General features: G+C 46.6%; 1 protein-coding gene and 1 pseudogene across 1 annotated transcript; one reads left to right on the forward strand and one right to left on the reverse strand.

The window, feature by feature from the left end:
• Positions 1–4,413: 4,413 nt before the first annotated feature.
• OVOL2 (ovo like zinc finger 2) lies at positions 4,414–41,212 on the reverse strand. The gene is made up of 6 exons (XM_007960911.3): positions 40,064–41,212; positions 39,687–39,802; positions 38,522–39,331; positions 37,643–37,863; positions 22,120–22,309; positions 4,414–5,209 (listed from the first exon to the last, which is right to left on the reverse strand). Exons 3-6 carry the CDS (start codon positions 38,619–38,621, stop codon positions 4,893–4,895), a joined length of 828 nt encoding a protein of 275 aa, XP_007959102.1. The 5' UTR covers positions 38,622–39,331; positions 39,687–39,802; positions 40,064–41,212; the 3' UTR covers positions 4,414–4,892.
• Positions 41,213–48,087: 6,875 nt separating this feature from the next.
• Positions 48,088–49,208, forward strand: LOC103214813 (thioredoxin-like protein 1 pseudogene; annotated as a pseudogene).
• Positions 49,209–71,568: the final 22,360 nt, after the last annotated feature.

Genomic DNA, 71,568 nt, shown 5'->3' on the forward strand with positions numbered 1-71,568 from the left:
ACCCACAGAAACCCAGCTTCTACCACGCATATGATGGCATTATCTTAGGGCATGGCAGATAATCACAAGGAAAAACTCTGGGCCCTCAAGTGATGGCATGGAGAACTCTCCAACAACATGAGAAACAACACTCTCTCTTCTTTAAGCCGTAGGTGTGTTGGGAATCTTTGTTACAGCAGCCGTGCCTGATCTGGTTTTTTGTTTTGTTTTGTTTTAGAGATGGAGTCTTGCTCTGTCGCCAGGCTGGAGTGCAGTGGCACCATCTCAGCTCACTGCAACCTCTGCCTTCCGGGTTCAAGCGATTCTCATGCCTCAGCCTCCTGAGTAGCTGGGACTACAGGCACATGCCACCACCACGCCCAGCCGATTTTTGTAGTTTTAGTAGAGATGGGGTTTCACCACGTTGGTCAGCCTGGTTTCAAACTCCTGACCTCAACTGATCCTCCCGCCTTGGCCTCCCAAAGTGCTGGGATTACAGGCGCGAGCCACCGCACCCGGCCTAGCCATGCCTTATCTTAACTAGCATAGCCACCCAACATCCACTTCCTTTTGTGGCCATGGCGTCCTGATTTTCTGCTGGAGAATCCCTTTCCCACTGCTCCCAGACCAGGGGTGTAGCTGACCTGGGCTCTCTCCACTCAGTTCAGGGGAGGGAGGGGCTTAGGCCTGGGATAAGAGAGCCGCACATTTCCCAGGGCACAGTAATTAGTTGAGGGTGGGTCCCAGAGCCAAATCTGCCCAAGATCTTAGCCTGAAAGAGAAACCCTCCTACTGAGTGACTGCACTGTGAGGCAGAAGTGCAGAGCTGTGGGTGGCCATCCAGCCTCCATTTGCGCATGCCTGAGAAAGAAGTCACTATGGGGGAAATTGAGCTAAAAGATGGAGAGGGAGGTAGGAGAAGATGACATCACATAAGCACCAGATCTGGCCACCCCTGAAACTGGAAAAACCCTAGGCTTTTCAGCTACTACATTCCCTTTTCTGCTAAATTTGTTTTACACTGGGTTTCTGTCCCTTGCAACCAAGAGCTCTGTTTAATAAAAACCTGACCCTAAAGAGAATGTTAGCTGGTTCACAATTCCCTGTGCAAAACAGGCACAGGCCAGCTGCCCCAGCCTGTCATTTGGATATTCCTTTCTAAGAATGCTCACTTTAGTGTCTACATGACCCAGATAACCAAGGAGAAAGCAAATCAACCGCCTTCCAGTGGTGCCTTCCTGGGCAGCAGGTACTAAGAGAGAACACAATGTTAGTACTCTGCCCTCTGGAGTCAGGGTTGAGCCTCAGCACTGGCTGTCCTGGGCGGCTGCACCTGTGACACTTGAGTGCCAGCTTCAACCCCTGCTGCTGCTGCTGATGCCTGAATGGGGCCATTTAGACTGTTTTGTGCCACAGCCTCAGCCCAGGAACCCGGAACTTCAGATGAGGCAGGGCAGGGCCCCATGGTTCCTGAAACTTGCCAGTTCAAACACTGGAGGGGTGAGGACCCCCTAGTCAGCCCTGGTCTCATACCTGCCTCTGCATGGTCCCAGTCCAGCCTGAGGCCTTTGCTTTCTTTTTTGAAGGGAGGGTGAGGAGAGAGAGGGAAAATAGAGGTGTTACGACTAGACTTAGGATTCCTGGCCTCTGCCTCTGACCGCCAGAGGACAGCCTCTGCAGTTGCCTCATCTACTCATGGAAACAGGGATGTGACCCCAGGGGCGCTCTGAGGATTCTTCCAGAAAACATCTGCCCAGTGAGGGCTACCTAGCTCACTGCCCAAAAAGCGTTTGTTTCCTTTCCTTCTGAAACAAAAGCACTGAATTGAAAGAGAAATGTTGACTCAAGCTATAGGATATGTCACTTAAAATGTCCAGATCTTGGCATAACGCCTGGCGCACAGTGTGGGAGAAAAGGAGAGAAGAAAGTGGAAGGAAAGGAGGGAGGGGAAAGGGAAGAGAGGAGGAAGCAGGGAGAGAGAAAATAAGACAAGTGCCTCCTCATCTGGGTGTTTCCCTAGACCAAGAAGTGGCCCAGGTGGTGCCCAGGGGACAGGGAGTGGGCAAAAAAAGACAATGGGGTGTAGGTGATGGGGTGCAGTGATTGGGGTATAGGTGATCAGGATGTAGGTGATGGGGTGTAGAAGATTGGGGTATAGGTAATAGGGTATGGATGATCAAGGTGTAGGTGATGGGATGTTGGTGATCGGGGTGTAGGTGATCAGGGTGTAAGTGATGGGGTATAGGTGGTGGGGTGTAGGTGACCAGGGTGTAGATGATCAGGGTGTAGGTGATGGGGTGTAGGTGATGAGGGTATAGGTGATGGGATATACGTGATGGGGGTCAAGGTGATCGAGGTGTAGGTGATGGGTTGTTGGTGATCAGGGTGTAGGTGATCAGGGTGTGATGGGGTATAGGTGATAGGGTGTAGGTGATGGGGTGTAGGTGATCAGGGTGTAGGTGATGGGGTGTAGGTGATTTGGGTGTAGGTCATGAGGGTGTAGGTCATCAGGGTGTAGGTGATGGGATGTAGGTGATTGGGGTCAAGGTGATAGAGGTGTAGGTGATGGGGTGTTGGCGATCAGGGTGTAGGTGATGGAGTGTACATGATCAAGGTGTAGGTGATTGGAGTCAAGGTGATTGAGGTGCAGGTGATGGGATGTTGGCGACCAGGGTGTAGGTGATCAGGTTGTAGGTGATGGGGTGTTGGTGACCATGGTGTAGGTGATGGGGTGTCAGTGATTGGAGTATCTGTGATCGGGGTGTAGATGATCACAGTGTAGGTGATGGGGTGTAGGTGATGAGGGTATAGGTGATGGGGTGTAGATGATTGAGGTGTAGGTGATGGGGTATAGGTGATGGGGTCAAGGTGATCAAGGTGTAGGTGATGGGGTGTTGGTGATCAGCATGTAGGTGATCAGGGTGTGATGGGATATAGGTGATGGGGTGTAGGTGATGGGGTGTAGGTGATGAACTGTAGGTGATGGGAGTGTAGGTGATGGGATGTAGGTGATTGGGGTCAAGGTGATAGATATGTAGGTGATGGGGTATAGGTGATCAGGGTGTGATAGGGTATAGGTGATGGGGTGTAGGTCATCAGGGTGTAGGTGACCAGGGTATAAGTGATTGGGGTATAGGTGATCAGGGTGTAGGTGATGGAGTGTAGATGATTGTGGTGTAGGAGATGGGTTATAGGTGATCACGGTGTAGGTGATGGGATGTAGGTGATTGGGGTCAAGGTGATAGAGGTGTAGGTGATGGGGTGTTGGTGATCAGGGTGTAGGTGATCAGGATGTAGGTGATGGGGTGTAAGTGATTGGGGTGTAGGTCATCGGGGTGTAGGTGACCAGGGTATAGGTGATGGGGTGTAGGTGATCGGGTTCAAGGTGATTGAAGTGTAGGTGATGGGATGTTGCTGACCAGGGTGTAGGTGATCAGGATGTAGGTGATGGGGTGTTGGCGACCATGGTGTAGGTGATCAGGGTGTAGATGATGGGTGTAGGTGATTGGAGTATCTGTGATAGGGATATAGATGATCAGGGTGTTGGTGACTGGGGTGTAGGTGATTGGGGTGTAGGTGATCTCAACTTCCTACTCAATTCAGGCAGCAGCTCCCAGCCTGAGGCAAATACCCCCACAGGCAGACAGGATGAGGAAACCTCCTCCCCCGCCCTGCATGGCCAGCTGCGCACGTTTTACCCTATCAGGGTCTTGCCTCCCATGGCTCTGACGCAGGCCTTCAAGGTGAGGAGATGGAGGTAGCAGAGGTCACTGCACTGGGCTGTCACACACCCTGAGGGAACTCCTGGCATTGTTATCCCGCCTGTAAATGAGGAGCCAGCATTCCTCATTCTCCAGGGTTGGCCCCAGAGCCCATTCAAGGGAGGGAGAAGAGCCTTCAGCCAGCGCATCCTAACCGCAGAAAGTCAAGACCTCTGCAGAAAAAGAGACCAGGCCCATAAAAAGAGACCCAAGAGTTGAGTTCCCTGCCATGCCACCCCCAGGCATCTCTGCCCACCAGCCTGTGTGAGCCAGCCCCTCAGTGCAGGTTTTTCCAACTGGCCATTTGTTCTTCCACCCAACACTCAAGATTTGCTTCTCAGCCTGGACTACATAGCAAAACTCCATCTCTACAAAAAATACAAAAATTAGCTGGGCATAGTGGCACACACCTGTAGTCCCAGCTACTCGGGAGGCTGAAGTGGGAGGATTACCTGAGCCTGGGAGGTCAAGGCTGCAGTGAGCCATGATCGTGCCACTGCACTCCAGCCTGGGCGACAGAGTGAGAACTTGTCTCAAGAACAAAAACAAAAAGAGAGGAAGTTCTGCTTCTTCAAACCCACACAACTAATACAAAGTAATCAACCTCCCCACCTCAATAACCTGAAATTAAACATCACACAATAAGCCCTGAACAAAGAGCTGTAGGTCAATGTTCCATTTTGCTTTTAAAAGCTTTACAAGAACATTTCATTTATTAAAATAGTTTCTGTAAACTCTTTCAGAATAACAAAATTCATTTTCCTTGCTTAAACAGCATTTCAAGTAGAAGTATTTTTATTTCAAGGCACCATAAAATGATGATCTCTCTAAGAAATACCTCTCCTTCCATGTGTGAAAATCCTTGGGGGGAAAAAAAAATCCCACACGGTGTTCTTGGCCATCAGGATCACGGAAAACAAACTTTGGTGAATGCGAGCAACTGCACCAGACAGGACACAGGTTACAGGGCCTGATGTCACTGCGGTAACTGACAACCTTGGAACGGACCCTACTGCTGATGTTTCAAAAGGACACAGAGGTGAACTGGTCACTTCTAATTAAGAAGAGCCAGCGGGGTGGGGGACGCTGAAAACCAAAAATCCACGTAGACATACGTGGCAGTGTGAACGTCTGTCCTCCCCTTCCTTCTCCTCACTTCCTCTCCTCCTCCTCACTCAGGCTGATATTCTCCTGGTGTGCGGAGGTCAGCTTGCCCTGCAAAAGGGCTGCCAGTTTTTTCGATGTCTTTTTGAGAAACGAGCTGCCCGGGTGAGCACTGTTCACGTGAAGGTACAGGTCCTCCTGGGTGGGGCCCGTGTAGCCGCAATCCTCACAGACGTAGAGCTTGTCCCGCCGCTGCTTATAGGCGTACTGCTGCTGCACCCCGTGGATCTTCTTCAGGTGGGACTCCAGAGAGCAGCGCTGGGTGAAGGCTTTATTGCAGACGTTGCATTTGTAGGGACGAATGCCTGCAAGGACGAGAGACAGAAACAGCATCGATTGGTCATGGCCAAGCCAGAACCACCCAACTATGAAGCCAGTAAAAATCATCCTGACCAAGGATTCATGGCAGCATGAGGACAATGGTTACAGCAGGAGACAAAACTGTCTACAAAAAATCATAGCATCCACCTGAGCAAACCTAACACAAACAGATGCCAACATAGGGGAAAAAGCCAAAAACAAACAAACAAAAACCACTGGCTTATGGGAGGAAGATTTTTATTATTCCAACTCGCATACCTTAATGCTTTCATATTATTGTGAGCAAAGTAAACTTAAAAAAAAAATTAATTTAGGTCAGGTGCAGTGGCTTACACCTGTAATCCCAGCACTTTGGGAAGCCAAGGCGGGCAGATCACTTGAGGTCAGGAGTTCGAGGCCAGCCTGGCCAACATGGTGAAACCCTGTCCCTACTGAAAATACAAAAAACTAGCCAGGCGTGGTGGTGAGCACCTGTAGTCCCAGCAGCTCAGGAGGCTGAGGCAGGAGAATCACTGGAACCCAGGAGGCGGAGGTTGCAGTGAGCCGAGACTAAGCCACTGCGCTCCAGCCTGGGCAACAGTGAGACTCCATTAAAAAAAAAAAAAAAAATTAGCCGGGCGCGGTGGCTCACGCCTGTAATCCCAGCACTCTGGGAGGCCGAGACAGGTGGATCACGAGGTCAGGAGATCGAGACCATCCTGGCTAACACGGTGAAACCCCGTCTCTACTAAAAATACAAAAAATTAGCCGGGCGTGGTGGTGCGTGCCTGTAGTCCCAGCTACTCGGAGGCTGAGGCAGGAGAATGGCGTGAACCCAGGAGGCAGAGCTTGCAGTGAGCCGAGATGGTGCCACTGCACTCCAGCCCGGGTGACAAAGCAAGACTCCGTCTCAAAAAATAATAATAATAATAATAAAAATAAAAAAATAAAAAAATAAATTAATTTGGGTTTTCCCAGAAACAGAGCCTGGGACAAAGATTCCAGTACAAGTAGTTTATTTGAGAGGTGATCCTGGGAAAAACCTATAGGGCAACAAAGATGTGAGGCAGGGAGGGGTAGGATCCAGTACAGGGGGAGCTACCCAGCCAGTTACCAGGGTCCAGTTCTGTTGTGCAATGCAGGGAGACAGTGTGGCACACACCTTGGCATCATCTTGCCCCTCCAGGAGCTGAGGTCAGTCACTGGCTGCCGGCTGCTCCTGGGTGGCTTTGGTTCTCCATCCCCAGCACTTTTGCCTGCCTTGTGCAGACACACTGGGCTCCAGCAGGAAACCTCTCCGGCAGAGGTGCAAGCGTGGGCAGTTGCCACTTGGACTGGTGTGCCCAGAAATGGCAGATGCCCAGGCCATTGGCAGGATACTGAGGCATTTGTTGCAGTTATGAAAATAATTTCCAAACAAGATATCATGCTGGCATTAGAACTGGGCTAACATTAGACCTGCCTTCTAGCTGAGATTTCACGGGTACAATATAGAAGGGAGTTCAGCCTCATCAAAGCACTGCCGCTCCTACCTCCATGACTGGTACTCACCCTGATGTGTGTGGCAGAATGTCAGATAAAGAATATACACGTGGACTCTGTGTGTATGCAACAGACTATTTAGATGAGCTTGGACAGTGCAGTATTTTACATACTTGCCAGAGCCTCAGAATCACCTGGAAAGCTTTTGAAAATCTTAACTCACTTCTCCTAAGACCAACTCAGTGGGTCTGGGGTAGGAATCAGGAATCTATCTATCTATCTGTCTATCTATCTATCTATCTATTTATTTATTTTTTTGAGACAGAGTCTGGTTCTGTTGCCCAGGCTGGAGTGCAGTGGCGAGATCTTGGCGCTGCAAGCTCCACCTCCTGGGTTCACACCATTCTCCTGCCTCAGCCTCCTGAGTAGCTGGGACTACAGGCGCCCACCACCACGCCCGGCTAATTTTTAGTAGAGACGGGGCTTCACCATGTTAGCCAGGATGGTCTCGATCTCCTGACCTTGTGATCCGCCCACCTCCGCCTCCCAGAGTGCTGGGATTATAGGCGTGAGCCAACGTGCCAGGCCCAGCAATCTATTTTTAACAAATAGTCACTGGATATTAGTCACTGGATCCAGGATAATAGTCACTGGATATTCCAGCGTTTAACTTGGCTTTCAAGAGCTACCGATTATGGTCTTTAAGATTCTGGTTGTGGTCTTGCCTGAGGTCACATAAGGTAGTGGCAGGGCGGAGACCTCAGAGCACATCCGGCTCAGTACCCTACACCGGCAAAGGTCACCCCTCGAGCCAGTGGCTGAACAGGAGGCTCACACTCAAAAAGAAGGTTGGGACTTAAAGATGGAACAACAGACACTGGGGACTACCAGAAGGAGGGGCCAAGGGCTGAGAGACTCCCCATTGGATATTATGTGCACTACCTAGGTGACGGGATCATCTGGACCTCAAATCTTAGCGTCATGCAATGTACCCATATAAACAAACCTGCACATGCACCCCCTGAATCTAAAATCAAAGTTGAATTTTTTTTAAAAAGGTTGAGACTGGTATGTGACAGAAGCAAGCACACTAAGCCGAAATCTCACATGACAGATTCTAGGAAATTCCTGTAGGTCATATCAGCAAGTTTTATCGGGCCTTTTTTTTTTTTTTTTTTTTGAGACGGAGTCTCGCTCTGTTGCCCAGGCTGGAGTGCAGTGGCCGGATCTCAGCTCACTGCAAGCTCTGACTCCCGGGTTTACGCCATTCTCCTGCCTCAGCCTCCGGAGTAGCTGGGACTACAGGCGCCCGCCACCTCGCCCAGCTAGTTTTTTGTATTTTTTAGTAGAGATGGGGTTTCACCATATTAGCCAGGATGGTCTCGATCTCCTGACCTCGTGATCCACCCGTCTCGGCCTCCCAAAGTGCTGGGATTACAGGCTTGAGCCACCGCGCCCGGCCTTATTGGGCTTTAAGAAACGAATTGTCTGGGTGCTGCACAGTGACTCATATCTGTGATCCTAGCACTTTGGGAGGCTGAGGTGGGTGGATCACCTGAGGTCAGGAGTTTGAGACCAGCCTAGAAAAACCTCATCTCCACTAAAGATACAGAAATTAGAATAGGCATGGTGGCACATGCCTATAATCCCAGCTACCGGGGAGGCTGAGGCAGGAGAATTGCTTGAACCCAGGAGGCAGAGGTTGCGGTCAGTCGAGATTGTGCCACTGCACTCCAGCCTGGGCGACAGAACGAGACTCCGTCTCCAAAAAAATAAATAAGTAAATAAATAAATAAATAAATAAATAAATCACCATAGTAAGGTCTAACTTAGGCTCTCAAAGAGAGGTTATGGCTGTGAAGGAGACACAGTCACAAAAGCACGGAAGCTGAGAGAGGGTGAATATGGTACTGGGGGTGCATGGAGCACAAAGGGGCCACTGCCACAGCCACGAGACCATCTTAGAGCCTAGAGACAGGAGGGATGCCACCTGGAGGAATCCGCAGACCCTGTACAGATTCCTGGACCTGCCTCAGGGACCCCAGGCACTAGGTCAGGGGCTGGGACTAGGAAGCTGCAGCTTTATTTTTAATGTTTTTTTTTATTTTATTTTTTTGAGACTGAGTCTTGCTCTGTCACTCAGGCTAAAGTGCAGTGGCACGATCTCGGCTCACCGCAACCTCTGCTTCCTGAGTTCAAGCAATTCTCTTGCCTCAGCCTCCCGAGTAGATGGGACTACAGGTGCCCACCACCACAGCCGGCTAATTTTTTTTTTTTTGAGACAGAGTCTGACTGTGTCGCCCAGGCTGGAGTGCAGTGGCGTGATCTCGGCTCACTGCAAGCTCTGCCCCCCGGGTTCACGCCATTCTCCTGCCTCAGCCTCCTGAGTAGCTGGGACTACAGGCGCCCGCCACCACGCCCGGCTAATGTTTTATATTTTTAGTAGAGACGGAGTTTCACCATGTTAGCCAGGATGGTTTCGATCTCCTGACCTGGTGATCTGCCTGCCTTGGCCTCCCAAAGTGCTGGGATTACAGGTGTGAGCCACCGTGCCAGGCGCAGCCAGCTAATTTTTGTATTTTTAGTAGAGACAGGGTTTCACTGTGTTGGCCAGGCTGGTGTCAAACTCCTGACCTCAGGTGATTCACCTGCCTTGGCCTCCCAAAGTGCGGAGATTACAAGCATGAACCACTGTGCCTGGCCCTAATAGTTACCTTTTATTAAAATATAAAAAATAGGCCGGGCGTGGTGGCTCAGGCCTGTAATCCCAGCACTTTGGGAGGCCGAGTTGGGTGGATTGTCTGAGGTCGGGAGTTCGAGACTTGCCTGACCAACACAGTGAAACCCCGTCTCTACTAAAAATACGAAAATTAGCCTGGTGTGGTGACCCACATCTGTAATCTCAGCTACCTGGGAGAATGAGGCACAAAAATTGCTTGAACCCAGCACACAGAGATTGCAGTGAGCTGAGATAGTGCCACTGCACTCCAGCCTGGGCAATAGAGCGAGACCCTGTCTCAAAATAAATAAATAAATAAATAAACAAACGAACAAAATAAATAATAAAAGGTTACTATTAATAGTTGTTTAAATTTAAAAGTAATATACCCCCAGTTTTATGGTGAAAAACAGCAGTAAATTAAAAAAAAAAAAAAAAACAGAAAAGATCCCTTTGTCACCCATGCACCTCTCCTTCCCTAGTCCTGACTCTCAAGTTTCTTGTGATCTTTCATGTTTTCTACAAATTATATATACATACGTTTTATTTTATTTTATTTTTTGAGAAGGAGGCTCGCTCTGTCTCCCAGGCTGCAGTGCAGTGGCACGATCTCGGCTCACTGCAACCTCCGCCTCCTGGGTTCAAGCGATTCTCCTGCCTCAGCCTCCCGAATAGCTGAGACCACAGGTGCCTGCCACAATGTCCAGCTAACTTTTTTATTTTTTTAGTAGAGACTGGGTTTTACCATGTTGGCCAGGCTGATCTTGAACTCCTGATCTCAGGAGATCCACCTGCCTCAGCCTCCCAAAGTGCTGGGATGACTGGCGTGAGCCACCACACCCGGCCTACATATATATTTTAAGATTAATAAATATATGTCATCTCTGGGTGTTGCCTGAGCAGGAGAATTTTTTAAAGCTTCCCCAGGAAGCTCTAGTGTGCAGCCAAGTATGAAAACGAGCGTTCTAAATAAATGCACATTCACATTGGCATATGCACGTATGTATATTTTTCTGAAACATAAACCTGGGGTTCTGGAGAGAAAGTCTGGAGGGTGGTGAAAGCTTACACTTGTCATTGCATCCCTGTCTGTACTACTTCCCATCTCCAACCACCTGCCAGTATTAATGACAATAATTTTCATATTAACTGTGGTTCCTCCTGGGCAGTGGAATGACAATGAATCTCCCACCTTTTCTCTTAAAACTATTCTAGGATGGGTGCATGGCTCACGCCTGTAATCCCAGCACTTCAGCAGGCGAAGGCAGGAGGAGCTCTTGAGTCCAGGGGTTCGAGACCAGCGCGGCAAACATGGGGAGATCCCCATCTCTACAAAAAACTAAAAAATTAGCTGGGTATGGTGGCATGCCCCTGTGGTCCCAGCTACTCAGGAGGCTAAGGTGGGAGAAATGTCTCGAACCTAGGAGTTCAAGGCTACAGTAAGCCATGATCGCGCCACTGCACTCCAGCCTGGGTGACAGAGTCAGACCCCATTTCAAAAAAACAAAAAACAAACAAACAAAAAAACCCTCACCAATCAAGGTTAAGAAAGTTTTAAGGCAATATTTAAAAAATCAAAATATTGAATGAATGAATGAACTCTATTGGTACCAGGAAAGAAAGGTCACATCTTTGGGACTAGTTTTCCACATAGGCAAGGGCTACAGACTTCTCTCCTAAGGAATGCGCCCGCTCTAGCTTTCATGTTTGCACTGTAACGCAGACTTGGTGTTTTCCTGGCCTTCTAGGCCCACGCAGCAGTGAGCAGCTGGCTCCCACTATCCAGCAGATCAAGCAGCAAACCTGACTTCAAACCTTCAGCTCGTCAGAGCAGAAATCCACCCAGAGATTAGTTGCTCCTTTCACTAGTTAGTAGAAATAACCCGCTGCTGTTTCAAAACATCCAAACTAAAAATATGGGGAAGCTGGCACACTTACATCAGGGTTTAACCTGGATACAACAAACTCCTGGAGGTTCCCATCCTCCAAGGTGATCTGCCCCCTAGGAGAGGTCAGCCAGGCCACCACTCAGCCCCATGTGCACAGGGCCACATCTCCTTCCTCTCTTCAGTCAACACATCCTTTGAGCATCTTCCATGAGCAGAGTACCCAGCAAGGCCTGGATAGCAAAGGCTAGAAGATTCCAAAGCCCTCCATCATGCAAACAACAGACATGATGGCAGTGGGGGATTTTTTTCCAGGGAGGGGGTGGAATTAGAGCCTGGCTTGGAAGATGAGTGACTCGCAGGCAGAGATGGAAAGGAGACGTAGGCCCAAAAAGCTCTAGTTACGGCACTTTTGCCAAATGCACTGCTCTGTGCCCCAGCACTTCTGCTTCCCAATTTTCTAGTGTAAACGCCACCATTCACCCCTCACTCACTGGTGCAGGCACTGCCATGGGGCAGCCCCTTGGTGACCCTTTCTAGGTTTGGGAACAAGCACCTCCCTCCCAGAGCACCCCCATCACCCACACACTCAGGGGGACAAAGGTGGCCAGAGAGGAGTCCTGGGCAAATGGAACTGATGCCAAGGCCCCTCCCACCACTGAGGCTCACCCATCTTGGTGCCCTCACGCAAAGGCCAATCCTGCCTGTGTCTAAAGCAGGACATGGGAACTGAAGAACACCACCCATGCACTAGACATCATTAACCTACTGACACCCACACGACTGTGAGTCCAAGGCCACTGAAAAGCCAGGCTGCAGATCTGCTGCTCATTAACTGAAACAGGGGCAGGCTGCTCCAGTCCAAAAGGCCATTTCCTCACCTGTCACAGGGGTATTATAGCTCTTACGTGGCTGCTGTGAGGATTAGCTGAGATACACTAAGTTCTCAATTGGATACAGCTCAGCGTAATGCAGATAAGCCTTATTCATAAGCTGGCTGCTGACCAGCCTGGCCAATATGGTGGAACCCCGCCTCTACTAAAAAATACAAAAAAAAATTTATCCGGGCATGCTGGCAGGTGCCTGTAATCCCAGCTACTTGGGAGGCCAAGGCAGGAGAATCACTGGAATCCGGGAGGCGAAGGTTACAGTGAGCTGAGATGGTGCCACTGCACTCCAACCTGAGTAACAGAGCAACACTCTATCTCAGAAACAAAACAAAACCCAAAAAACATAAGCTGGCTGCTAGGCACATGAGTATTTTGCAGATTTGTCTTTAAACTGTACCTATATGTATACTTTTGTTTGTGTTACTTATTTCACAACAAAAGAAAAGGATAATTTTTTAAAATGTGGTTGGTGCAGGATGGGGGGGGACTGCGTTCGCCATCTGCCCTTTTGAATTTTGTACCATCAGCCCATCCTACCTAGTCCAAAAAATATTGTTTATTGGGTTATCAAAAAGGTTTGTCGTTTTCAGTTTTTTTACCCTAACAGCAAATCAAGCTTCATGCCATACATCCCCAAGGAAAATTCTTCACTTTGGAATTTTCTAGTTGCTTTCCTTGCTATAGGTCAACTGCTCCTTTACTGAACTTTATCCGAAGGTGAACTTCAGCAAGAAGATTTTTACAGGCATGCTTGTGGGAGTGGACATTTATGGCAGCCTCCTCGGAGGGCAATTTGGCAATGTCCATAAAAAAAAAAAATCATAGTGTATCTACCCTTTGGCCCAGCAATTCCACATCAGGGAAATTATCCTACAGGAAGACTCACACAGGGAGGCGAACAATATACAAGATATACTCATGGTAGGATTGCCTGAAATGAAAGAAAGGAAAGAAGAAAGAAAGAAAGGGAGGAAGAAGGGAAGGAAGGGAGAGAGAGAGACAGAGAGAGAGAAAGAGAAAGAAAGAAAAAGAAAGGAAGGGAAGGGAAAGGAAAGGGAGAGAGAGAGAAAGAAAAGAAAAGAAAAGAAAAAAGAAAGAAGGGAGAGAGGATGGAAGGGAGGAAGGAAGGAATTATGCAAATGGAAGCAAATGTCATCAATTGGGGAATAGAAAAGCACAGTCCTTCAATATTGGAAATTTTGTCATGATTTCTTTTATTATTATTATTATTATTATTATTTTGAGATGGAGTCTCACTCTGTTGCCCAGGCTGGAGTGCAGTGGCGCCATCTCAGCTCACTGTAGCCTCTGCCTCCCGAGTTCAAGCGATTCTCCTGCCTCAGCCTCCTGAATAGCTGGGATTATAGGCGCCCACCACCACGCCCAGCTAATTTTTGTGTTTTTAGTGGAGACAGGGTTTCACCATGCTGGCCAGGCCAGTCTCAAACTCCTGACCTCAAGTGATCAGCCCGCCTTGGCCTCCCAAAGTGCTGGGATTACAGGTGTGAGCCACCGCGCCCAGCTCCAAGATACATATTATATGAAAAAAGCAATAAGCATTAAAAAGTTCTGGGAAAAAAATTAAATCGTGGAACTGGGGCTTGGCATGTGAAGGAAGTTTACATTTTTTTCTCTCCTTTTATCTCCTAATGAACATATTACCTTCTTAGCTAAAAAATAAATTAAGATAAAATACAAATTAAGAATAAAACAATGAGGCAAGGGTTTGTTAACTGGACCAGGCAATTCCGCATGACAGCATTCAGGCCACTAGGGGTGGAGGTGACTTGATTCTTTCTTCTCCATCTGCCCCACTCAAAACGTCTCCCAATCTGCATTTTTCCCAATCTAGTCAATTCTTCCCTTTGGGCTCCAAACAAAGACACCATTGTTTTCTCTTCTTTAATCAAGATGGGATTTAGTGTGCCTTCTCCTCCCTCTGAATGTAGCCCCCGATGGAAGATAAGGACAGAAGGCGCCCTAGAGGGTGGGGCCCGTGCCGCCTCCCCACCTCCCTGACCTCAGAATTGGAATTCCTCAGCTTCACTCTGTGGAACTCAGCAGCTTCCCCAGGATGGCATGAGCCCTGAACTGCCTCCTTTATTCCAGCCAGCGTTGTTAAGTTATAACCAGCGTGAGTTTATGACCTCCCTGGGCTACATGGCTCCCTGCAAAGCCTTAGCCGGGAGCCCCATGGATGCGTGTGCCCTTCTCACCTGTTTATGGCCCTTTACACGGTCTTCTCTGCAGTTTTTTATATTGTCTGAAATCTTCTACAGAATATGTAGTCATTTTACAAATGAGCAAAATAAAACCCTTTCCATAAATGCTGGACTTGAATGATGGGCTTGGCACATCGGGCACTTCCAAAGCAATAGTCTGCATTTCCCGCATGCTCGCTCCTGAGGACTCTGGCACTGCCGGTCCGCGGACCACCCTTTGAGTAGCGAGGGTGCGGACACTCAGTGCAGAGTCTTGTGCTTGCAAGGGCTGGTTATTATTTTTTCCTCTAAAATACAGATCGCCTCCCTCTCCTCCCAAAGCAAATAATTTACTTCAACAGAGAGCCATTCTTCAGAAGCATCCTAGCCTGTTCAACCTAAAACACTGAAATAAACCCAAAAGAATATCCTATAAATACTATATATATCCTATAAATATAAAAGCCCATGATGTTTTTCACAGGCTATGAACTGAATACACATTCATTTCCTGGAAGTTCATGTCCCCTCTCTCTATTTTGAGCTGGTTAGCAGGCAGAATTTTCCATGTTGGCCTCAGTGATCCTGTCAACTTCACTAAAGTACAGCAATTCCCTCAATTATACAGTGGCTGCGCTGCTGGCTTCCCATCCAGACCGCTTTTCTGGGTCAGTGCCTGTCCCCAGCTGTTGTGCGGTTTCTGGCTGTCCCCTCCTTTAAGGAATCAGCACTGGGCAAGTGACGTTCCAGATGCTCAGGAGTGTCTGCCTGACCTCACCCAGGGCAGACACAGCCCTCAGCCAATGTCAGACTGAAATGGGGGTAAAAAAAGTCCCTGCCTCCACCTTGCCTGTAGCAGGTCCACCCTGGAGTCCATTCACACTCCAGATCCCCCCAGGGATGAGATCAAGGCTGCACTCCAGCTAACAGCAAAACCCATGCTCATCCTCTGCCCTCACAGGCCCCTGCTGACAGCCCTCCCTCAATAAACCATTTGATGGGAAGCCGCTTCCAAACCCCACCTAAAACAATTTGGATTGAAAATAGCCACTTGTTTGCTGATAACATTTTCACAAAATATTACAGAGTTTTTCTGCACAGGTCAGTTTCTCTCTTCCAGTCTTCAATAAGACACCATTTAACTAACACTCCCTTCTCCTCTTTCTCTCTCTCTCTCTCTCTCACATACACACACACACACACACCTCCAATTTACCTTTCTTGGGTGAACTCACAGCCAAAAAAGAAGTCCTAATCTTTTCTTTTATCTACTTGGATATTAATGTAAGACATTTTCAGGTTCTAGTTTCCCTGGATCTTTTTCAAGATGTTTCTTTGTGTTTTGAGTCTTTCCTTAGATATCCTGTTTGCTCAGTAGTTGCAGGGGATAGGAAGAGATGGGGGAGAAGGGGGTGGTGCATATTAACCCTGATTCTCTATCTCACTGTCTTTGCCCACCTCATCAATATTATAGCTACAATTCTCCAACAAAGGGTCCTGGGGTCCCAGATAAGTCTTTAAATTGGCCATGGCCTGGTCTAATGGGATTGCAAACAAACACACCCCTCATTTAACTATCTGTCGTATTTATGTTAAGTGTCTATATCTTTGTTTCTGGCCTAAATACAACATTTACTTACAAGAACCAACAGCAAAAATACAACACTCACAGCTCAGTCAAAGGCAAGACCAGGGCGCAGTGGCTCATGCCTGTAATCCCAGCACTTTGGGAGGGCAAGGCAGGCCGATCATCTGAGGTCAGGAGGTCGAGACCAGACTGGCTAACATGGTGAAACCCCATCTCTACTGAAAATACAAAAATTAGCCAGGTGTAGTGGCATGTACCTATTATCTCAGCTACAGCTACCCGGGAGGCTGAGGCAGGAGAATCGCTGGAACCCAGGAGGCAGAGGCTGCAGTGAGCCAAGATGGGAGCCATTGTACTCCAGCCTGGGCAACAGAGCAAGACTGTCTAAAAAACAAAACAAAACAAAGCAAACAAACAAAAAACAAAGGTAAGACCAAATTCCCACTGAATTCCAGTAAGGTCTTTTGGAGCTGGTGAAGTTTGTTCACATGAACTAAAACATCATCTGAGAAACCCACATTTTTGCACTTTGTACCAACTGTCTCTTTTGGACAGAGCTGAAGAGATGGCTGGGCAAGCCTGTTCCTCTGAGCTTGCCACCCGCTGATGTGTCAGGAAGCCCCGGCTGCTGTTTCTGGTCTTTTATTACATGGAGACACATCTTCATCACACAATAGGTCAGGATAGGGCAAATAGGTCTAAAACATTTCCATAGTTCCATTTGTTCATCACTTTAAGTGTCAAAATTATGACTAAAATTTTTAAATGTTATCTGTAGGTTATCTTAGTGCCATCCAATAGAAATTAAAATGCAAGCTGCTTTATAAGTTAACATTTTGTAGAAGCTGCAAACAAATAGGAAGAAATGGGTGAAATGAATTTTAATGCTATATTTTGTTTAACTCATTATGCCCAAAATACTATCATTTCAATGTAAAATCCACATTAAAAACTGAGATTTTTGGCTGAGCGTGGTGCCTCACGCCTGTAATCCCAGCACTTTGGGAGGCCGAGGCGGGCAGATCACCTGAGGTCTGGAGTTCGAAACCAGCCTGACCAACATGGAGAAACTCCATCTCTACTAAGAATACAAAATTAGCCAGGCATAGTGGCACATCCCTGTAATCCCAGCTACTCAGGAGGCTGAGGCAGGAGAATCACTTGAACCCAGGAGGCAGAGGTTGCAGTGAGCCGAGATCGAGCCATTGCACTCCAGCCTTGGCGACAAGAACAAAACTCCTTCTCAAAAAAGAAAAAAAACAAAAAAATCGAGATTTTTACACCTTCCTTTTTTTGCATTACAACTTGAAACTTAGTGTCTCTTTTGCGCATACAACACATCTCAATCTGGACCAGCCACTCGTCTGAGACTCAGGAGCCACCCACCGTCAGTGGCCGTCAGACCAGCCAGCGCACCTCTAGGTTTTTCACTCCTAGCTGCCTCCTAAGCCCTAGCCTTTCCCCTAAAGCGATAATTGTGAAGCCCTTTGGGAAAGCGTCAGGTGGAAAGCGTCATTCACTAACTTAAATGATTTTCAGCACCCTCACAGGAGTCACTAGAAGAGTAGGAGATGGAGAAAACCTGAGAACCTCAGGTTGGGAGTCCGAGCGAGTACAGGCACCCCCTTTCTTGCTTCCTCTGTGGGCAGAGGACATCTTGGCACCACTGAACGCTCACAGGCTCCTCTACAACCTACTAAACCCCAAGCCAAGGTGTGCAGTTTGTGCTACTAATAGTTCTGAATTTCCCTTTATCTCACCTTCCTCTAGAAGCAAGCAGGCTTCTAGAAACTGCAACAGGGCAGGCTGGTGAGGCCCCTGCCTCAGGGAGAAGGCTGAGGAAGGCACTGGGAGGCAAAGAGGGCAGAGAAGGAGACCCTACGGAGGAGAAAAGACCATGAACTTCAGGTCAGCCGGTTCTGGTTCTCAGCTCCACCACTGAGGGGTTGTGTGAGCTCCCTGAGCCTCGTTTCCTCATCTGCAAAAGGTGGGGAACAGCAGCACTGACCGCTTGGGGTAGTTTGAGATGAGAGGATAAAGGCTGGGGGCCTGGCATGAAGGACAGTGACCACGTGTGGCTTGCTTCTGTCTGCAGGAGCCGTGGTACTCTCTGAAGGGTCTCCCAGTCTCTGCGGAGCCACCCTCCTCACTTGCTAAATCTTCTGCCTCCCAGGGTGGATGCCCCATTCATATCCCCTTAGCAGACTGCCAGGCATCTCAGATGGTTCCTGCATCTCTCTGCCTAAGGATGCTCTCCAGGCCTGCAAAGGGCTGGGGTGGGCAGTGGGTGGGGAGAACTGCCTACGAATCAGGAGGTCCAGGATGGACACCCAAGCAGGAGGGATGGGGGTTGATCGAGCAACCTGGGGTGCATTCTGTATGGTTCTTCAGAGGATCTCCAGCGGGATGGAGCCCCCATTGCCCATAGTGATAACCCACTCATTATTATTGAGCTCTAATTGGCTGTCTTCCCTCCCGACCTCCCCTCCCTCCTCTACTATGTTTCCTGGGATCACCTCCCAAATACATTGCTCACATTCAAATCCTTGTGTCAGTGTCTGCTTCTTGGGCAACCCAAACTAAGACACTCCTCATCAGCCACGCCCTTCCTCCTTCTGTCCTGCTGTAGAAAGCTTGCTCATCCTTCAAGGCCCAGCTGAAAGACCACCTTTTCTAAGAAGCCTCCCTGACATGCAGTTAGAAACACGGCACCTCCCAGGACTTCCCTTTGGCATGTGCCACTTTTTCTTCTGTCTGGCATATCTGCTGTTTCCCTTGTCTCACAGTCAGATGTCTGAGTTATTCCTCCCTGTGTTGGCTGAGAGCTCCATGAGCACGAAGTGAATCCTAGGGCCTGTTACACATCAGGTCCTCAGGAAGCCTCTGTCAACTGTTGCAATTTTACTACTAGCAATAGCCAATATTTACCAAGCACTTACAATGTAAGAAGCACTTTTATGTAATTCTGGCCCCAAAACCTCACAACCACCACTTTAAGTGGCAAGTATTAAAATTATCACACCCATTCTAGAGATGGAAAAACTAAGGTGAAAGATGAATAATTTAGACCAAGTCTCACAGTCAGTTAACTCAGATCAGGAGTTCTTAACTACTATGTGATCGCCTCAACTTGTAAACTCTTCTCTGAGAAGTTGCCAGTCCCTAATATTTCCCTTAGTCTCCAGCAATGGAGGATTAACTCAATCACAGTGGAGGCAATGCCATCAGCTCAGTGTTTACTCCAGTTGACGGTACCAATAGCCAGCCATGCTCCCTGGGCCCCTTGCACTGTGTCCTAGAAGCCGGGGTTGGGGGATTGACCACAGAGTCCACCCAGGCAGGGAATGCCCTCAAGGACATCCTCAGAGATGATGTCCTTGAGACACCCTCAAGGAGGGGCTGAGACACCCTCCAGGGCCGCCAATGGCCAGCGACTTCAGGAGTGGTCCCGATTTCCTGCCCCTGGGTCAGGAGGAAAGCCCAGCTTTGCTTCTGCTGGATGGGTCCCTTGACAGCCTCGAGACCTTCCCCTAGGCCTCTTATAAGACCCCCCCACTGCCCTATGGATCCTCCACCACTCCCTAAGCATTCTCCTCACCACCACCCGATGGCCAGCTTAGCCTCACCGAGGTCACACTTTTACTGATTCACTGGTGCTAGGAAAAGAAGCCATATAACCAGACCCAAAGAGCACACTGTGGGATTCCATTTACATCAAGCTCAAAAACAGGCAACAGTAACTTAAGCTGTTAGAATTTGCAACAGTGGTTTTCCTTGGAGAGAAAGAGGTAGACTGGGAGGGGTAGTGACTTCTAGTGGCTGGAAATATTCTGTTTCTTGGTCTGACTGCTAGTTGCACGAGTGTGTTCACTTTGTAAAACTTCCTAAATTCACTGAGGTCGACACTTAGGATCTGTGCACTTTTCTGAAGGTATATTAAACTGAAATGAAAAGTTCTCTTTAGAAAAAGTTTTTGGCTGGGTGTGGTGGTTCATGCCTATAATTCCAGCATTTTGGGAGGCCAAGGCAGGTGGATTGCTTGAGCCCAGGAGTTTGAGACCAGCCTGGGCAACATGACGAAATCCCATCTCTACAAAAAGTACAAAATACAAAAAAAATTAGCTGGGAGTGGTGGCACGCACCTGTAGTCCCAGCTACTAGGGGGGCTGAGGTGGGAGGATCAGTTGATCCCAGGAGTTGGTGGCTGCACTCCAGCCTGAGTGAGAGAGAAAGACGTTGTCTCAAAAAAAAAGAAAAAAAAAAAAAAGAAAGAAAAGAAAAAGTTTTAAAAAAGGAAAACAGAAAAGAAATATGTTAGGATTCCAGCCACTCTCTAAGGTGGCAGAAACTCTTTCCAGACCAGGGAGGCAGCTCACGACCAATCCTCTAAGAGCAATCACGCATGATATGAACTAGAAAATAGGATGCAGAGGCCTAAGAAGGAACCTGTATGAGGGCTGAGTAGCTGGGAGCCCCATCTGGAGGGAGGAAAGTGTCTTCCCATCCCTACCAAAGTACCAAGGACTGAAATAGTAAACCCTTTTTTTTTTTTTTTGAAACCAGGTCTTGCTCTCTTGTCCAGGCTGGAGTGCAGTGGCACAATCATAGCTCACTGCAGCCTCAAACTCCTACGTTCAAGCGATCCTCCAGCCTCAGTCTTCCAAGTAGCTAGGACTATAGGCATGCACCACCATGTTTGGCTAATTTTAAAATTTTCTTGGGCAGACAGAGTCTTTTGATGTTGCCCAGGCTGGTCTCCAACTCCTGGCCTCAAGCAATCCTTCCACCTTGGCCTCCTTAAGTGCAAGGATTATGAGAATGAGCCACTGCACCCAGCCTGCAGGTAGCAAATTCTATAAGTCTGTTGGGAGGGTGGGTGGTAGCCTGGATAGGGTTGAATGGGTTAAGATGGGATGGGATAGGATGAGCTGAAATGGATTGGAGTGAGATGGGCTGGTCTGAGGTGGGCTGTGATAGGACGAGATGGGATAGGACGCGATGGGCTGGGATGGGCTGAGATAGGATGGGGATTTGAAGATAGGACCCACATTGTAAAGGCCTTTACATGAAGCCCAGTAAGATGAGAGATGAGGAGTCTGGATTTCGTTCTGTTCAGAGTTAGAGATTTCTTGGGGAAGTCGAGTCCTTAGAATTCTCCTGGAGGGATCACTCTGGCAGAGGTGTGGACAATGGAGCTCAGGCGGGAAAGCATGGAGGCCAGGTGTTTCTAAGATAGAAGCAGTGAGGCCGAGACCAGAGGCCAAGGGCACCTCCAGCACTCTGTGAAGAACTGGAACTGGGGAGAACCTGGATTCCCACTTCCTAAGTCAGGAAACTGAGGCAGGTCCAAGGAGAGGAAGACGATTGCCTGCCAGGCTCCAGTAGGAGGCTCAGGTCAGCTCTAAAGGCAGCGAGCTCCTTTTTGTCTCCCAGGAGGAACACAATGTTATCCAGAGACAGGCTTATGTCCCAAGAGAGGAGCATAAAATACTCATTGTGGGGCCACAAGACCCACATTCCAGCAGCCAGGACCAAAGGGCTGAGCTATGGCAGGCCCCGTGTGTGCCATGCATCATGATTCTCAGAATACTTCCAGCCAGGGATCCATTTTGAGCCTCACTAGAACTCACATCAGTATCTCCATTTTGCAGCGGTGAAAGGCAGGCTACCACAGGTGGCTCACCTGGCCCAAGGTGACACAGCCGGCAGGTGGCATAGTCAGGAGGTGAACCCAGAAGGATTGGCCCTAATGCCGCATCATCTTGTGATCTTTCTTTTTTTTTTTTTCTTTTTTTGAGACAGAGTCTTGCAATGTCACCCAGGCTGGAGTGCAGTGGCATGATCTTGGCTCACTGCAACCTCCGCCTCCCAGGTTCAAGCAATTCTCCTGCCTCAGCCTCCCAAGCAGCTGGGATTACAGGTGCCCACCACCACGCCCAGCTAATTTTTTTTGTATTTTTAGTAGAGACAGGGTTTCACTATGTTGGTCAGGCTGGTCTCGAACTCCTAACCTCGTGATCCCCATCTTGTGATCTTTCTAGAAACACAACATTGTTCTATGGTCTCGACCTGCTTCTTTGGTGGGGAAGAAACAGGAGCTCTTGGCCAGAATAACAAAACAGAGAACAAAGCCCGTGCTCCCCACTCACCTGTGTGGGTGCGGACGTGCCTCTTCAGGTCGAAGGTGTCATTGAAGCCCTTGCCGCAGAAGGTGCACAAGTGTCTTTTCACCTGATTGTGGCACTTGAGGTGACGGTTCAGCATGCGCTGCAGACGGAAGCCCTTGCCACACAGGTCACAGCTGTGAACCACCGAGTCACTGCAGGTGCCTGTGGTGAACTGGAGGCAGAGAGAGGCTGTGAGGGTCCCCGAGCAAGCAGGCACATCCAGTAGGTTCACTCCAGAGACCCACCTCCTGTGTCTTGAGGCTTGCCCTGTCTGCAGCTTCTGCCCCTAAAATTTTCAAGCAGGTTTTGGCTTTGGGAAAGGTCAAATAACAACTGGCGGTTCCTCCCACTTTTTTTTCTTTTTTTTTTGAGATGGCGTCTCACTTCGTTGCCCAGGCTGGAGTACAGTGGCTCGATCTCAGCTCACTGTAACATCCACCTGTTGGGTTCAAGCAATTCTCTTGCCTCAACTCTCGAAGTAGTTGGGACTACAGGGGCACATACCACCATGCCTGGCTAGTTTTTGTATTTTTAGTAGAGATGGGGTTTCACCACGTTGGCCAGGCTGGTCTCAAACTCCTGACCTCAGGTGATCCATCTGCCTCAGCATCCCGAAGTGCTGGGATTACAGGCATGAGTCACAGTGCCCTGGCCAGTTCCTCCCACTTTTAATTCTCCCCTTCTTCCTTAGAACAAACCTCTGACTTCTAGCTGGGCATACTGCCTTACAGCATCCTATAGGCATATGATGGGATATGGATGTTAGGCCCCTCCAAATGTCGTGTTGAAATGTGATCCCCAGTGTTGGAAGTGGGGCCTGGTGGGCGGTTACAGGGGCAGATCCCTCATGAATGACCTGGTGCCGCCCCGGTAGTAAAGAGTGAGCTCTTACTCTCATCAGTTCATGGGAGAGCTGGCTGTTTAAAAGAGCCTGGCAGCCAGGCGTGGTGTCTCCTGCCTGTAATCCCAGCACTTTGGGAGGCTGAGGTGGGTAGATCACCTGAGGTTGGGAATTTGAGATCAGCCTGACCAACATGGAGAAACCCCGTCCCTACTAAAAATACAAAATTAGCCAGGCATGGTGGCGCATGCCTGTAATCCCAGCTACTCGGGAAGCTGAGGCAGGAGAATCACTTGAACCTAGGAGGCAGAGGTTGCGGTGAGCCAAGATTGTGCCATTGCACTCCAGTCTGGGCAGCAAGAGCGAAACTCCATCTCAAAAAAAAAAAGAAAAGAGCCTGGCACTTCCTCCCCTCTCTCTTGCTTCCTCCACCATGTGACACACCTATTCCCCTTCCGCCTTCTATGAGTGGAAGCTTCCTGAGGGCCTCACCAGAAGAAGACACCAGCACTATGCTTCTTGTACAGCCTGCAGAACCATGAGCCATAAACCTCTTCTCTATAAATTAGCCAGTCCCAGGTATTCTTTATGGCAACGCAAAATGGACTAAGACAGCATGGCCACGGACTACCTGGCCAATGAAATAGAAATCTCCTTGAAGGGGAGCAAATGGTGCCCTTTTCCTCCTTCGCTCCTTCCTGCTGACTACAGCGCCAATAGCCACCTTGGACCATGAGGTGGAAGTGCGTGCTAAGGATGGAGGAGATGAAAGGAGTCTGGGTCCTGATGACGTCATGGAGCCTGGTATGTTATATTACAGACAGTACCCAAAGAGAGCCACACTCAATTCTGTCCTCCTTGTGCCTGCATCCTGCTCCATTTACCAAGAGATGGAGACTGTTTTCCCTCGCCTTGAATCTGGGTAGGGCTTATGACCAGTTGGATCAATAGAATGCAGTGTAGATGTGTCAGTTCCAGGTTTTAAGAGACCCTGCAGCTTCCACTTCTTCCCTCTTATAAGCCAGCTGCCACATAAGAAGTCTGAATCTACCATGCCGTGAGGAAGCCCATGCTAGCCATGTGGACAACCAGAGGCCACATGGGGGAGCACGGAGGAGCCAGATATGAATAAAGCCTCACTGGACTCTCCAGCCCAACTCAGGGCTGCCACCAGCTGAATGAGTGGCCTCTGCTAATGCTACTCAGAGTAGAACTGCCTAGCAGAGCCATGCCTACGGCTTTTGTCTTGACCCACAAAATCATAAACGCATAAAATTATCATTTTGTAAAGTGACTTGGTCAGGACCCCACAACTTTGTTACCAGCAAAACCACAACCAGACCTGGGTCTGGGCTCCCTGCTGAGTGCTTTCCACCACCTTCGCTACTGCTGAGGAAGAACATAGAATCTACATCTGTGTGATAAAAATGATGTGTTCAATTTTAGTATCTGATTTGGGGACTTTCGAACATGTGACGTGAATGTTACCAAATCAGACCCTTTAGAAGATGGATCCCATTGTTCTGCTAAAATTCATCACTAGCAAGAAGACTGGTTCTTTCCTGGCTCCACACTCTCCCAGCTTCAAATACTCTCCTCTTTCATCCACCCTGGGTATTGCCCTCCTAAGACTCAAGGGAGCTCAGTTGCTCCCTTGCCGACGCAGCCTTCTCCATATACTGCAGCCCATGACTAAACTGCTCACTGTCCCACGTGAACCAGTGCCTCTCAGACTCCAGCATACCTATGCCTCCCCTGGGGTCTTGTTAAAATGCAAGCTCTGATTCAGGATGTCTGGTAGGGTCTGATGTGCTGCATTTCTGACCAGAGCCCAGGAGATGCCACTGCAGCTGGCGCACATGCCACACTAGCCCTGAGAAGTCATGCTATATTCCATCTCATTCCCAAGATTCACTATGCACACAGTTCATCTGGTTTTCTCAACTCAACACCTTGAGGATGGTCGGCAAGCATTCAGTCCCATTCCTGCCTCCCTACCCCCTGCTCCAAGCCTAGTCTAGGGCCAGTGCACAATCAGTATGTGCTGACCGGCAGCTGGGAGCAGGTGGCAGGATACAGAGTCTCAAGGGAGGCACAAGACCCCAGAACAGGGTATTCCAGTCAGCCTTTTCCACCAGTTCATTTTCCTTTGCTTGGAGCTTAATTTGCCCCAGCTAACACTGAAAAGTCCCTGATCCATGACAAGCCCTGTGCTTACAGCTGGAGGCAATACAGTTAGAGATGGTTTAATCCCCAGTCCCTAGGAAGCTGCCGACTCTAGTGGGGGTGCAGGCAAGTCAACAGCCATTGACATCTGAGAGGCCCAGGGGTCCGAGGGGGCACCTACTCCGGACCTGCAGCACCAGGGAAGATGTTTCCAGAGGAAGTGAGCTCCTTAGCCAGGCAAAGATGAGGAGGAAAAGGGGGGCACAGCAAAGAACATTCCAGAAGAGGATGGTGGGAAAGAGGAAACTGTGTGTGGTTCAGCATGGCTAGCCTGAGCCTGGGAGAGCAGTTAATGAAGAGAGCAGTGGTAGCTGAGAAGAGCAAGATCCCCTTAGGAGTCCACCTTGAGGGCCCTACTGGAGCTGGAATGTAGTCAAAGGGCAAGAGGGAGCCATTGGAAGACAAAGGGGGACCATCACAGGGGCTGAGTTCGATGACCCAATTGAGTCCTGGATCCTCATCAACTGCCTCACTCCCCAGAACTGCAGTTGCCCACCTCTGCCCAAGGCTTTCCTATCACCCAGGCAGATCACGTTCTCCTCCTTGTCCGACAGACCTCATCCTGCTCACAGCCACCCTTGGAGGGATTTGAAAAGACTAAATATGCTCCACTAAGTACTTTGAACTTCTAAAGACCAAGTGTGCACAAGGACATGTGAGTGGTAGTGAGGGGCTAATGAAATAGAACAAAGACAATTACCCTGGTAATTCCAATTCAAATTAGTAAAAACCTGCAACTGTCTTTTGAAAGTCCTGTAGAATGTCCCTAAGGACTCACCAACCACAGTTCAAACATGAACTCTTGTTTAATATTTTTGATAAATTTCTATTTTTAAAATGCTCTGAATGCAATACAGATGTCTTCTATTGCAGTCTAGAGTGAAAATCTCAAATCACAGGCATTATTTTGTTTGAAAAGAATAAGATCTTAAAGGACACAGGAAAGGGAGATCAGTGACAGTTTAAGGGAGTACGGGGCCAGTAGATCATCTGACCAAGACATAGAAAGCATTTTATTTAGTTTTGTTTGTTTTTAACCTTTTTTAGAGATGAAATCTCACTATGTTTCCCAGGCTGGTCTTCAACTCCTGTCCTCAAGGGATCCTCCTGCCTCAGCCTTCCAAAGTGCTGGGATTACAGGCATGAGCCACCATGACTCTCCAGGAAGCTTTATAAAACAGGGGAGAAAATGGGAATGGAGAGAAGCGGTTGGAGACTCAGGGCACACCTAATTCTCAAGGGGACCTTTCCTCTGGTGTTCTTGGAGCAAAAATGAAAATTCTCCACATACCCCTCAGCAAAGGCAATTTTTTCATTTCTCCCTATTTCACAGCATGGAAAGCTGAATCACCAAGAAGTGGCTCATGTAGGGAATTCATCCTGTGACACACCCTCCAATCCATTAAGTGCTGCTTACCACCCTTATGACCAATCCAGACATCAGATATTAACAAATTACACTCAAAGTCTTCAGGAGCCTTGTTGAAAAAGATGTAATGTTACTTAATGGCAAAAAATCATGGCTGACAAAGCCAGCTTCTGCCAGACTATTTCACTTCTCAGAAAGGAAGGGATCTTTGTAAATTCCTAAACATGAAATTTATCCCCAAAAGTATATTTAATGTGGCTTGTGCCTTGAAATTTGGTTTGTAATAGCAAAGGACTGGAAACTAAATATACGTCTATCAATAGGAACTTGTTAAAAAATGATGGCAGAGGGCCAGGCACAGTGGCTCAAGCTTGTAATCCCAGCACTTTGGGAGGCTGAGGCGGGTGGATCACCTGAGGTCAGAAGTTTGAGACCAGCCTGGCCAACATGGAGAAATCCCATCTCCACTAAAAGTACAAAATTAGCCATCTCTACTATTAGCCATCTCTACTAAAAGTACAAAGTTAGCCAGGCATGCCTGTAATCCCAGGTATTCAGGAGTCTGAGGCAGGAGAATCGCTTGAACCTGGGAGGCAGAGGTTGCAGTGAGCCGAGATTGTGCCATTGCACTCCAGCCTGGGCAAAAGAGCAAAACTCCGCCTCAAAAAAAAAAAAAAAAAAAAAAAAAAAAAAAAAAAAAAAAAGATGGCAGAACCTTACAATTAATGCACTAGACAAAGGTAAGAGGCTAGAAGCAGTTCAAGCGTCACCTGCCAGCCATGTGAGTGAGCCCTTGTGAATGTCCATCCCAGTCAAACCCCCAGAAGACTCCAGTCTCAGCCGCCATCTGACTGCAACCACAAGGCAAGAACTGCCCTGCTAAGCCCAGTCATCCCACAGAGATGGATGATACAACACTACATTATTTCAGCTATTAAATTTGGAGTTACTTGTGGAGCAGAAATAGGTTAACTGGAACAGTAATAAACGTATCATTCTCTCCAGACGCCAGACCTGCCACGTTTCTAAGTGTCTCTCCCAGGACTGCATGGTACAGAAGACATATCCAACTCCTGGACTGATGTCTCATGTGCCAGAGGACCAATTGACCCTGCCTGGATCAGGATCACTGCTCTGCTCACTGGAGCACCTTTATTATGTTTACATAGGTTTACACCTAACACTACCTCCTAAAATTTGAAAAAGAGTTAATCAGTCTTACCTTGTTCCTCTACAAGTAGTAAACTAAACTTAATTACATCTTAGTCATGTTAGTTACAAAACAATAGTGGAATAGAGAGACAATAAATCTGAAGGATTGAAAAAAACCCTAGATCTGGCTAGGGGTGTGATATGGAATGTCATTTAACATTACTATGTTGCAATTTCCCCACATGTAAAACAATAAAATGATATTAGATGATCTCTTCAGCAGTATAAGAAGATAAGAGCAGGGTCTGTTTTCCAGTTTCCTAAATTCCTTCAATTCCTGCTCCACCACTTAGCTTGTGGCAAGTTACCTAACTTAGTTGTAGGCAAGTTACCTAACTTCTCTAAGCCTTAATTTCATCACCTGTAAAATGTGAATAATAATATTTGTGTGGCTGGGCGAGGTGGTTTACGCCTGTAACTCTAGCACTTCGGGAGGCTGAGATGGGTAGATCACCTGAGGTCAGGAGTTCAAGACCAGTCTGACCAATATAATGAAACCCCGTCTCTACCAAAAATACAAAAATTAGCGGGGCGTGGTGGCATGTGCCTGTAATCCCAGCTACTCGGGAGGCTGAGACAAGAGAATCATTTGCACCCGGGAGGTGGAGGCTGCAGTGAGCTGAGACCATGTTGTTGCACTCCAGCCTGGGCAACAAGACCGAAACTCTGTCTCAAAATAAATAAATATAACAATAATAATAATAATAATAATAATTGCCTCTTAGAAATAAATGAAGAAATTGGCAGAGCGCAGTGGCTCATGCTTATAATCCCAGTACTTTGGGAGGCCAAGGCGGGTGGATCATCTGAGGTCAGGAGTTCAAGACCAGCCTGACCAACATGGCAAAACCCGTCTCTACTAAAAATACAAACATTAGCCAGGCATGGTGGTAGGTGCCTGTAATCCCAACTACTCGGGAGGCTGAGGCAGGAGAATCGCTTGAACCCGGGAGGCGGAGGTTGCAGTGAGCAGAGGCTATGCCATTGTACTCCAGCCTGGGCGACAGAGTGAGACTCCATCTCAAAAAAAAAAAAAAAAAAAAATTAAGAAATTAAATTTTAAAAGCTACTTAAAAAGGACCTGATACTTTGTAAGTCCCATTATAGTTAGACCAACTCCAAAATCCTGTGGTCCTAAACAAAAGTTAATTGGTCAAAATTTCTTGTTTCTCGGCCAGGCACGGTGGCTCATGCCTGTAATCCCAGCACTTTGGGAGGCTGAGGCAGGCGGATCACTTAAGTTCAGGAGTTCGAGACCAGCCTGGCCAACATGGTGAAACTCCGTCTCTACTAAAAATACAAAAATTAGCTGGGTGTGGTGGTGCATGCCTATAGTCCCAACTACTCAGGAGGTTGAGGCACGAGAACCACTTGAACCCGGGAGGCGGAGGTTGCAGTGAGCTGAGATCATGCCACTGCATTCCAGCCTCAGCCATAGAGCAAGACTCTGTCTCAAAAAAATAAAACAAAAAAATATGTTTCTCAATTTGCTTTTGAATTTTTCTCTCTTTGATGGAAGAAAAGGGGAACTAAAAAAAAAAAAAAAAAAAAAAAACTAAACTAAAAAGGGAGCCACTAGCCCCCAGTCCTTCATCTGCAACTCTGTAATTCAAAAAGCTCTGAAAAACAGCTGGGTATAGTGGCTCATGCCTGTAAACCCAGCACTTTGAGAGGTAGAGGCAGGAGGATCACTTGAGGTCAGGAGTTCAAGATCAGCCTGGCCAACATAGTGAAACCCGGACTCTACCAAAATACGAAAATTAGCTGGGCGTGGTGGTGCACACCTGTAATCCTAGCTACTCAGGAGGCTGAGGTGGGAAGGTTGCTTGAGCCGAGAGGGCACCACTGCACTCCAGCCCGAGTGACAGAGAGAGACCCTGTCTCAAAAAATAAAATAAAATAAAATAAAATAAAATAAAATAAAATAAAATATATGACAAAAATCTCTGACAACCAACATTCCCTCCTATCTCCCGTGACAGTGAAATCTGACCTGAGCTGATGTAAAAATATTTGCAGACTTTATCCCATTTAATGTCAATATTCATATGTTTTAATACAGAAATTATTAATATATTTAATTATAGGGTACTGCTCCAGGCCTGCCAGGGGCGGTTTTTACACCATGCTACCTTCTGGCAAAGCTTAATCGTCTCACCCTTAATCCAAAATTAACACTTTGTAAAAGGCTTATTAATGAGGTGGGGAAACTACCATAGAGGGAGGAAAATGACATAGGTCTTGAAATTAATTCAGGTCACGAAGATGAAGAGAGAATGAACAGCTCTCCAACCCCATGGCCTGGCGCTTTTCTGAACACTGTCCTGTTTTCTGCAGGATCTCAGCTTTCATTTCAAAAAATGTGTAAAATTCTCCTCAAGTTCTTCTAGAAAACAGGACTCGGCGGCAAAACAAACCAATCATTGTCTCTGCACTGCTGAAAACTGCAGGAACATCCAGGGAGTCAGGGCCTTCGGCTGGCCCTCTGACCAACTTCAAAGCTGGCTCAGATCATTCACCTGTCAAACTTCTAAAGGTGAAAACAACGACAAAAAAAGAACAACCTTTATTTTCTGTTGATGTTTCTAGCAGACAAGTTCATTTAGTTAATGGTCCTGTTTCCTATAGGAGGACATTCTGAGTCCAAGGCTACCTTCTGGTGGCCATTTGGACAAGATTTCCACCGACACGTTGCGATGCTTGAATGCTAAAAGCGTGCTAAGCATATTTCCCCAATTCGTTTGGCATTCAGAGTCCCCTCCTGGTCCTATGTACCATTTCCTTAGACTTCACAATTCTCCTACATGGCAGAATGGAGAGCCTTCTCAAATGCAGAGAAAATGAAGGGAATATATATCTTTATAAACCCAAAGAAGAAACTGAGGCCCAAAGAGAAATGACTTGCCCACGGCCACATGACTTGTAGTGGCCCACCGTGAGAATTTTGAATGTAGTTGTCATCTGCAAAACTTGTGCCTACAGTTCCCTCAGGACAGGCCCACAGGTCTGTGGGGCAGGAGGAGGGGGCATGAACCCCATTGTTTGTCTCGTGTCATCATGAGTCCTTAATGTCAGACTATCAACACTAAGGGCTAAAGCATCAAAGCCACATGTTGACTACGGCTGACATACTGGACAGTGCGGTTGTCCAATAATGCAATGGAACAATGCTGAAAAGTTAAGGATCCTTGGGTTGAGTTTTGCCACTAACAACTTTGAGGAACTCAACAAAAACTTGCTGGGCTTAATTTTTCTCACCCTGAAAGTAAGGAGATTTGGGGCCACACATGCTTTAAAGGTTCCTGTAGTCGATCCTGTGGAAGGACTCAGTATCTATCCCAACTCCTTTTGGTGGGCCTTCCTGTACTGCAGAAGCTAGAGAAGTGAAAACTACACTTCCCTGACTCCTTTGCCATGAGGATTTGGGAAGTAACTTGGGTTCTACCAATTACACGCACTATCAGGAGATCTGAATTCAGCCCCGAGTTAACTGGGCAGAGGCAGGCAAGAGGCAATTGTTTTACACTCTGCAATGGCAGCCGTCGAGGTGGCAGCTTCCTGATTGGGCAGCAGCCGCAGCTCCTATGTGGCCCAGTTCTGCTCTGTGGCTCTGAGTCATTCCTAGGAGCTCAGCTTGGTCTTTCTTTAGTCCATTTAATACCTTTCTCTGCTTAAACTAGCTATAGTGGATTCTGATGTTCATAACTAAGCCTTTGTAGTCCTTTCCAACAATAAAAACCTACTTCACCTGTATTCAAGTTTAAAACCAGGTAATTAATACACATTGTTCTCATATTCCTCCTTTTCCCCCTTTTAATTAATTTAACCTTCATCAAAAATCCATTCCAAGCATTTTTCCAGTATCCCTTTTCTTCCTGCTTTGTACGTTTTCCTTCAAACGCTATCACTCATGTCTAGGGACTGTTGACTTCTTCCCCCGCCTGTATTCTTGTTCTATGTTGACTTATGTCCTTCTGTGACCCAGGCACTACTGCACTGGTTGCTGGGGAGTATGAGCCCAGCAGGAAGTGTTCCCTGGCTCTGATGGGTCTAGAGTGGAAAAGAGAAGTCCGTTGGCCAAATGTGCAGCCAAGAAAATGGGCAGCAGGTTACAATGGGGACAGTGGGAGGAGTATTCAAGGCTGTCTTGGGAGACAAAAAATAAGAGGAAAGGAGTCAGAGATGGAGCTTATATTCCCTTCCAAATATCAAATGAATTGGTTTTTAAAAACGGCTTAAATCCATAATTCACAACAAAATGAATGAAATAACAGATTGAGAGCCAGGCTCAGTGGCGTGTGCCTGCCGTCCTAGCACTTTGGGAGGCTGAGACAGGAGGATCGCTTCAGCCCAGGAGTTTGAGACCAGCCTGGGCAACATAGTAAGGCCCTGTCTCAAAAGGAATAACAAAGAAAGAGAAAGAAAAGATAGAACTAATTAGCCATCAATGGAGAATTCTGGTTAACAACTGATTATCTTCATTTATAAAGGTAAATAAAGTGAATCCAGCATTATTCTGCCTTTCATAAATGAGCTGTGCCACTGGGAAACCAAGCAGTAGATGAGGCAAAGTGTGTCTCTATAGAAATACATCAGTTAATAAACAGAGGACAGAATTAGATTATTGCTGTTTTAGAACACCTAATAAGCCAAAATATTTAGGTCCTGAGCATCAACAGCTGCTAACATCAGAAAAAGAGAGATAACCAAATATTAAGTGCCTCTGATGAAGACAGATGCCTCCCACTGTGACATATTCTAGCTGAAATAGAATAGAGCTGACCAAGTAGGGAGAGTTGCATTGTCCAATAGAACTTTCTGTGGTGACAGAAAAATTATATTCTCTACTGTCCAGTACATTGGCCACTAGTCACACGTGGCTACTGAGCACTTAAAATGTCACTAGTGGGACTGAGGAACTTAATTGTTATTTTGAGATGGGGTCTGGCTCTGTTGTCCAGGCTGGAATGCAGTGGTGCAATCTTGGCTCACTGCAACCTCCGCCTTCCAGGTTCAAGCAATTCTCCTGCCTCAGCATCCCAAGTAGCTGGAATTACAGGGACACGCCACCAAGCCCCATTAATTTTTTTTTTTGTATTTATTTAATAGAGTCAGGGTTTCACCATGTTGGCCAGGCTGGTCTCGAACTCCTGACCTCAGGTGATCCACCCGCCTCGGCCTCCCAAAGTGCTGGGATTACAGGCGTGAACCACGGCACCTGGTCTAATTGTTCATTCTTAATTGACTACGGCTGTGATAGTCACATGTGATACTGGATGCTGCAGCTGCAGATCCAACTGCTCGTTTAGAGAAAACCTAGGGGACTGAGGAATGTTAGGCACATGGTGATGTGCTCAGCAAAATTCAGACTGTTGGGAACTCTACAAAACAAATCATCCATTTCTTCAACAATTAACCTGATGGAGGGAAAATGTATGAAATTGAAAGAGGCTCAAAAGACATGCCAATCAATTACAACGTGTAGACATTATGTGGACCTGATTAAGCAAACTGGAGGGGAAAAGTAAGAATTCATGAGACAATTAGTAATGTGAATACAATTGGTAACGTGGGTGTGATCATGAATTTTGGTTTTTATCCACTAAACGCACATTCTGAACTATTTGTGGTTGAAATGGTATGATGTCCTAGATTTGCTTCAAAATCATGTGTGGGGCAAGGGGTGGGGTGTGCCTGGGCAGGAATGGCCATGGGTTAACGGTTGTTGGGGCTGGATGGCAGATACGTACCACTGCGCCTTTGAGATTCTAAATAATACAAAGTGATGGGGGTATGGGGACTACTCCATAAACACACATCTGCACCACTACAAGACTCGTTAGAGAGCCGAGTAAAAGGCCAAGAATACTTTTGAAAGAATCGAACCTTAATTTATTTTGAAGAACCCATGGAAGAAGGCAAAAAGAACAGAATAGGGCAGGGTGAAAGGACAAATTCCCTTGGTACTCCATACTGGGACCTGGGTCCTACCAGTCAGAGAATCACGAATGAATACTATCAGTCAACTGGGTTAACTTCAGAGTTACTTAGTTTCTAATAAGCCTCCACAGGACAATGGTGATTAGTATTTCCTGGGTTTTTCCAGCCTGCAGCTGGAGACCGGCAGATGGATCCAGCACAAAAGGGACCTGCCGTGCACACTCTGTGGAATGTAAGTCATCTTCTCACCCCTATTTGTTTGGCAAATTACAGAATTCTCAGCAGTAAAGAGACAATTTCACAATCTGCCCTGAGGCACACCGTCAAAAGGCAGATGGGCTGGGAAAGGCCAGCCACATTTCTTAACCTGCGCCTCGGACTCCTTTTCCAGATCCACCCATCAACACGATCCCGTGTCCTTACTGCAGCCAACAAAATGTTGGGCATTAAAACTTGCTGTATGTCACTGTCAGCTAACTTCCTCTTGGGCAGTTTACACATACGCAGAAAGCTAAACACTTTACACTCACTATCTCATTTAATCTATGCAACTCTTGTAGGAGGCTGATTGTTTGAGTCCGCCACTTTACAAATCAAGGAACTGAGGCCCAGAGGAGATAATGTATCCATGACCACAGCCGTTAAGAGGGGCCGGACTGGCCGGCCGGGTGTGATGGTTCACACCTGTAATTCCAACACTTTGGGAGGCCAAAGTGGGTGGATCACCTGAGGTCAGGAGTTCAACACCAGCCCGGAAAACATGGCGAAACTCCGTCTCTATTAAAAATACAAAAATTAGCCAGGCTTTGGGGTAGGTGCCTGTAATCCCAGCTACTCGGGAGGCTGAGGCAGGAGAATTGCTCGAACCCGGGAGGCGGAGTTTGCAGTGAGCTGAGATTGTGCCACTGCGCTCCAGCTCTGGGTGACAGAGCGAGACTCTCTCAAAAAAAAAAGAGGAACGCGATTGAGGTTTTCCTTCTGACATCATCCAGAGCTTCTCCTCTGCCCAGCAGGAGCACCCACACTTCTTGGCTTGGCCCCTTCACCATCTCACCCTGTCCTGGTTACATTTCCAGCTCTTTACCGCCAACTCTCTCCCTGACCCCAGCAAGCCCTGTTTCCTATCTTCAGCCACCACAGCTTCATCCTTTCTATGCTCCAGCTGCGGGACTCAGCCCACACTGCCCTCAGGCCCACCCCCTCCCTTCTCCCCAGCTTTCAAATCCACATCAGGACACCTTCCCCACTCAAACTGGTCACATCTTTGCTTGGAATTCTGGTTTCACGTTCACGGTCCTGCAGCAGAGTTAATAATGTTTGTGTCTCCCTATTAACCTAAATACTATCTACGGTTATTGGACACAAACCATGTTCTACCCTCCACTCATTTATCCTCACAATGCTATCAAGTAGGTATCATTATTATCATCTTACAGATAAGGAAACTGAGGCCCAGAGGGTGAGCCACTTGCTCAAGGTCGCACAGCTAAGAAGTGACAAAGCCAGCGCTTACATGCTTAATAACAGCTACTACCAGATGATTCTGGAAGGAACACCAGGTTGGGAGCATTTTTACCTCCCGCTGCCTTGCACGCCCCAGGTGTTAGATGGGCGGAGTGTTGCCTCTCTGTGCCAGGCAATGGCTCAAACCTGCCTTTCTTGTGGTCCTGGGAGCCCACTGCCTAAGAAACAAATTCTTGGCTGGACACGGTGGCTCACGCCTGTAATCCCAGCACTTTGGGAGGCCGAGGTGGGCGGATCACATGAGGTCGGGAGTTCAAGACCAGCCTGACCAACACGGAGAAACCCCATCTCTACTAAAATTACAAAATTAGCAGGCGGTGGTGGTACATGCCTGTAATCTCAGCTACTTGGAAGGCTGAGGCAGGAGAATCACTCGAACCCAGGAGGCAGAGGTTGCAGTGAGCTGAGATCGAGCCATTGCATTCCAGCCTGGACAACGAGAGCGAAACTCTGTCTCAAAAAAAAAGAAAAAGAAAAGAAAAGAAAGAAAAGAAACTAATTCTTAGAGAAACTCTGTGAGTTCAGCATGCCTTGGAAAGAACTTTATAATTATACAGGCAGTTCGTTCAGTCATTTGAAAACTGCCAATGCCACGGCTGATGATAATTCTGGAGGCTTGGCACATATTAACACCAAAATGTCTCCTTTTTGAGGGTAGAGGCAGAAAGAAGGAAGCTAAACATCCCCAGTAAATAAAAACTCCCCTGGAAACTATGGAAAGAAGACTTTTAACGGTTCAGGAGTGAATTGTGCCTCTCCGCCCCACTTCCCCCAGAGCACAGGCAACTAATCTAGGCAATCAGATTGGTTGACGTCTTCCTTTAATCCAGGATTCCAACGGCCCTGTGTGCCTGAGGCAGAAAAGATTGCCTAAAATGTTGGTTAAGAGACTGGATGAGAATCTGTCACTTTCTCTCCAGGGGAATCTGGGCAATTGGGGGACAGAGGGGCAAACTAGCTGCAGAGGCTCCCAAAACAACGTTGCAATTGTCCTTTCAGCCTGGTGATAAATATGCAAGTGGGACACTTTGTAGAATTTCCCGAAGGGCAGAGCTACCAGCCTCAGGCAAATTGTTCCCTCCCATTTAACCCCACCTGGCCCAGAAGAGCCTCAGGCCAGTTGACTTTGAACTTCACCCTCACGCTTACCGCTAGGCTACCGGCCCACACAGTATCAGCACTTCTTTTTTAAAGAGGTCTTTCCTTTGGATCCCAGCTGAAGCCTCAAACCTCAATTCATAACCAAATGCGCTTCAGCCCACCCCGGAGTCAAACCCTGGGAATATGGAATGTGCATAGGGGAGGGGTGGCCTCTCCCAGGAAAATGAGGACTGCTTTCTCAATCCACAGCAAAGCCCAGGCTCTCCCTCCCCACCCTCTACTCCCGGTCTGGGTGGCGAGAGGGCACCGGAGAACCCTGGAATTACCACCTATACCGGGGATCTGGGGGTGCACAGCGTCGCACTGCGGCCCACCAGGCTAGAAAGTGGGGTCAAGTGATCATAAACCGCCACCCACTAGCTCCAGCTGGCTGAGTCAGTGGAATGGGATTCCTAAATCTTGGTGGGTAGCGGATACCTTTGAGCAGACCATCATGGAAGTTCTGCCCGAAAGCGCAGGTGGGCGTCCAGAATGTTCGAGGGGACCCTGAAAAGCGACCATAGATGGGAGCAAACACTCCAATCCACTGGGGTAAGGGCGCTCGAGAAATCGGTAGTTGAACCCTTTTTTACCCATCAACTTAATTCAAGATTGGAAAGATGACAGATCTAAAGTGCCGTGCACAAGCCTCCTGTCTAACAAACACTGGGAACCGCTCGTGTTGGGAGAGGCCCACTATGTGGCACAAGCCTCCTGTCTAACAAACACTGGGAACCGCTCGTGTTGGGAGAGGCCCACTATGTGTCAAGCTGCCGCCCATATCCAGAACATAAGCATGAGGGGTGAACTCTCAGAACCGCGGCGCCAGGAACTGCGTTTCAGAGGGTGGAATTTCTGAGAGCGCGGGGGCTTCCTTTCCGACCTCGGGAACTCCGACGGCCTTCGTTATTCTACAGGCCTGGCGCACAGAATGGGCTGCTGGCGGAAGGCAGCGATGCCAGTGCCTTTTCCGCAGTACCAGAGGCAGCACTCGGCATCAGGCGGGGCCACCGGGTGGACAGAGCCCACTCTGGGAACCGGCCGCCCCTGCGCAGCAGCTACCCTGCAGGCGGGAGTACGCGCCGCGGCGCCCTGGCCGCCGCCCAGGGGCAGGTGCAGGAGCTGTGCGGCGGGCGCGCTCGGGCGCGGGTGCCGGGTTGCGCGGGCGGGCGCGGCAGGGAGGGGCGCTGGCCCCGGGAGCCCGACGCCAGGGCGTGGTGCAGGTGGCGGCGGGGGCAGAGTCGACACAGTACCTTGATTTTAGATCTGGCGACCGGGCGCTGCTTGGCCGCCAGGTGTCCATCGGGGCCCTCGGCGTCGCCGGGCTCGGGGGTTTCGCGCTCGGGGGCGTGCGGGGACGAGCTGCTCTCGGCTCCTCCAGGCTCCCCAGCGTTGCTGCTGCCGCTGCCGCTGCTGCTGCCGCCGTCGCTGCGGCAGTCCTCGGGAGGGTCGTGGAGCAGGCGGCCCAGGCCCACTGCGGAGGGAGGGGCCGCGCCCCAACATACACACTCGGCGTCAGCCCGTACGCCCGCGGCAGTTTGACCTGCGGGCGGTGCTGCCGCCGCCCCGCCCCGGACCTGGGCACCTCGCCAAGTGGGCAACGTCGCGGGGGTGGGCGAGTAAGCCCCGGATCGACCCCTATGGCTAGCTTGGAGTGCTGGGGGCCTCTTCCCGGTCCCAACCCTGGCGCCCACAAGGAACCGGGTGGCCACGCGCGGCGGAGGACCCTGCGCGCCAAGTTTCCTCTCTGGGCGGGGGAGGCGGGTCTGACCTCTCCCCAGCTAGCCCCAGAAGGGTTGGCGGGCCTTTGTGCACCCCCATGAGGACGTGAGATTGGGGGTAGCCCCTGCTGGCTTTCAATCCCTTTCCTGGGCCACCTCGGCCCGCGCTGCAGCCAACGGTCCTGCCGCCGGGCAATTAGAGGCTCCCACTAGGGGGAAGGGGGCGCCCAGAGTCCCGGGCATCCCAGTCCCCCATTGCCCGCCCTCCCTCGCCTAGAAGACCCCCGCGTGCCCCCCGGAAGAGGGGGATGAGGTGGGGAGCCCGCCCCTGCCGATGAGCTGAGAAGACCCGCCACCCCTTCCCCCACCCCGGGAGCCCAGCGCCCAGGCCCGGCCCCCGCGCGCGCTCACCTGGGATGTAGGTGTCTGCCCTTTTCTCATCCGGGAGTTCATCCCAGCTGCGGACCGAGACCCCCAGGCTCCTCCTCTTCACCAGGAAGACTTTGGGCATGGTGGGGTCCCCTCTCCCGACCGCGGCCCCCTCCTCCCGGCTGCTCCCCGCTAGGGGCGACGGCGGCGGCTCCGTCCCCAGCTCCCGGCGGCCAGAGCCCACCTTCCCGCCTCGCCTGCCCTCTTCCTCCACCCCCCGCCGCGGTGCGGCCCAGGCCTCTCCCCCGCACGCCTGGCGACTCCCAGCCTCCCGGCTGGGCGACACCTATGCCTTAAATCGCGAGTGAGACCACGCCGGGGAAAAAGTTTCATAAGGTGGAATAGAAAAGGCACCAGGAAACTTGGGAGTGAGCATGCGCCCTGCAACATAACGGTGTCAACAAGCTCGCTACCTGTCCGACCGGTTCCGGCGGCCGGGGCTGCCTGTTCCAGCCCTTCCTTAGGCATGAATGTTTGCAAAAGAATTTAAAGTCTGCTCTTCCCCCTCCTCTTTTTAAGAAAGGAAGAACATTTTTAAATTAACCCCCGCCCCATTCCCCCATCACCTGCACCTCGAGGCGAGCTCTTCGAAGTAAACCCCAGGTTCGCCTCCCAGGGCACCCCTCCGGTGAGTTGGGGCCTCCCACGAGTTGCCCCCCTCCCCCGCCCGGTGGATTTGTCTTCGACGAGCCAGAAAATGGCTCAGTTCCTCTGGACCTTGTGGAGCCTTCCCGGGGCTTGATGAAATCTGGGCGGTCAGAAGGGCGAGGCGGCGGGAGACTTCCAAGGATTCTGATTATTAATAATGGGGGGTGGAGTCTTAGGGGCTTAAGCTATCCATCAACTACAACTCCCCCCCCCCAAAAGCAGTAAAAATAAATTTAAAAATTCGGCATCTTTCGAACACGTTATTTTTCTGACTAGTATCATACAATTTAAGAAAAACAGGGCTTGCCCCGCCAAAGCAGCTTCTCCCCACAAGATGTTGCACCCCGAGGCCCCCTCACCTCAAGTAAACACACAATAGAAACAAAAGCCAGGAGCATATTAAGCAAATGCAACCTCAAAACAAGTCCCCAATCTTCGTCCACTCCCACCATTGCCTCCCCTAACCACCCGATCCCCAAATTCTGAGACTGGGAAATACCTTTCCAGGAAGCCAGCATAGTGAACATTGGCTACATCTTCTCGCCGCCCCTACCGGGGAGGTAGGATAGCTTTGCATTTATTATTATATCTGTTTGTTCCTATCAACATTTATGCCTGGAGGAGAGAGGGAGAGAAGGAGGGGGAGTTGGTAAAATATGCCAAGTTTCTAAAGCAGTTGTGCTCACGTTGGGGGGCGCGCTGCCCTTCCCAAGGCCTTGTTTGGGTGCGCCCAGGACAACGGGCACAGCCGCCTGTATCGCTGCGGTCGCCCTCCTCCAGGAGGTCGTCAGACGTGTGCCAGCTGCCGAGTGCTGCGGGGGCGCGTCTGACCAGGGATGCCCTGGAGCCCACGGCTCACCCAACAGCCAGCCTCACCTGCCTGTAACCTGACCCTCTGCGCTCGCAGCCTACAGCGCCCGGGAATCAACACAGCGGTTTTCCCTGCTCCCTTCCGCCCTGAATGGCCCTTGGGGACACAGCCGCCTGGTAACGGATTTCTCGGCGCTATTGGCGGACTCGAGCGGCGCAGGGAGCCGGGGCGCAGCTCTGCCGGGGCTGCGGGCGACACCAGTGCGCGGCGCCTCTAGGTCTGCCCTCAAGGAGTCACCCTTTCTGGACTGAACCCTGAACTCCAGCTTTTCTCTAAGGAAAACCAGCTAAGAACGAAAAAGACTTTGATCCCAGTGAGCCGGAGAAGGAGGAGGAGGAAGACATTTCTGTGGCGGTGCAGGAAAACAAGGCTTCTTGTCTACGAGGCTGATGGGGCAGCTTCCGGGAGACTCTGCAGATGTATTTTTATCCGCCAACAAACGGGATTTGCTAGAAAGAAGGAGCTTGGGTGAATGGAAGAGTAAAAATAAAGTTCAACTATGAAGCTACAGAATTATTCCCAGTCTTTAAAAACCTTCAAAACTTCACTTGGTTCAGAAGTCCCAATTATACGGAAGAGGCTGTCAACTCCATTTATAAAGCTTTTTTTTCTTTCACAGGTTTTCAAACCAGTGAGTGCCTTGACTACTTTACCTACTTGTATTGTTTAAAAAGATTATAGGACGATGAGGTATAAGGCTAGAAACCTCCAAAGGAATGCAGCCTTTAGAGGTTTGGGGATGAAGACTTAACAGGATAACAACACTTTTATTCTATGATCACTGGATGCACACCTACTCTATTTGCTGGGTGCTTCTTGAGGAGAAAGGAATTTTAATGTGTTTTATTTCTCTTTTTTTTTTTTCTTGATCAGACGTGATGGGGTCTATCAAAATTATTAACATATACAAAGAACCAGCTTTCATCTTGGTTGACTTGCCTCCATTGTAAGGTCGGTTTTCTAAGTATTATGAGAGGCGTTGATGAAGTATCCCAGAAAGTAGGATAAGTAATGAACCCAATTATTATTTTCTTGCACTGCTATTATATGCGTATACACTATTGGTGAGAATGCAAAATAATTCAGTCCCTGCGGAAAGCAGTTTGGAGATTTCTTAAAGAACTAAGAATAGAATTACCATTGGACCCACTAATCCAATTACTGGGTATACAACCAAAGGAAAATAAATCGCTTTACCAATAAACACTCGTGTGTTTATTGCAGCACTGTTCACAATAGGACAGACATAGTATCAACCCAGTTGCCCATCAATGGTGGACTGAATAAAGGAAATATGGTATATATACACCATGGAATACTATGCTGCCACAAAAAAAGAATGAAATCACATCTTTGCAGCAACATGGATGCAGCTGGAGGCCATTATCCAGTGCAAATTAACTCAGAAACAGAAAATCTAATACTGCAGGTTCTCGATTAGAAGTGGGAGCTAAACATTGGGTACACACAGATACAAAGATGGGAACAATTAACAAGGGGGATTCCAAAAGTGGGGAGGGAGAGAGGGGGAAAAGTTTGAGAAACTACCTATCAGGTACTATGTTCACTATTTGTTGTTATTTTCATTTTATTTTTGAGACGTAGTTTCCCTCTGTTCCCAGGCTGCAGTGCGATGGTGACAGCTCAGCTCGCTGCAACCTCCACCTCCTGAGCTCAAGCAATTCTCGTGCCTCAGCCTCCCAAGTAGCCAGGACTATGGGCATGCGCCACCACACTAGGCTACTTTTTGTATTTTTAGTAGAGACGAGGTTTTGCCACGTTGGCCAGGCTGGCCTCGAACTCCTGAGCTCAAGTGATCTGCCTGCCTCGCTCTCCCAAAGTGCTGGAATTATAGACATGAGCCACCATGACCAGCCTGTGTTCACAATTTGGGAGATAGGATCATTAGAAGCCCACATTTTAGCATCATGCAATTTACCCATGTAACAAACCTGCGTATGTGCCCCCTGAATCTAAAATTAAAAAAGAACAGAAAAAGTAAATAACACTTTAAAACTTTTCCACATTATTTCCTAAATGCCTTTATTTACATTCATTTGGTAATATTATTTGTCCCATTTTTTAAGAAGGAAGGAAAATAGGCGATGAGAAACCAAGTATCATTCAAGTTCCGCTGGGCGCTGTGGCTCACATCTGCAATTCCTGCACTTTGGGAGGCCAAGGCAGGTGGATCACCTGAGGTCAGGAGTTCGAGACCAGCCTGGCCAACATGGTGAAACCCCATCTCTACTAAAAATACAAAAATTTGCCAGATGTGGTGGTACACACGTGTAATCTCAGCTACTCGGGAGGCTGAGGCAGAAGAATCACTTGTACCTAGGAAGCAGAGGTTGCAGTGAGCCAAGATTGCCCCACTACACCCCAGCCTGGGTGACGGCAAGACTCTGTCTAAAAAAACTCTAACTGTGTTGCCCAGGCTGGAGTGCAATGGCACGATCTCAGGTCACTGCAACCTCTGCCTCCCGGACTCAAGCCACAACCCATTCTCCTGCCTCAGCCTCCCGTGTAGATGGGATTACAGGCACCTGCCACCACGCCTGGCTAATTTTTGTATTTTTTGTAGAGACGGGGTTTCACCACCTTGGCTAGGCTGGTCTCGAACTCCTGAGCTCATGACCCACCCGCCTTAGCCTCCCGAAATGCTGGGATTACAGGTGTGAGCCACTGCTCCCAGCCCAATTATTCTTCATATGCACGTCCTCATATCTCATTTGCAACAAAGTCAGTTTAACCTATTTGTTAAATAACAAACTATCTGCATAAGTTAAAAATATATAAAAGTAGGCATTTATATCTGAGCCTCTTATTATATTAAGTACAAAATGTACTTTTGATTGTCTTGTCAAATTGTAGAGATGAGTTGCTGAGGCAGTGCAGGTACGTTTGGTAGAGTTGAATGAATTTGGGCTGTAGCTGTTGGCCTTGAAATAGATTCATTTCCATTCCTTCCACCTGGGATCGTGGCCTCTGCCTTATTTGGACGGAGCCCTCATTATGAAAGCAATTTATCTGGCTCATATTACACAATGTGTTAAATACCTTGTTACCTCTTTAAATATAGACATTTTCGTCATAGTCAAAGTTGAATACTCAGAACTTAAAAACACCCACAAGATGTTAATAAAACCAAGTTCAATTTTTAAAAAAGAAGAAATGAATCCAATTCTTTACAAATCTCAAGACTGAAGTTGGAAGAGACAGGAGACATAATGTGGTCCATACCCCACCCAATATTGGGGGTGAGGGGTCTGTACAGCATCCTTGGTAAGTGTGTATCTAGCCCTGCTTGAGTACTTCCAGAGCTGGGAAGCTCACTGTCTCAAAAAGCAACCTATTCTCTGGTTAGACAACAATGATGCTAAAAAGCTTCTCTTTCTGCTTGTGGAAATCTGCTTTCCTGCCCTTCCATCTCCCCTTTTATTCTGTCACCCAGGACTGCTGAGACTCCCTCTGCACTTCCTCCTGCTGCACTCCCTCCCCCTGGTAGTTCTTCAAATTCTTGAAAGCCGCCATCTGCACCCTCACTTAAGACTTCTTTTCTCCAGTAATATATAGTCAGGTTGAAAGGAGACAGGTACAAACCTGCTCAGTGGCATCCCTGGAGCACAGAGCAATAAGGAGAGGGTAAGATGTTGAGAAAATATTCCTAAGGAAACTTTATTTAAACTTTTTTTTTTTTTTTTAGACAGAGTTTCACTCTTGTTCCCCAGGCTGGAGTGCAATGGCAGGATCTTGGCTCACTGCAACCTCCGTCTCCCAAGTTCAAGCGATTCTCCTGCCTCAGCCTCCCGAGTAGCTGGAATTACAGGCATGCACCACCATGCTTGGCTAATTTTTTGTATTTTTAGTAGAGATGGGGTTTCTCCATGATGGTCAGGCTGATCTTGAACTCCCGACCTCAGGTGATCCGCAAAAAAGAAGAAATAAGAATATAAGGATTATAAGGGAAAACAGCAAAACTACTATTGTTTGTAGTCAGTATCATTGTCTATGGAAAACCCAAAAGAATCTGTAGATAAGTTATTAGAATAAATAAGAGAGTTTAGCAAGGTCGCAGTGTAGAAAATCTGAATGTGGGCTGGGCACAGTGGCTCATGCCTGTAATTCCAGCACTTTGGGAGGGCAAGGTGGGCGGATCACGAGGTCAAGAGATCGAGACCATCCTGGCCAACATAGTGAAACCCCGTCTCTACTAAAAATACAAAAATTAGCTGGGCGTGGTGGCACGTGCCTTAGTCCCAGGTACTCGGGAGGCTGAGGCAGGAGAATCACTTGAACCCAGGAGGTGGAGGTTGCAGTGAGCCGAGATCGCACCACTGCACTGCAGCCTGGCGATAGAGCGAGACTCGGTCAAGAAAGAAAGAAAGAAAGAGAGAAAGAGAGAAAGAGAGAAAGAGAGAAAGAGAGAAAGAGAGAAAGAGAGAGAGAGAGAGAGAGAGAGGGAGGGAGGGAGGAAGGAAGGAAGGAAGGAGAAGGAAGGAAGGAGAAGGAAGGAAGGAAGGAAGGAAGGAAGGAAGAAAGAGAGAGAGAGAGAAAGAAAGAAAGAAAGAAAGAAAGAAAGAAAGAAAGAAAGAAAGAAAGAAAGAAAGAAAGAAAGAAAGAAAGAAAATCTGAGTGTGTAAGGTTTGAGTGTCAATTAAATTTCTACATGCCAGCAACAGTCAGAAAAATAAAAAGACTAATCAAAAAATGATTTAAAACACAACAAAAATACAAAGCCCCTTGGAATTGATTTTTTTAAAGTATTTTGCAAGCTCTTTGTGCATAAAATTAGAAAACTTTATTGGTAGCTGGGCGTGGTGGTGTGCACCTGTAGTCCCAGAGACTCGGGAGGCTGAGGTGGGAGGATCACCTGAGTCCGGGACGTGGAGGTTGCAGTGAGCCTATATGGCACCACTGCACTCCAGCCTGGGCCACAGAAAAAGAAGACCCTGTCTAAAAGACAATCAAACAACAACAACAACAAAAATCTTTATTGGAAGACATTAAAGAAGACACTAATCAATAGAAAGTTTTACCATATTAATGGATTGAAAGATTCAGAATCAAAGAGGCCAAAAATCTCCAAATTCATCTGTCACTGTAATACAATTTTTAAAAATACTTGACAGTCTTTTTGTGGGACATGATAAATTTCTTTCAAAGTTTATGTGAAAGAAGAGTCGAAACACTCCTGAAGGACAAGGTGTGTAGACTTGATCGATCAGATATCAATAGTAATTAAAATGATGTGGCATTCCTTCACAGAGGGACCAGTGGTACCTGAGAGAGAGCCTGGAAACAGCCCCACACATATGTGTGCATTGATTTATGAGAGAGGGTATGCAGTGCAGCAGGGAAAGATGTCATATTCAACAAATGGAATTGGAACAAGTGGTTATCCATTTGGGAAAAATAAAAGAAAAATAAAGGAAACTGAATAACACACATATCAGTTTCTGGTGGATTAAACATTTAGATGTGTGTGAATACATATACACGTATATGCACATAGACAACGTAGAAGAATATGTTTATGACCACAGGATAAGAAAGAATTTCTTAAATAAGACCCAAAAAATAAACCACAAAGGAAAAATGGTTTCCACCTTGAAGAACTGTGAACTTAAAAAAGAAAAGAAAAAGGTTGGGGCCAGGCACGGTGGCTCACGCCTGTAATCCCAGCACTTTGGGAGGCCAAGGCGGGCAGATCATGAGGTCAGGAGATGGAGACCATCCTGGCCAACATGGTGAAAACCCGTCTATACTAAAACTATAAAAAATTAGCCAGGAGTGGTGGCGTGCGCCAGTAGTCCCAGCTATTCAGGAGGCTGAGGCAGGAGAATTGCTTGAACCTGGGAGGCAGAGGCTGCAGTGAGCCGAGATAATGTCACTGCATCCCAGCCTAGGCAACAGAGCCACACTCTGTCTCAAAAAAAGAAAAGAAAAGAAAAGAAAAGGTTGATAAATTTAATTGTAGACAAATTAAGAATGTCTTTATCAAAACACACAATAAGGAGAATGATACGCTAAACAATAAACTGGGTAAACTTTTGGAACACATTTCTCTTACAAATGATGAGAATCCAGAATATATAAAGAACTCTTATGAATCAATTAAAAAAAAAGACAAACTCAATAGAAAAATGGCAAAAGACATGAACGGGCATCTCCAGGAAAACATTAATATATAAACATACATATAAAAGATGCTCAATCTCATTCATAAACAAGAAAATGCAAATTAAAATGACAATTAAATACTGTTTTATATCAGACTGACAAAATCGAGAAGTCTGAAAATACCAAGTATTGGTGAGGGCGCCAAGCAATAGGTTTGACTTTATTTAGTAAAATTGAGCCAGATACTCCAATCCACATATTTAATCTAGAAAAAGTCATACACTAGTGAACCAAGAGTCACAGGCAAGAATATTCATAATATCATCATTCATAATATTCCAAAAAATAAAAACTCAACCTAAAAATACAAGACACAACCCAATTATCTGTCAATAACTAATTGGATGAATAAATTGTGATAAATTTATGCAATAAAAATAAATGACCCCACAGCCACACACATCAATAAAGCCACACAATCAAAAATATAGTTGAATGAAAAAAGTAAATTACAAAAAAACTTATAATATTCAAATTATTTTTAAAAACACATAAAAGTGAACAATAGGCTACTTAGAAATGCAAACATACGTGTTAAAACCATTACACAACAGGCCAAGCGTGGTGACTGAGGCCTCTAATCCCACCACTTTGGGAGGCCGAGGTGAGCGGATCCCCTGAGGGATCCTGAGGTCAGGAGTTCAAATCCTGAGGTCAGGAGTTCAAGACCAGCCTGGCCAACATAATGAAACCCCATTTCTACAAAAATACAAAAATTAGCTGGGCATGGTGGTGCACACCTGTAATCCCATTTACTCAGGAGGCTCAGGCAAGAGAATTGCTTGGACCCAGGAGGCGTAGGTTGCAGTGAGCCAAGATCCCAACACTGTACTCCAGCCTGTGCAATAGAGCAAGACTCTGTCTCAAAAAAAAAAAAAAAAAAAAAGCGAAAACAACAACAACAAAAAGAAAACTACTAGGCAACAATGGACAATTGTGGAAGAATATCAAAAGAATTATGATGAAGAAAAAAGTCAATCTCAAAGTTTACATATTTTTTGATTCCATTTATATAACATTCTTGAAATGACAAAATTACAAAAATGAAGAAAAGATTAGTGGTTGCTAGGAGTTAAGGATTTGTAAAAGGAAGACACAAAATATTCTTGTGGCATTGGAACTGTGCAGTATCTTGACTGTGGTGGTTGATATACAAGCCTACATTGCGTGGTGAAATTGTATAGAACTAAGTACACACACACACATACACACAAAAATGAGTACAGGTAAAATGGGGTAAATCTGAATAAAAGCTGTGGATTGTTTCAATGTCAATATCCTGCTTGTGATATCATACTCTAATTCTGTAAGATTTACAGTAGGAGAAGACAGGAAAAGGGCACACCACTGCCTATGAATTTGTATTATCTCAAAATTAATAATTTAAATAATCATTAGTTACAGTAAGAAAATGACTAATAACAAAAGTCAGGATAGTAGTGACTACCAGGGGGAGAGGAAAGGGTATACACAAGGAGTGTCCCAACACAAAGAAAAGATACATGTTTGAGGTGATGAATTTCCTAATTACCCTGATTTGATCATCACACATTGTATACATCTATCAAAATATCACAGGTACCCCCAAAATATGTACAACTATCATATGTCAATAAAAAAATTCAACAAAATGGCCAGACGCGGTGACTCACGCATGTAATCCCAGCACTTTGGGAGGTAAAGGTGGGCGGATTACTTGAGGCCAAGAGTTCACCAACATGGCAAAACCCTGTCTCTACTAAAAAGAAAAAATTAAAAGTAAATTCAACGATCCCTCCCCGCCCCCTGGGCCGCTCCGCCCCCTGGGGTGACTCGGTACTGAGAGTCCCTGGAGAAGACGCCGCGGTCGCCACCTCTTCTGTCCAGGCCTCGGCCTTTCTGAGCGTCTCTGCTTCTTCTCCCAGATCTTCTTCTCCTTCAGTTTGGAAGCCAGTGGCGTCGCGGCCACCCTGCCGGGCTCTCTGTGAGGATGGTGGGGGTAAAGCCCGTCGGGAGCGACCCGGAATTCCAGCCAGAGCTGAGTGGCGAGGGCTCCAGACTCGCCGTGGTCAAGTTCACCATGAGAGGGTGCGGGCCATGTTTGAGGATTGCCCCAGCATTCAGTTCTTTGAGTAATAAATATCCACAGGCTGTTTTCTTGGAAGTCGATGTACGTCAGTGTCAGGGAACAGCTGCAACAATATATCAGTAACACCTACATTTTTGTTTTTTCGAAATAAAGTGAGAATTGATCAATATCAAGGAGCAGATGCTGTGGGATTAGAAGAAAAAATCAAGCAGCACTTAGAAAATGACCCTGGAAGCAGTGAAGACACAGATATTCCAAAAGGCTATATGGATTTCATGCCTTTTATTAACAAAGCTGGTTGTGAATGTCTTAAGGAAAGTGATGAGCATGGATTTGACAACTGTTTAGGAAGACACGACCTTCTTGGAATCTGACTGTGATGAACAACTACTTATTACTGTGGCATTCAATCAACCTGTTAAGCTTTATTCCATGAAATTTCAAGGACCAGATAACGGTCAGGGCCCTAAATATGTAAAAATTTTTATCAACCTACCCCGATCTATGGATTTTGAAGAGGCAGAAAGAAGTGAACCAACTCAAGCTCTGGAACTGACAGAGGATGATATTAAAGAAGATGGCATTGTTCCACTTCCTTATGTTAAGTTTCAGAATGCTAACAGTGTAACTATATTTGTTCAGTCGAATCAAGGTGAAGAGGAAACAACCATAATTTCATATTTTACTTTTATTGGTACTCCAGTCCAGACAACAAATATGAATGACTTCAAACGAGTAGTTGGCAAAAAAGGAGAAAGCCACTAACGTGCAAAAGACACTGGACAACCATATTGCAATCAGATCTACAGCTCCTGGATAATTGCTTGATTCTCGCCGGAGACTGTCAATGTTTCATTCATTGCCATGACCAATAAATCATTGCTTTTGTTCAGATGGTATCACTAGAGTTTCCATTGTAATCTTGACACATGCAATTGTAAATTAAAGTCACTATTTTTGCCAAGCTTAATAAATAAATAAATAAATAAATAAATAAATAAATAAATTCAACAAAGCTCACTGACTCGTTGAGACGACCCTGGCCCTATTGACTGCTGACGCTGTGCTCCAGCCTTCTCAGTTGGCGGACTCAAGATCTGTTTGGGACCTGGGTTGTCTGGTAAGAGTCAGACTTGATAGCAACCCCCCTTTCTAGGTTGAACCTTATGTCCCGTTCCTTTTGGTAGATCTAATGGATTACTGTTCTGCAGCCAGTTCTTCATGTGGTACCTGTTAGGCCAGTCCTGGGGGAGGCATGCTCCTCTTTCTTTGCCACAGAACAAACACTAGTCAGTCTTGCAAAGCCTTTCTTTCGCTTTAAAGTGAGATTAAGTTAATTCCAATTTGGTTAAAAACTTCCTAAAAGAGAAAATTTAGTCTACTGATTTGGAATAGGTAAATGGACTTTAAACTTTCTTTAAAGTTGGTAGGTACTGTTAGATTATAGTCTTGAGGTTCATGTGAAACCAGTGTTACCTTATTTTGATTTCCTTGATCAGTTCAGGGCCTGAAACGTCTGCGATGGGGGAGGCAAAAGAATTCAAAATGTTCTGTATGAAAGCATTTTTCACCAAAATGAGCTTCATCCCTCTATGCCAAACACACACACTAAAGGAAATAGGGAAACAGCCTTTTTATTTTATTTATTTTTTTGAGAGGGAGTCTCATTCTGTTGCCCAGGCTGGAGTGCAGTGGTGCCATCTTGGCTCACTGCAACCTCCGTCTCCTGGGTTCAAGCGTTTCTCCTGCTTCAGCCTCCCAAGCAGCTGGGACTATAGGTACATGCCACCACACCCAGCTAATTTTTGTATTTTTGGTAGAGATGGAGTTTCACCATATTGGCCAGGCTGGTCTCAAACTCCTGAGCTCAAGTGATCTGCCCGCCTCAGTCTCCCAAAGTGCTGGGATTACAGGCATGAGTCACCATGCCCAGCTGAAACTGCCTTTTTATTTCTCCTTACCATGTATAAGTTCAGTCATTGTCTTGAACACTGTCTCAAATACCTGTTTTTTGTTTTGGGTAGTATCTTCTCTGAATAAGAAGCCGAACTTTCCATAGAGAGGCCCTGGAGTCTAAAATTATCAGAAAATTAATTTAATTGTGTCTTCTATTATGATCTCTTGTTCTGACAATAAGAATCCTTATTACTGTCTCAAAACAACAACAACAACAACAACAACAACAACAACAACAACAACAACAAAAATCCCAAGGAAAGACAAAGAGAGGCTGGGTTTTCAAAAAAGTTTGACAAAAATCCCAAGGAAAGACAAAGAGAGGCTGTGGTTTCAGGCTGGTAATGTTGGATTTCTAAACCAGGAAAGTAAGAAAAAGTATTATTATTATTATTATTTTGAGTTGGAGTTTTGCTCTTGTTGCCCGGGCTGGAATGCAATGGCATGATCTCAGCTCACTTCAACCTCTGCCTCCCATGTTCAAGCGATTCTCCTGCCTCAGCTTCCCAAGTAGCTGGGATTACAGGCTAATTTTTTGTATTTTTGGTAGAGACGGGGTTTCATCAGGTTGGTCAGGCTGGTCTCAAACTCCTGACCTCAAGTGATCCACCCACCTTGGCCCCCCAAAGTGCTGGGATTACAAGCATGAGCCACTGTGCCCCGCCAGAATAATTATTATTGTTTCACTGTGTATATATACATAATACACACTCTTGTCTGTAAAATATATTTTACGACAATTTTTTTTGAGGTATAATTGACAAGAATTATATACATTCAAGGTATAGGTGATGGTTTGCTATACATATACACTGTGAAATGATTACTTTAGTCAAGCTAATTAACATATTCATCACCTCACAGAGATACATGTGTATGTGTGTATGTGTGTGGGGAGAATACTTAAGATATCCCCCACTAGCAAATTTCAAGTATACAATACAGTATTATTTACTATAGTCACTATCCTGTACATTAGATCTCTAGAGCTTATTCATCTAATTACAGAAAGTTTGTAACCTTTGGTCAACATCATCCCTTTTCCCCCACCCCATCCCCCTGGTAACCGCCCTTCTACTTTCTGCTTCTATGAATTTGACTTTTTAAGATTCCACATGTAAGCGAGATCATGCAATATCTGTACTTCTCATCCTCCAGGTTCATCCATGTTGTAGAAAATGGCAGAATTTCCTTCTTTTTTAAGGCTGAATAACATCCCATTATATGTGTATATTATATATATATATTTACGTTTATATATTATATATTAACAAGCCACGAAATAAAGGTATATATCCAAAGGAAATATATATTATATATAATAAATAAAATATAGCCAGGCGTGGTGGCTCATGCCTGTAATCCCAGCTACTCAGGTGGCTGAGGCAGGAGAATGGCTTGAACCCGGGAGGCAGAGGTTGCAGTGTGTGGAGATCATGCCATTGCACTCCAGGCTGGGAGATAGAGTGAGACTCCATCTCAAAAATAATTAATTAATTAAAAAAATATATATATACACTATGTAATATATACACATGTTCTTTATCCATTCATCTGTGGATGAACACTTCAGTTGTTTCTGTATCTTGGCTACTGTGAATAATGTTGCGGTGAACACGGGATATCTCTTTGAGATACTGATTTTATTTCCTTTGGATATATACCCAGAAGTAGGACTGCTGGATCATATGGTAGTTCTATTTTTATTTTTTTGAGATACCTCCCTACTTTTTCCACAATGGCTGTACCAATTTACATTCCCACCAATAATTTCTGAGGGTTCCCTTTTCTCCACATCCTTGCCAACACTTGTTATTTGTTGCCTTTTTGGTAATAGTCACCCTAACAGTTGTGAGGTGATATCTCATGGTGGTCTTGATTTGCATTTCCCTGATGATTAGTGATGTTGACTACATCACTGTTAGTCATTTCATGTACCTGTCAAGCCAGTTTGTATGTCTTCTTTGGAAAAATGTCTATTCATGTCCTTTGCCCATTTTTTAATTGGGTTATTTGGGGGTTTTTTGTTATTGAGTTGCATGACTTCCTTATTTATTTTGGGTACACACTTATTGAATATATGATTTGCAAATATTTTCTCCTGTTCCATGGGTTGCTTTCTCCTTTTGTTGATTGTCACAATAATTTTATTTATTTATTTTTTTGAGACAAGGTCTCACTCTGTTGCCCAGGCTGGAGTGCAATGGCATGATCTTGGCTCACTGCAACCTCCACCTCCCAGGTTCAAGAGATTCTCCTGCCTCAGTCTCCCGAGTAGCTGGGATTACAGGCACCCACGACCACACCGGGTTAATTTTTGTATTTTTAGTGGAGACAAGGTTTTACTATGTTGGCCAGGCTGGTCTCAAACTCCTGACCTCAGGTGATCCACCTGGCTCGGCCTTCCAAAGTGCTGGGATTACAGGTGTGAGTCACTGCGCCTGGCTGTCACAGTAATTTTTAAAAGAGAAAACCCAATCAGCATAGTGGGCATGCATCATGCTTTTAGGAACCTGCTGCACACCTTTATGCTTGGGCAATTTTACACTTATGAATTCACTTCCTCACAACAGAGTCTGCAAATTACTTTCCCAGACTCCATGCTACTGAGTGCAAGCGTGTGACCCAGGTTCTATGACAAAGATTTTCCCATAGACTCCAGTTAAAAACAAACAACATAAACAACATGAATCAAGAGGAGCTGCCAGCGTCTGCTGGAGCAAGGGCGATGGGGAGAGACGTCCGCAGCTGGGAGGGTGCTGTGGCCAGGTTCCTGGTGGTCGAGCCCTGTGTTCAGCAAGAATGGTAGTTAGTTACTGAGGCATCCTGGCCAGAGATGGCAGAGACAGACGCCCTCACAGGAGTGGCCTGCACTTTAATTTGAGCATCGATTCAGGACGCTCCCTTCCAAGATGGAGTCTCCATCTCCCGAGATTCCATGAACTACCTAGCAGTGTTTAACACGTTCCTTTTCTGATTCAACTGGCTGCAGCGGGTTCTGCTGCCACATCTTGGGTCATCGATTCTGCCATTGGTGTCCTAGGACAGCATTAAGACCTTCAGGTGTCTTCTGATGGAGGACAAGATCATGGTGTCTCATCATCCCCAACCCATCGTAATTCAAAATAAAAGCAATGCTAAACCACAAAATATGTACTTGTCTTCTTTTTTTTTTTTTTAGATAGAGTCTCACTCTTGTCACCCAGCCTGGAGTGCAATGGTGTGATCTCAGCTCACTGCAACCTCCACCTCCTGGGTTCAAGCAATTCTCCTGCCTCAGTCTCCCCAATTACAGGCATATGTCACCATGCTGCTTAATTTTTGTTTTTTTAATAGAGATAGGGTTTCACCATATTGGCCAGGATGGTCTTGAACTCCTGACCTTAGGTGGTCTGCCCGCCTCAGCCTCCCAAAGTGCTGGGATTACAGATGTGAGCCACCGTGCCTGGCCTATGCTTATCTTAAATCTCCACTTTCTAGGCTACTTTGCAAGGTTCTGGTTAAACTCATCAAAGCAGACTCTCTCTCTCTCTTTGTCTCTCTCTCTCAGCCCCTCTCCTTTGTCCTCCTGCTTTTTTGGTGTCCTAAATTTATGCCTAATCTGCCTCTAGTCCTGCACTGTCCAAATGGGAACTGCAGTTGGTTACATGTGGCTGCTGGCTATTGAGCCAACTTGACAGGTGGGTAGTAAAGAGTAAAATACACACCAGATTCCAAATATTTAACATGAAAAAAATAATGTAAAACATTCACCGTTTGTATATTCATTTACATGTTGAAATGATAGTGTTTTGGATACATCAGGGTAAATAAAATATATTACTAAAATCAATTTTTTAAACTTTTATTTATTTTAAATTTTTTTAAGAGATGGGAATCTCACTATGTTGCCCAGGTTGGAGTCCAGTGGCTATTCACGGGCACAATCACAGCTAACTGCAACCTTGAGTTCCTAGGCTCAAGGGATTCTCTTGTTTCAGCCTCTCTAGTGGCTGGGACTACAGGGCCGTGCCACCATGTGTGGCTCTTTAAAAAACTCTTTGTGTGGATACTAGGAAATTTAATAATACACCCATGGTTCACATAGTCTGTCCTTCCTTCCTTCCTTCCTCCCTTCCTTCCTTCCTTCCTTCCTCCCTCCCTTCCTTCCTTCCTTCCTTCCTTCCTTCCTTTTTCTCTTTTTCTTTTCTCCTTCCTTCCTTCCTTCCTTTTCTCTTTCTTTTCTTTTCTCCTTCCTTCCTTTTCTCTTTCTTTTCTTTTCTCCTTCCTTCATTCCTTCCTTCCTTCCTTTCTTTCTCTTTCTCTCTTTCTTTCTCTCTCTCTCTCTTTTCTCCCTTCCCTCCCTCCCTCCTTCCTTCCCTCCCTTCCTTCCTTCCTTCCTACCTTCGTTCCTTCCTTCCTTCTTCCTTTCTTTCGAGATGGAGTCTCATGCTGTCACCCAGGCTGGAGTGCAGTGGTGCAATCTCAGCTCACTGCAACCTCTGCTTCCTGGGTTCCAGTGATTCTCCTGTCTCAGCCTCCCAATTCGCTGGGATTACAGGCACCCTCCACCAAGGCTAAGTTTTTGTATTTTCAGTAGAGACAGGGTTTCACCATGTTGGCCAGGCTGCTCTCAAACTCCTAACCTCATCATCCGCCTGCCTTGGTCTCTGGAAGTGCTGGGATTACAGGTGTGAGCCACTGCGCCTGGCTGTTCACATTGTATTTCTACTGGACAGTGGTTCTAGACTATTTCGACTGGCATGAAGAGCCTGTATTGTTCCGGAATGCTCACTTCAGGTAGTCCTCAAATGTTCCTGATTAGCATTTGATTGAGTGGGGGATGAGAGGGAGATTGCACTGAAAGGCCAGTGACTTGGCTTTGAAACCTGGCTCGGCTACTGACAAGCTCTAGGGATGTAGTGGCTCAATCCAGTCTGAAAGCCTCAAAAGCAGGGAAGCTGACAGTGCAGCCTTCAGTCTGTGGCCAAAGGCCCTAGAGCCCCTGGCAAACCACTGGTGCACGTCCAAGAGTTCAAAGGCCGAGGAACCTGGAGTCTGATGTCCAAGGGCAGAAGGAGTGGAATGGAGGATCCAGCATGGGAGGAAGATGAAAGCCAGAAGCCTCAGCAAGCCAGCTCATCCCACCTTCCTCCACCTGCTTTGTTCTAGCCCTGCTGGCAGCTCGTAGATGGTGCCCACCTATGCTGAGGGTGGGTCTTCCTCTCCCAGTCAACCGACTCAATGTCAGTCTCCTCTGGCAACACCCTCACAGACACACCAGAAACAGTACTTTACCAGCCATCTAGGCATCCTTCAATCCAGTCAAGCCAACACCTGATATTAGCTATCACACTAGGAAAATCAAATTGGATAATATTTGTGTATGTGCTTGTATGAAGAATTATGCTACTGTTCAAATAACAAGGCTGGGCACAGTGGCTCACACTGTAATCCCAGCACTTTGAGAGACCAAGGCAGTTGGATCATTTGAGGTCAGGAGATCGAGATCAGCTTGGCCAACATGGTGAGACCCAGTCTCTACTAAAAATACAAAAATTAGCCAAGTGTGGTGGCATGGTGGCACACGCCTGTAATCCCATCTACTCAGGGGGCTGAGGTAGGAGAATCACTTGAACTCAGGAGGTGAAGGTTGCAGTGAGCTGAGATTGTACCATTGCATTCCAGCCTGGGCAGCAGAACAAGCCTCCGTCTCAAAAAAAAAAAGACAATGACCAATGTTAATCAAGTGCTCTTCGTGATCTAGCTACTGGGTAATACACTCTGGGATATTGTTCCCTAAGCAACCCTTGTGGGAGAGAAGTACTCTTTTCATACCCATTTCTCAAGTGAGAAAACAAAGGATTAGAAAGGTCAAAAGTCCCTGCTTTTAAGCTCTTCATTAGAGATACACAAATTTTATCTATTTATTTATTTATTTGTTTGTTTGTTTGTTTGTTTTGAGACAGAGTCTCGCTCTGCCACCCAGACTGTAGTGCAGTGGCATGATCTCAGCTCACTGCAACCTCTGCCTCCCGGGTTCAAGTGATTCTCCCTCCTCAGCCTCCCCAAAAGCTGGGATTGGGATTACAGGTGTGGGACACTATGCCTGGCTAACTTTTGTATTTTTAGTAGAGATGGGGTTTCACTGTGTTGGCCAGGCTGGTCTTGAATTCCTGAGCTCAAGTGATCCTCCCTCCTCACCTTCCCAAAGTGCTGGGATCACACACATGAGCTACCACGCCCAGCCAATACACAGGATTCTAAGAATGTGCATTCTGAGTTTAGCAGGAATGCGCAGCGTGTTCATCAGGGCCCCCAGTCATGCCAGGTGGGGGACCCCCTTGCCTGAGGCTCCTCTGTCTGTAAACACACTCAGAATTTTCCAAGAACAAGATATCAGTGTCTTCTCCATGCTAACAAGCTCTGCATGTTCTGGACACAATTGTGTCTGGGGAAGCATTGGAAAGGAAGGGTCTACCAGCTTGAAGTTTACCTGAGGAAGACATCTGGCGTTTTCCCATCCCTCTGGCATTCATCCCTCATCTTCCAGTAACTGAACTCTCATTTTCTTGGGAAATTGCTTCTTTCCTACTCTCATGATGTTCTAGATGGGCCAGTTCCACCCCTCCTAGCAGAGGTGGGAATTTTACCCAGCTAATTAGAACCCTCCACTATCTTGGCCATGGCGATTGTTTCAAGGACAGATGTGACATCCAAACAGAGCCAACTCTGTAGGTGAGCTGCTGTGGAGACTCCCATCCCTCCGAGGTTGAAGAGAGGACATGATACAAGCTTAGGGTTGGCAGCTACCTCTGCCACCAGCAGCTGCCTGCAGACGATGCCAACAGAGGAAAGTGGAGAGTGCAAGGGTGGGCCCACAAAACTGTGCTGGATCCAGCCCTATCTGAAGCAAATTTATCCTGGAGTGCTCGAATAGATTCTCCTCTCTGTTTTCTCTCTCTCTCTCTCTCTCAGTGCAGTTGGAGTTGTGCTTTCTCACTTGTTACTAAGAATTTTAACTAAATACCTATTAAGATGATACCTGTTATTTCTCTGCTCTCCTAGCGACTCATGGAAAACACAGTGTGTCCTTTCCCAACAAACCACAAGTTGGTTCTCCAAAGGCCACCAGGCCACAATAACGTTTTAGCTCACCCTCATGAGGCAGAGGGTATGCTTCTGTAGATTGAAGATACACATGTAAAACAACAGATCGCCATCATTTGGGGCACCATAAAAATATAAATGTAAATAGATGGCTTGGGAGTGAGTTGATTGTCATTATAAGAATTATTGGCCAGGCGCGGTGGCTCAGGCCTGTAATCCCGCACTTTGGGAGGCTGAGGTGGGTGGATCACTTGAGGTCAGGAGTTCAAGACCAGCCAGGCCAACATGGTGAAACCCCCATCTCTACTAAAAATGCAAAAATTAGCTGGGCATGGTGGCACATGCCTGTAATCCTAGCTACTCGGGGGGCTGAGGTGGGAGAATCGCTTGAACCTGGGAGGCAGAGGTGGCAGTGAGCTAAGATAGCACCATTGTACCCCAGCCTGGGCAACAGAGCAAGACTCCATCTCAAACAAAGAAAAACAAAAAAAAAAGAATTATTGGCCAGATGTGGTGGCTCACGCCTGTAATTCTAGCACTTTGGGAGACCGAGACAGGTGGATCATGAGGTCAGGAATTTAAGATCATCCTGGCCAACATGGTGAAACCCCGTCTCTACTAAAAATATAAAAATTAGCTGGACATCATGGCATATACGTCTAATCTCAGCTACTCAGGAGGCCGAGGCAGGCGAATCACTTGAACCCGGGAAGCAGAGGTTGTGGTGAGTCGAGACTGCACCACTGCACTCTAGGCTGGGAGACACAGGGAGATTTCATCTCAAAAAAAAAAAAAAATTGTTTAAGATGCTTATAGGTGTATAGGGCTCCAGATGCACACACTCAAGTGTGTGGATAATGTCACGTGATTTTATTTTCTTCAATTTGACTCCAAGGCTCCATCCCGATGTGGTGGGTTTGCCATGCAGCTATCTTCTTCCCTCTCCACTTTGGACTCTGTCCCCAAGGAGGGGAGTGGGGGTCCTCACTGCTCTCTGGATCCTAAGCCTCTGTCCTCCTCCCTAGCTTAAGCAACCTCCTTCTATCCTTCCATGGTCCTGTGTCCACACACCTCTCTTCCCCACTCATGAATTTAGCTTGCTTTGAAGACTACAAGAGAAGCACCTTCAAAAGACTCTGCTCTTTCCACACAGACCTCCCAAAGACAAGAAAGCATGAAGAACAGCTAACTGATTGGTGCTGATGGAGGAAAACTTACTATTAGAACAAAACACAAATTAATATTTCAACAGTTTTCCTGCCACAAGGTTTCCTCAACAATTAACTTATCATTACTGCCTTTCAACCATGTGTGTGGCTATGTGTCCGTTTGAGGAGTATTTACTGGTCTATGGTAAATGTTAACATGGAACCCCAAAATGAGAAAGTTATTCTTTCTTTAATTCTCTTTTGATACTTCTGATTAGATTAAGGGGAAAGTCTTAGTTTAATGTGAATAGGGTTGTTTTGTGTGGTCTATCTATCTATCTATCTATCTATCTATCTATCTATCTATCGAGACATGGTCTTGCTCTGTCACCCAGGCTGGAAGGCAGTGGCACGAGCACGGCTCACTACAGTCTCAACCTTCTGGGCTCAAGTGACACTCCTGCCTCAGCCTCCCAAGTAGCTGGGACCACAGGTGCATGCTACCACACCTGGCTAATTTTTGTATTTTTAGTAGAGACGGGGTTTCACCATGTTGCCCAGAGTTCATGGTCTTGAACTCTTGAGCTCAAGTAATCCATCCACCTCTACCTCCTGAAATGTTGGGATCACAGGCATGAGTCACTGCACCCAGCTGTGAATAAGTCTTTAACACCTTCCTAACACTAGCTAAACTCCCTTTAAAGAGCAATCCAATCTCGGACTTTGATCCTCTGACAAGTAAGCAATGAGTAACTGGCTAAAATTTAATAACATTATTTTGTTGGTGTATACCTGTACATTTTCAGCTTTCCCTCTATTTATGGCAAGTGATTTTGGCTTCCTATCTCCAGTAGCGATGTAAAATTCCTTCTTAAATACATTGATGTAATGAAAAGTTGAGTTAAGGGTAAGTAGATTGTCTAAGAAGCAGATGCCAAGAAGGGATTAAACATGCAATAAATGTACTAGAGGGAATGTCTGTGAGAGAAATGAGGAGGGAGCCAGAAGAAGGTTTTGTGAGGCGTCAGACTGGGGTGCAGGGCTGACCCCAGGGAGCAGCGAAGAGCAGGAAGGAAGGAAAGGAGTCTGACTGGCAGCATCTTAGTCTGCAGGGCAGTTCTAAGACAGGTTCAGCAAGGCCTTTGAGGAGTCCTCAGCTGGTCTTCCGTTAGAGGATCCCATAACGGGCCTACCTTACTACCCTACTGTGCTCAGGCATTCTCATGGCCACCATGTGATGGAATGGGAGTTATATCCATGGAGCTAAAATCTTACAGGTGGTGTCAGAAAAAGGATTTGGGGGCAACACTCTTGTAAAGAAGATGGCTTTTTCCGTGAGAGAGGCTGATCCTCTTCTGCCTTGCTCACTCCCAATGTGGTAGGCTGAAAAATACATTCCCTCCCCACAAAAGATATCCATTCACTGATTCCTGGAAACTGTCAATATTACCTTATTTGGAACAAGGGTCTTTGCAGATGTCATTGGATTAAGGATTTTGAGATGAGGAGAGTATCCTGGATCATCTGAGGGGGAATGCCCTAAATGCCAATATAAATGTCCTTATAAGAGAGAGACCAGTATACATAATGCAATACTATGTAGCAATTAAAAAGAACAAAATTCTGTCATTTGTGGCCACATGGTAAGCTTGGAGGACATTACGTTTAGTGAAATAAGCCAGGCTGGGCGTGGTGGCTCACACCTGTAATCCCAGCCCTTTTAGAGGCTGAGGGGGGCAGATCACCTGAGGGCAGGAGTTTGAGACCAGCCTGGCTAACCTGGTGAAACCCCATCTCTACTAAAAACACAAAAATTAGCTGGGCTTGGTGGCGGGTGCCTGTAATCCCAGCTACTCGGGAGGCTGAGGCAGGAGAATCGCTCAAACCCAGGAGGCCGAGGTTACAGTGAGCCGAGACTGTGCCATCGCACTCCAGCCTGGGCAACAAGAACAAAACTGTCTCAAAAGAGAAAAAAAAAAAAAAAAGTGAAATAAGCCAGGCACAGAAAGATAAATACTGCATGTTCTCACTCACGTGTGGAGGCTTAAGAAGTTGATCTCATAGAAGTAGAGAGCAGAGCAATGGCTACTAGATGCTGGGAAGCGGATGAGGGGGGCGATGACTAGAGACTGGTTGCTGAATACAAAACTACAGCTAGATAAGAGGAATAAGTTCCAATGTTCTTTTTTTTTTTTTTTGAGATGGAGTCTCTCTCTGTCACCCAGGCTGGAGTGCAGTGGCGTGATCTCTGCTCACTGCAAGCTCTGCTTCCTGGGTTCACGCCATTCTCCTGCCTCAGCCTCCGGAGTAGCTGGGACTACAGGCGCCTGCCACCATGCCTGGATAATTTTTTGTATTTTTAGTAGAGACGGGGTTTCACCGTGTTAGCCAGGATGGTCTCGATCTCCTGACTTTGTGATCCGCCCATCTCTGGCTCCCAAAGTGCTGGGATTACAGGCGTGAGCCACCGCGCCCGGCCAGTTCCAATGTTCTGCAGCACTATAGAGCGGCTAAAATAAACAATAATTTATCGTATATTTTCATATAGCTAGAAAAGTGGATTTTAAATGTTCCCAACATAAAGACATGATAAATGAGATGATGAACATGCCAATTATCTGATGTGAGCATTACACATTATATACTGTATTGAAACATCACATTAGGCGGGTGCAGTGGCTCACGCCTATAATCACATTTTAGGAGGCCAAGGCAGGAGGATTGCTTGAGTCCAGGAGTTTGAGACCAGCCTGGGCAAGATGACAAAACCCTGTTTCTACCAAAAATACAAAATTATCAGGATGTGGTGGTGTGCACCTGTAGTCCTAACTACTTGGGAGGCTGAGGTGTGATAATGAGAGGCTTATAATGAAGGGAAAAATACTTTCTATTGTTTACGCCAGTGCTGTTTCTCGCAGCCAAATAAGTAACACATTCATATTTTGATAAACCCTGATCTAAAGGATGTTGGCAGAGAGAGAGAGAGAGAGCGTGAAAGAGAAGAGAGAGAGCTTTTTACAATAGAAGGTGGGGTTTATTTCAAGGCTGAATGACTTTGAGACTTTTTCCTGGTACTTCGCTGTCCCCTCCTTTTGAACTTTAGCAGTTTGGAATATAGTAAAAGGGATGCCGTGCTACGCTGTGGGCTCTAAAACATCAGATGTTTCTGCCTCGGGTCTCCGTGAGCGCTCGCTCTGAGGGAAGCCAGTTGTCATTTAAGAGGTCCAAGTATCCTGAAAGGAAGCACAAACCAGCTGCAGGGAGAGGTCTCATGGAAGGAGTGACGCCTGACCAGCTCTAGCTGCTCCAGCCGCCCTAGTCTAGGGCCAGGGATGTAAGTGAAGATGACACAAGCCTCTGGCACCATCTGCCTGTAACTGCATGAGGTAAGTGACAGCTGCCCAGCTGAGACCATTCACCCCTAGAACCATAAAAGATCATCATAAATAGTGTTTTAGGCCTGTAAGTTTTGGGGTAGATGGTTACATAGGAATCGATACTTAGGACAGGGAAACACAGTTATTATCATCACTTTAGAAATGGGGAGATGGAGACTTAGAGAGGCTCTCCAATGAGAACAACAAGCCAGAGTGTGGCCAGCTGACATGTGAGTCCTCGCTGTCCGATTCCAGCTGTCCTGGTTTGAAGAGCGTTTGGAAAGGAAAGTGTGGCGAGGAAGTTGGGCCAGGCACAGTGGCTCATGCCTGCAATCCCAGTACTTTGGGAGGCCAAGGCGGGTGGACCACCTGAGGTCAGGAGTTCAAGACCTGACCTGGTGAAACCCCGTCTCTACAAAAATACAAAAACTAGCCAGGCATGATGGCGGGTGCCTGTAATCCCAGCTACTCTGGAGGCTGAGGCACAAAAATCGTTTGAACCTGGGAGTCGAAAGTTGCAGTGAGCTGAGATTGCACCATTGCATTCCAGCCTAGGCGACAGAGTGAGACTCCGTTTCCAAAAAAAAAAAAAAAAGGGAAAAAAAAAAAGTGTCCCATGGCTTAGAGGTTCTGGGGGCCTTAGTTCTGGTAGAGGAACTCAAGACTGCCGGGTCTAAAGACACAAATGGAAGGCAAGGACATGAAGAAGTGGCAGAGATCATTTTTTCAGGAAGATTGGTTGTGAAAAGAAGGAGCGAGGCAGGCTCCCATCTGGATACAGTATCTAGTGTAGGAAGTGTTACTTCTATTTAACCTTTCTATTATGAAAAATTTCAAATATACATAAAGTAGAATAGTATGATGAAGCCCCAGGTGCCCATCCACCAGCTATGATAATCAGCAAATGACTCCATCCATTGGGATTATCCTGAAATATACCCAGGGGCATAATTTTATCTGTTACTATTTCAGTTTGTATTACAAAAATATATAGCCACAATCTGATTATTGTTGATGTGTGTCATGAATCTCTTTTAGGTTCCCCCTCCATCTCTATTTTTCCCTTGCAACTTATTCTTGAAGAAAGCAGGTTGTTCAAGACCAGCCTGGCCAACATGGTGAAACCCTATCTCTACTAAAAATACAAAAAAAATTAGCTGGGCATGGTGGTGTGCACCTGTAAACCCAGCTACTCAGGAGGCTGAGGCAGGAGAATCCCTTGAACCTGGGAGGCAAAGGTTGCAGTGGGCCGAAGTCATACTACTGCACTCCAGCCTGGGCAACAGAGTGAGACTCCATCCAAAAAAGAAAGAAAGGAAAGGGAAGAGGAGGGGAGGGAAGGAGAGAGGAGGGCAGGGAAGGGAAGGAAGGAGGAAAGAAAGCAAGCAGGTTGTTTATTCAGAAGAATTTTCCACAGTCTGGATTTTACTGATTCTATACCTCTGATGTTAACATGTTCCTTAGTCCCTTGTGTTTTCCAAAATTGATTTTTTTTTTTTTTTGAGATGGAGTCTCGCTCTTGTTGCCCAGGCTGGAGTGCAATGGCGCGATCTTGGCTCACCGCAACCTCTGCCTCCCGGGTTCAAGCGATTCTCCTGCCTCAGCTTCCAGAGTAGCTGGGATTACAGGCATGCACCAACATGCCTGGCTAATTTTTGTATTTTTACTGGAGACAGGGTTTCTCCGTGTTGATCAGGCTGCTCTCAAACTCCCGACCTCAGGTGATCCGCTTGCCTTGGCCTCCCAAAGTGCTGGGATTACAGGCGTGAGCCACCGCACCTGGCCCAAAATTGATTGCTAGATCTAGAAACTTGATTAGAGTCAGGGTTGATTTTTTTTTTTTTTTTTTTTTTTTTTTTGGCAAGGATGCATTAAGTGGTGTTGAGTACTTCCATCAGAAGGCTCAAAATGCCTTGTCTTTCTTTTTTGTGATTCTAGCAACCACTGATGATCACTGCCTATACCCATTATTTCAGCAGAACTTATAGTTGTTTTTTGCTTGTTTGTTTGTTTGTTTTTGAGACTCTGTTGCCAAGGTTGGAGTGCAGTAGTGTGATCTTGGCTCATGCAGCCTCCACCTCCTGGGCTCAACCAATCCTCCTCCCTCAGCCTCCCTAGTAGCTAGAACTATAGGCACATGCCACCATGCCCAGACAATTTGTTTTGTTTTATTTCATTTGTATAAATGAGGTTTCACCATGTTGCTCAGGCTGGTCTCAAACTCCTGAGCTCAAGTGATCAGCCCACCTCGGCCTCCCAAAGTGCTGGGATTACAGGCATGAGCCACCATACCTGGCCACAATTTATAGATTGTTGATCCTCTAATTCTATCATTCCTTCTTCACTAGCTGGAATACTTGCATAAAAAGAAACTACCCCTTATCAACAATTTAATCAGTGAGATAGAGTTATAGAAAAAGTGAAGATAAAAGTAAGATAATCTTACATGAGATAGACCCCTTGCAACTTCACTGTTCTTTCCTAGTGTAGGTTTTCCAGTCCAGCATTATAATCTCTCCTTCCCCAATACCATTGGTGCTCTGGGCCTCTCTCCTTTTGTCCTGCTTGTCTGGAAAAACCTGACCCTGAGAGGCCTGTATCTCTCACCTTCCCTGGGCCTGCTGCTGAGCTGGTGAGCATTGCTAGAAGAAAACTGCAAAGCATGGCTGGCTGGTTTCATGGGCCTCCAGCACGCACCCAACACAGCTCCTGGGCCAACTGTGTGCTCTGTGAGACCATCGCTACTTGAGATGCAACTAGTGAGACCAAGCAACTACATTTCCATTCTTATTTAATTTTAATTAACTTAAATATAAGCAGCCCCATGTGACTAATGCAGGTTATGGAACACTTGCATGATTCCAGAAAGTTCTGTTACACTAGGTTAGGAAACTTGACTTCCCACTCTCCCAGACAACCAGTTCATAGCCTTTCCCTCTTGCCTTAAATCTCCCCAACCATTTTCTCCACTCTCCCTTCATTCTTCCTTGAGAATAAAGAATATAAAAGCTTCCAGGTGAGCTCTCCATTCTTTACTGAGAATATAGAAGCTCCTAATGGAAGCTGGCCCAGTCTCCAACCTCAACTCCTCTAAACCTATGCACACTTGCCACTGTGGAGGAATGTCCATCTTCCTATGGAAACCAAAGCCTTTATGATGATGCAAGCCCAGGTCCCTTTGGAATTATCAAGGACTGTGTCCCTTCACTTATCCCCTTCTCTTCTGCATCATTCATCTCCCCCACTCTACTGGAACACTTCCATCAGCAAGCAGATGTTCTGTCTTTCATCTTAAAAAATCCTCCTCTATCCCCACTTCTTCTAGTTTTCTGGTCCCCATTCATAAATAAACATGTTGAAAGTGTCACTGTATCAGTGGTTCTCAATGTGTGGTTCTCAAGCTCTCAGCATCAGTATCACTTGGGAATTAGTTAGAAACTCAAATTCCTGGGTACCACCCCAGACTCACTGAGTCAGAAACTCTGGACCCAGAAATCTGGGCTTTACAAGTTCAACAGGTGATTCTGATAATTGTTTGAGAACTTCAATATATTCTACAATATGTGCCACACTTGTCGCGTTTTCCTTTACTCTTCCTTCCATGGAACTCCTTCCCCCTTTGGCTTTCATCCTCAACTCTTCCTCAGAACTTGGCCCTGGCCCTTTCATCTTCTCTATCTTTGTTCTGTCCCAAGGAGCTCTCACCCATTTCTTAGTGTTAAATCCCATGAATTCAAAGTCATAAATGGAACCCACAATTTTCTTAGAGTTCCAGATTCTTATGGATCCAGTTGTTGGTATCTTCCTCTGAATGTCTTACAAGTATCCCAGTAAGTCTGAAAAGGCTTGGATGTTTCCCCTCAATCTCTCCTTCCGCATGCCCCAGGCTTCCCCATTTCAATAAATGGCGTTCATTCAGCAGCCACAGCAAGAAACCTCCAAGTCATGCTTGATCCTTCCTTTCTCTCACCACCCGTCCACACGCTGTCAACTCTAACCACGCCAGCCCACCCTGTCTTCACTCCGATGCCACCATCCTAGTCCCCACCCTGCAGCATTGCTTGTCTCCCAGCTGGTCTCCTAACTCCTGCCTTGTGCCTTCCAATCCATTCTCTCATAGTAAGAAAGGGGAATTTCTGGAAAGCTAGAATAAAGCATGCTATTTAAAAATTCTTCAACAACTTTCCACCATGAGTAGAAAAGAATCCAAACTCCTGCCCCAGCCCACAAGGTCCTCCTAATCAGGCCTCTGCCTCCCTCTCTGAGCCTGTCTCCTTCCGACCTCTCCCTGGCCTTCCTCGATCCATCCACACCGACCTCCTTCCCTTCCTCCAACAACCCGTGTTTCTTCTCACCTCAGCGCCTTGGTTATCCATGGTCTCCCCACTGCTCCTTTGTCATCCTTCAGGTATTAGTTCAAATGTCACGTACAGAGTTCTTTCCACCCTCTTGAAGAATGTCAGGCCTCAGCCTGTTGTGGAAGAAAATGAAGGTGGAAGAAGCAGCAACTCTGGCCACCTGTCTCTGACATCACTGATCTCCATAGAAGGGCACGAGGAAAGATGAAGAGTACGTGGTTAGGAGATGGAGTCTCTCCCTGTCTCTCAGAGAAGAAAAGAGCCACAGTCTTTTGCTGGAGAAGTCGTGTGGGGATTTAGCCCCTGTGCATGGAAGAAGGCCTGAGACAGCCTTAGGACGATACTTTTCCCTTTAAGTCCTGAGCCCGCTGAATGGGTGTGTTTCTTTTTGCATACTTAATAGCTATTGGGGGGAACACGTCTCCTCCAAGCCCAGGCTATGTGTTTTCCAACCTTCAATTGCAGAAGTGGGTCAGTGACCTAGGCCAGGCCAAAACATCTCAGATATGAGAATGGCTCAGGGATTCACATGTGACCTGAAGTAGCCACATGAGAATCAAGCCTATGACTTTTGCTAGATTCACATTCACAATAAACATGAGTTCTCTTTTTTCCTTTTCTTTTTCTTTTCTTTCTTTCTTTTTTTTTTTTTTTTTTTTTTGAGATGGAGTCTCACTCTGTTGCCCAGGCTGGAGTGCAGTGGCGTGATCTTGGCTCACTGCAACCTCCATCTCCTGGGTTCAAGTGATTTTCCTGCCTCAGCCTCCTGAGTAGTTGAGATTACAGGTGTGTGCCACCATGCCCTGGCTATTTTTTTGTATTTTTAGTAGAGATAGGGTTTCATCGTGTTGGTCAGGCTCGTCTTGAACTCCTAGCCTCAAGTGATCTGCCCACCTTGGCCTCCCAAAGTGCTGAAATTACAGGCATGAGCCACGGCGCCTGGCCTGAGTTCTCTTTGAGCTGCAATTAATAAACTGGCAGAATGTGAGCTAGAATCTGCAGCAGATTATTTTTGTCTCTGCATGGAAAAAAAAAAAACGGTAAAAATGAAGCCAACTCAGAGGCGAGCAAGGCAGCTTTTCTTTACGGAATGACTTGGGGACCCAGACTGCTTCCCTTGTGTGACTCTGCCATCTTTAGGACCTCGGTTCTCTTTGGCTCTAGCAAGCAGAAGAAGAACAAAAATGGGGATTCTCCATCCACTTTAAAAAGATCCAGCCTAGAAGTGATACATGTCACTTCTATTCTCATTCTATTGCAAAGCATTAGCCATCTGGCCACACATAGATACAAGGAGGGTGGGAAATGGAGTCCCTGCATGGGAATCCATCTTTAAGAGACAATTCCATGCTATGGAATGAGCAGCACAAATTTTTGGAGGAGCACCAGTCATCTCTGACACCCACAGGGATAATAAAGGGACAGGAAATATGGCTGGGAATATAGGGTAGGCAAGGTTTCGAAGGTTCTGAAACATGCAAAATTACTCGGACTTCATTCTATGGGCAAAAAAAAGCCATGAAAAGCTTTGAGCAGGAGGGTAGATGGTCACATCTACAATAGAAAGATAATTCTGAAACAGGGTAAAAGATGAAACAAGGGCTGGGCGCAGTGGCTCACGCCTGTAATCCCAGCATTTTTGGAGGCGGACGCAGGCGGATCATCTGAGGTCAGGAGTTCAAGCCCAGCCTGGTCAACATGGTAAAACACCGTCTCTGCTAAAAATACAAAAATTAGGTGGGTGTGATGGCACATGCCTGTAGTCCCAACTGCTGAGGGGGCTGAGGCAGGAGAATTGCTTGATCCTGGGAGGTGGAGGTTGTAGTGAGCTGAGATCACACCACTTCACTCCAGCCTGGGTAACACAGCGAGACTCTGTCTCAAAAAATAAAAAAGAAAAAGAAAAAAGAAAAGAAACAAGGTTGCTATGGTTTAAATATGGTGTCCTGGTGTCCCCTCCAAATTTCATGTTGACACATAATGCCCACTGTGGTGGGATTAAGAGGTGCACATTTTGGGAAGTGATTAAGTCATTAAGTCATGAGAGCTCCACTGTTGTAAATGGATTAATCCCTTTATAAACAAGGGTTCGAAGAGAGTTTACCCCACTAGTCCGCCCTCCTTCCACCAGGTGAGGATGCAGCAACAAGGCACCATCTTGGAAGCAAAGAGCAGCCCCCACTGGACACCAGTGCTGACTGAGACCTTGGACTTCCAAGCCTCCAGAACCAAAAGAAATAAATTTCTGTTCTTTTAAAATTACCTAGTCTGTGGCACTTTGTTACAGCAGCACAAATGACAAAGACAAAGGTGTATTGGCTATATCTAATAGAGCCTCTTTGATATGTGGACCCCAAGCTGCTGATTTCAACCCAGCAGCTGCCATGCCTCTTGTCTACATTATGTCTTTTCTTCAACTTTCTTTAGGTTTTATCTGGTATTCTTCTTACAGTTCCCTCCCTCCCTCTCTCCCTCTCTCTCTCTCTCTCTCTCTTTCTCTCTCTCTTTCTTTCTTTCTTTCTTTCTTTCTTTCTTTCTTTCTTTCTTTCTTTCTTTCTTTCTTTCTTTCTTTCTTTCTTTCCTTTTTAGAGGCAGGGTCTTGCTCTGTTGCTCAGGCTAGAGTGCAGTGACTCCATCATAGGTCACTGTAGCCTCTAACTCCTGGGCTCAAGCACCTCAGCCTCCTGAATAGCTAGGACTATAGGCATGCATCACTTTGCCTGGGTTTTTTTTTTTTTTTTTTTTTTTTTGAAACAGTTCTGTCACCCAGGCTGGAGTGCAGTGATGCAATCTCAGCTCGCTGTAACCTCCAGCTCCTAGGTTCAAGAGACTCTCTTGCCTTAGCCTTCCAAGTAGCTGGGATTACAGGTGCCCACCGCCACACCCAGCTAATTTTTGTGTTCTTAGTAGAGATGAGGTTTCACCATGTTGGCTAGGCGTGTCTCGAACTCCTGACCTCAGGTGATCTGCCTGCCTCAGCCTCCCAAAGTGCTGGGATTACAAGTGTGAGCCACCATGCCTGGCCTGCCTGGTTAATGTTTTTGAAAAAAATTTTGTAGTGATGGGGTCTCACTACGTTGCCAAGGCTGGTCTCACATTCTTGTCCTCAACTGATCCTCCTGCCTCAGCCTCCTCAAATGCTGGGATTACAGGCATGAGCTACCGTGCCTAGCCTACAGGTTCTTGAGATAGAAGCATTTCTTCTTTTCTAATATATTTATTAAGCTATAAATTTCCCTGTAAGCACTGCGTTAGGTATATTCCACACATTATGCTATGTCACATCTTCATTGTCATTCAGTTTTCATTTCTGTTGTGAATCTTTCCTTGGCTCATGAGTTATTTAGGTCTGTTTTCCTATTTTTGTATTCTGTCTCTATCAACAAACAAATAAAACAAAGGAAAATAAAACCCTTAGGAAAAAATCTATTGAGTAATTTCCAACAACATACGAAAGGATTTAGGGATATAGCAATTTCTATTATTGCCCATGAGAGCTAACTAAAAGGCGCTAATTACATAGTGGAGACAACTTCAAAGAACCAAAACTGCCCAGCTATAATTGAGTATCTTTCCCACTAGCCCGTAACTATGAACCGTGATAGCTTAATATCATCTCATACTTACCTCTGGTCTAATAACACACCTCTTTACTCACACTAATTTTCTTTCTCAATGTAGAGAAATCATTTGGGAGTACATGGACAGTTTTGACTCTGGAGTTTCATGACTTCAAGGCACCTTATTATCAGAAGCCCTTGCAAGGAACTTGTAGTAAACTTTTGTTGTGTTAACTGAACTTTGTGATTCCCCCCAGCATCTTCTGGAGAAGTCAGAGCCTGTGCCCTGCAAGGCTGTGCTTCACCTGAGCCCATTAACAATGGGAGGAGGCCAAAGAAGTAGGGCTTCCTCAATCTGGATGGAAAACTAGGCTGATGGTGAAGGTGGGGGGTCACAATTGACCCAGTTTCTAGGAAGCAGTTGCTGACCCAGCGGTCCATTACATGGTGGAAGCCCAGGGAAGGCCAGAATACTTCTAGAATCACTGGCTGTGGCTCGGAGGGGACCTGGGAATACATAGCTGAGTCAAGTTGGGAAGGCACGTGAGTTGAACGCAATACAGCATATTTTATAGTATACGATTAAAATTTGCAAAGATAATTTTATTGCTAGCATTAGATGATAGAGGAAAGGAAAGGAAGAAAAAGCATAATAGTTTTACCATTGTTCATAGCAGGAAGTGAACATCTCACCTAATGTCTAAAGGAATAGAGAACTGAGTCTAAGTATATTGTATACATTTACATATATTCACCAGAATAAAAATACAACTTTCCTAAAGATTAGAGGACATGGGTGAGAAAAGACAACTAACTTTCCTATGCAGAAGAAATCCAAAATATTATGTAGATACTCTGCTTCTATTAGATTTGTATTTTTGCTGTAGCAAGTTACCACAAATGTCGTGGCTGAACACGATACAAACTTCTTATCTTACAGTTCTGGAGGTCAGAGGTCTGACACGCCCCTCACTGGGACAAAAGCAAAGAGTTAGCAGGCTGTATGCCTCTTTGCAGGCCCTAAGGGAGGATCCATACCCTTCTCTTTTCCAGATTTTAGAGGCTGCCCATTTTCCTCAGCCCACGGTCCCTTTCATCTTCGAAGACGGCAATGGCAAGTTGAATTCGCATGTCCATCACTCCAACCTCCTTTTCTGCCTCCCTCTCCCAATTTTTTCCCTTTTTCTTGTCTTTTTTTTTTTTTTTTTTTTGAGACGCAATCTCGCTCTGTCACTGAGGTTGGAGTGCAGTGGCACAATCTTGGTTCACTGCAACCTCTGCTTCCCAGGTTCAAGCAATTCTCCCTGCCTCAACCTCCCGAGTAGCTGGGATTACAGGTGCCCACCACACTTGGCTAATTTTTGTATTTTTAGTAGAGAGCAGGTTTCACCATGTTGTCCAGGCTGGTCTTGAACTCCTGACCTCAGATGATCTGCCTGCCTAGGTCTCCGAAAGTGCTAGGATTACCGGTGTGAGCCACTGTGCCCTGCCTTATCTTTCTTCTTCTTTCTTTCTTTCTTTCTTTCTTTCTTTCTTTCTTTCTTTCTTTCTTTCTTTCTTTCTTTCTTTCTTTTCTTTTCTTTTCTTTCTTTCCTTTCTTTCTTTCTTTCTTTCCCTCCCTCCCTCCCTCCCTCCCTCCCTCCCTCCCTTCCTTCCTTCCTTCCTTCCTTCCTTCCTTCCTTCCTTCCTTCCTTCCTTCTTCCTCTCTCTCTCTCTTTCTTTCTTTTTCCTTCTTTTCTCTTTTCTTTTTTTTGGATAGTGTCTTGCTCTA

The sequence above is a fragment of the Chlorocebus sabaeus genome, chromosome 2 (assembly GCF_047675955.1).
Source record: "Chlorocebus sabaeus isolate Y175 chromosome 2, mChlSab1.0.hap1, whole genome shotgun sequence".
NCBI lineage: Eukaryota > Metazoa > Chordata > Mammalia > Primates > Cercopithecidae > Chlorocebus > Chlorocebus sabaeus.

Coding starts and splice junctions, on each gene's coding strand:
- OVOL2 (XM_007960911.3), bottom strand. CDS start 38,621: ATGCCCAAAGTCTTCCTGGTGAAGAGGAGGAGCCTGGGGGTCTCGGTC. Junction 37,864..38,521: donor GGCAGACACCTACATCCCAG/GTGAGCGCGCGC, acceptor CTCCCTCCGCAG/TGGGCCTGGGCCGCCTGCTC. Junction 22,310..37,642: donor TCGCCAGATCTAAAATCAAG/GTACTGTGTCGA, acceptor CTCTGCCTCCAG/TTCACCACAGGCACCTGCAG.